We start from the raw sequence: 56,250 nt of genomic DNA on the forward strand, positions 1-56,250 counted from the left end.
ATCCGACTAGAGCTAGCGGGGTACCTCCATAGGAGAGTGAAGGGTGGCGACCCCTTACCCTTACGAGTTCAGCATGCGCTATTCCAGACCTAATAGCTCGAGACTACTAGTTTTATCAAGGAGGTGCCAAGTAGAATTGGAAATGGTCCCACCAAAGTTGGCCAGGTATACCTCATTGACCGATAATGCCACGTGGATCATGACAAAACGTGATTATCTACATCCACAAACTAAAGCTGCATAGACAACAACATTCTCTCGTCTTCCATCTTCTTGTCCACAAATTTGTTGCAACTTCGAACACCGAAGCTTTTTCTTTTTTGTTCGTTTGGACACCAAAGCTTACTCAAGTAAGCTTTCACACAGGGTTCGTTTGGTTAACATGAAGTAGATATAAATGAAAAGAAATGAAAAATATTTAAATTTGTTAGGAGTTTGGTTAGCACGAAAGAGAATATTTTCAGAAAATAATTTTCTTGCAACGGCTTAATTTTTTTTAAAAAAATTCTGACATAAAACACTAGAAAATTTTACTTTTCCGTAAAAGTGGTGCCTTCATATCTGAGTTTCCTATTATGCCCATGTCACTCTCCTTCACTTTCTCCACAAACTTCTTTAACAAGTGAGTTTCACTCTTTTGTAAATTTGCTTATAAGATAATGTAATATTAATTTAATTGTATATAGTTTTATATGTGCATACAAAATTAAATTTTTATTGTATTTTTTTTCTTTTCATAATTAATAATGATTAAGAGTGAAATATATATCTCTGAGTATTTAGTAACAGAGTTGGGTGAAAGATTAGGTTAGTGTCTTTGTGTATACAAGTTTTGAAATTATAATCTAATTCATACATGTATTTTTTTATACATAAACTTCTCGTGACTTTTAGACTCAAGGTATATTACATGTACCAAACTCACTTAATTTTAACTCTACGTATATTAAATGTACCAAACTAATTTAGTTCCAAGTACTTTATTTCAATTGGACTAAACTTCTTTTCTTTTTCTTTTTATTCCATTACTAAAATTATATATATTAACTTCAACCTGTTATCCTCAAGATTTTTCGGATCAAAAATTTTTATTAGTTAAACTTGCCCCTATAATCACATATATCTAATTATTAAACATTAGAAGACAAATACTATAATGTTCATTATTTTAAACTTGAAATTTCAATTTTATTCATAATTCAGGAGATATGATAGTATTTCAAAAGAGTATAAAGTAATTTTATAATTAAAAGGGTAGTTTTGCGAACTACAATCATTTTTTTTTTTTTTTTTTACTTTCATTTTTTCCAAACTCACAAAATAATATTTTCTCACAATTTTCTTGAAAAATTTTCTTACTAACCAAATACAAGATGAAAAGTTGATTTTCTTTTCATTTCCTCTATTTTCTTTCACTTTCACTTTTTATCAAAAATATCCACAAGGAATGATACATGTGCCGACACCCTACTAAGCATAGTCAATAATTGAAATATTGCTACCTTCCGAAAAAAACATAATTGAAATATTGCTTTAAGCGTTAACAATTCTCTGGTTAATTGTTACACACTTTTTTTAAGGGATTATTACATGGCCGGCCCAATGAGTGAAAATTGTGAAATATGTCCATGCGAAAACTCCACACACACACACACACACACACACACACACACACACAAATCTATCTTACCCTGAAAAATAAAATGCCTGCTAAAAAAAAATTAACATTCTCCCAATCTCGTTGATTTAAAAATCTAATAATTATAACACATAATTACACAAGACAAAAATGTTCGAATTCATACCACATAATACACAGTTTAGGGGATGGTCGAGTACACAAATTCATAAAAATTAAAAGGGTTAGAAAACTGAATAATAATAATAATAATAATAATAGCATACTTGAAAATAATTTTTTTGGCGTTATTGTGATAATCACATGAAAAATCAAAAAAATTGAGTCATCAAATAAGAGAAATATATAAAAAAAAGTAATCCAATTATCCAATAACTGACAAGTTGGACCCTACTTGTAGAAAACTTTGAAATTTATTTTAAACAAGAGTAATGACCAAGTTGAAATTATGCTTAGAATGCGCGTGAATGGGTAGAAAGCAAGAATGTGGGCTCGTCCTATATCAAAGTTTTTTCCTTCAGTTTCGGCTCATTTGAAAAATAAAGGACCGAGTCGAAACTAGACCCGAAAAAGAACGGTACACAAACACACATGCATCCACATGACACACAATGGATATACAAGCACATATATGTATATATATATATGAAGCCATAAAGGAGACGCAGCAGGTTTGTTCACGACTCTTCAACTACTTGTTTCCACCTCCAGTGATTTTGGTAATTATATGTTTTCCGTACGATAATCACCGGAGGTGGTAGCAGTACCTAGGAAACTAGAAGAGAGGATTTAGTACTACTTAATTATATATGGAGGAGCCCACATTAATCATCATAGTAGACATCGAAGAAAATAATAATAATAATAATAATTTTCCATTCCATCAAAAGTTCTATATAGATTTCCACGCTATTTGCTTATATTTTCTAGGAAGTTTCCTAGGTTCTGCTACCACCTCCAGTGATTGTCGTAATTATATGTTTTTAGTGATTGTCGTAATTATATGTTTTCACGTACGACAATCACTGGAGGTGGTAGCAGAACTTAGGAAACTTTCTAAAAAATATAAGCAAATGGCGTGGAAATCTATATAGAACTTTTGATGGAATGGAAAATTATTATTATTATTATTATTTTCTTCGATGTCTACTATGATGATTAATGTGGGCTCCTCCATATATAATTAAGTAGTACTAAATCCTCTCTTCTTCTGAGACTCTCTTCAACCCAGGCGCACGCTTGCACACGAGCACGCAGACACTCGCACACGCGCACGAACACATGAACAATGAGTGATAGTGGTAGAGTGATTGAATTTGAGAATAGATCTAGTGTGGAAATGGAAATCAGAGTTTTCACGCCCCCGGACAGACCAGACAAGTATAGAAAAATCATCAGAATAGAACCACGTAAAACTCAGAAAGTGTTATCTCAATCTTTGTTTCCCGATTCTGCAAACCATACATACCTAATGTTTTTCACGGATGGGGTTTACGCTGGCCGATTTGAACTATCACAAGATGTGGTTGGTTGTGCCAATATTTCCTGCGAAATTAATCACGACGGAGAATTGAATATTCAACGCATCAAACACAAATTACCAGCTGCCCTTCGCATACTCAAGTTCTCTCTCTCTCTCTCTCCCTTTTCTCTTGCTCTTTCTCTCACACACACTGTGTGATATTGATGAATTTCATTAATTTTTGTTGTCATGTTTAGGGAGAAATTGCAGTGGGGAAGAAATAAGATTTATAATAACTTGCGCAAGTTTTCCACCACCATGGTACGTCTTTCCACCACTACTATATATTGCTTTCATTTCTCTCGCATTTTCATTACTGGGACGCACCTGGATCGGTTTCAATCCGTGATCCGCTATGCACACATATACATACCAGACATGATATATATATATATATATATATATATATATATATATATATATAATTCACGGAGATTATTATATTTTAATCAAAATTCTCGACGACATGTTAGAAGTACTGATGCCGACAACCTTGATGATGGTGATAGTATTATTGATTAATGATATAAGGAGTATTAGAAATGGGAATTGATTTGCAGACCGCTTCAATAAATAGTTCAGACTTCAAAGTTAGATGTTTACAAAATGAAATTGGAGCAACTTGGGTCATGAAATTAATTGGGGGATGTGATTTAATTGTTGCTTGCAAATTGAGTATTGGCAGGACTGGGAAAACCGAACTTTTAATAGTTTTAAAAGGATTGTGTATATATATATATATATATATACATACTAACAGTGGAATGCGTTAATTTAATGAAATTTGGGCTGCGGTCCTTGTGTGAAATCAAGTAGGGCTCGTTGTCCTTGGATGAATGACCTTAAATCATGTGGTAGATTCTTGTTTGGGTCGTTGCGGTCCTTGTTAGAGTTTTACTCCCACAATTGGCACATATAACACATAACAAAAAAATTACACACAAGTAAAAAAAACGGGGTTTGCGTGGTTTGGCAAATTAACTAATTCATGGACGAAAAATGACCAATTTTACTTCAAAAACTTAATTACACACTTTTTTCTCTCTCACAATGTCAATTCTCTTTTTCTCTCTACAATTTTCTCTTTCTCATACCCATATCTATTTATAGAATTTTCAAACCCAAATCCTTGTTAGACAAGTATTTCCCAACTTATCTATAAGGAATTACCATATCAATCCCAACTCTAAAATAAGAACTTTATAGGACACAATTTTCTTCACAAATTTCAATATTCCAAAACAGAAAAGGAAATTAATTTATGTACACAATTTTGAGTCATAAACTAACCAATCTCCACCTTGGCTCGAAATAGGTCTTCACACACTTCTCTACAGCCCCACCTCGAATGAAGATCGCTCCATATTGAACACAGATTTCTCCATCTCAAATAAATCACTATGATGAAATTGAGAAACACTCTAACAATTATCTTTTCTCAAATTCATCACTCTTTTCCTTGTCGTTCTTCACTGCACCATTATATTCATCTATTCTTAGCAAATTCCAAGTTCAAATAATTAAACTTGGAATCTACTTTCGCATCACCAAATTGATCTTTTCTTGTTTTTGGAATAAAGGCCGGTACTCTTGCAATTGTCAAGACTTCTTCCTTCTCTTGTTGTTCTTGATTCTTTATTCTAGTATATCTCGAAACAGGTTTTCAGTCCGTCTTTGTAATTGCTCCACCTAGCATGTATTTCCCAACAAAATATAGAAATTGTTAAGCTTCCTTCCCAAAAGCATGATACGTGGCCCTCTTCTAATCTTCATCAATCCATTATTCATTTCACACCAGCAACCTATGGAATCCAATGCTCCCACAGAGATCACATTCCTTCTAACACTTGGAATATATCGTACATTCGTTAGAGTTCTTACCAAACCGTTCGTTGTTTTGATTTTAATTGTTCCAATTCCCATAATATCATAAGTGGCATTATTCCCCATAAATACCTTACCATTTACAGGTTTGTAGGTAGCAAACCATTCTTTATGCGGACACACATGAAAGAAATAAGCAGAATCAAGTATCCATTCCTTAGCTTTTCCGTTGTTATCAATGATTGATAATGCTTCATTATTATCACCCTCTTCTTTCGTATCTTCAAACACAACAACGACAATGGATGCACTCTCCTTTCTTTCTGGATAATACCATTGAATATGCCCATTTCTTCCACACTTGTTGCATCGTTTCTCTGACAATGGCACAAAGTTTCTTGAAGCTCCAAATCTCTTCTTCTCTTAAGCAATAAGAACTTGAGCCTAAGCATCATGACTCTCTTCATCATTCAACTTTCATGACCAAGACTCTTTCAGTCATTAGGCCATGACCGAGACTCTCAGTCTCAATGGTCATGATCATGAGTCTCAACCAAAATTCTCCCAGTCACTATGGTCATGAGACTCTCAGTCACAATGGTCATGATCACGAGTTCAACCAAGATTCTCAGAGTCACAATGGTCATAGGACTCTCAGTCACAATGGTTATTAGATTCTCAGTTTCTATTGCTATGATCAAGAGTCTCGACCATTATTTCTCTCAGTCACTATAGTCATAACTCTTTCAGCCACAATGACTGAGACTCTCAGAGTCACTATGGCCATGATCAAGACTCATAGCCATATATGGTCATGATCAGGAATATCGGGTTATAATCACTTGAAGAATCTTTGGTGTAATTCAAATAAAGACCGGCTGTGAATCCCAATGTTTCAAGAACCTAACAAGTCAGGTCTGGAAGCTTAAAGAAAGCTTGAAATGGAAAAGGACAACTTGATAATGTTAGAGGTCCAACGGTTCAGAACTACAGATGGAAGGTTTTCACCTACATTTGATGAAGAAAGTCAGAATTGTCAGTAATCAGATGATTCCAAGGTAATGTATAGATCAAGCCAGACATGACAGGTGCAGAAAGCTGAAAATGGCTTGAAGACCAAAATCATCAAGCATGAAAGAATATGCACCCTTTTAATAAAAAATACTATGTCAGACACATTTGTATCTGCCCATAGAGAGATGTGTAAGTTAGTTAACCTGACCAGCTCAGCAAGGTGGTTAAGAGGAGTCACTTTCTGCTTACAACCAATTAATTTCTAGAAAAACGGTTTGAAAGGGACAACACCAGGTGGAGACTTCTATAAATACCCACTCAAGCCTCACAAGGAAGAGGTCTAAGACCATTTCTAAATTACAAACCTTTAGCATTCATATCACTTAGCACTTAGCTTTTATTTCATCAAGTTCAGTTTAGCACTTAGCTTTTATTTCATCAAGTTCAGTTTAGCACTATCAGTTTAGTACTTAGTTCATCTTTCAGCATTCAATACTTTAGTTTTCATTTCAATCAAGAGTTTGTAATTCATTCATCATTGTAATCAGTCAAGTTCAATGAAGAAAGGTTTGCAGATTCAGGTATATTTATTGTTCAATTGATTTGTTTCTAATTGATTATTTATATTGAATGTTTAAAGTCCTTTCTTAAAGGCAATAGCAACCTTAAGGAGAGGGTCATTCCTACTTTCCAACTTTTGCCTGAATCACATTAGGTCGGTGACCTGACCCGATAAGAATAGTTTAGTAAGAAATATTTCAGTTCATCAGGACTCTGGCACGCCTGCGTTCTAGGTCAGTCATTCATTGGCTAGCGACCTCAGACCACTTTGTGAGCCAAACAGGTTGAACCACACTGTTGTGAAAGGTTGGCTGGTGAAACCCACTGAGCCCAGCTTTGAGCTCACTCCTTTTACAAAACCTTTTTAAGGTCTTATATATATATGGAGAATAAATGAGGTGGCCGTGGCCCGTGAAGCAGTATGTTTGATGACTTTGTTATTGTAGTTTTGAGCTACATTCTATTTTTGGGTTGTCTTTTTATTGACTATAGTTTTTGGATCATGTGGGTTTTCTAGGCTGGTGTACGTACCTTGTTTTGTAATAATACTTTTGATTTTTGATCATATAGAGGATTACATACATAATATATGCGGAGTGTATGAATTTTTGATTCTGATGGAGATGGATGTCTTCTTTTATTATTCTACAACCACATTTAATGCATAATTTGAGCCAAATGTCTTACTCTCTGTTCTTTTATATTTACAGTACTTTGCAGCAGTTTAATAAAGATGGTGGTAGTCCCAGACTCTAGTCTCTCTATTTGAAGCTCTAAATAAATTACTGCTGTGGTTTGTTCGGTTACCATTACTACTTCTTTAGCTTAAGACTCCTTGATTCATGCGATGTATAAATTATCTCATCAACTACGTACTTTCTGGTTTGTAATTCTCTTGAGATGATAACATTCTCTGACCTGAGGTCTCTTATATATGGAATGTATCTGATTTGTGAGACAAAATGTGGGTTTAGATTGATCTCAGTGATAGTACTTAATGGTGCCTTATAGTTGGCAGGTTTGTCCTATGAAATACCTAACAATAGAGAGTCTGATTTTGCATGAGTATGGACTGATTTCATCATAACATTTGGGATACTAATGACATTATAATGATGTCAATCCCCCTCACATAAATCAAGCGAACGTGTCTGACTTTCAAACACCAAATCTTTATCCATACTTTAATGACAAACTAATCTTATTTATAATTTGGCAGTTCAAAAAGAGATGTCTTGGGCTGCAGGTACTTTATTCTTCTTCCTTTTTTCTCTCTCCTTCTTAATCTTCTTTTTTTCTTCTTCATCTTTTTTTTTTTTTGGAATTCTAATTGATTGGCAGTACCCCACATATGTTCAAATTTTGTACAGTTACAGTAGTTGATTATTAAAATGAATTTGTACTCTCTTTTATTTTTTATTTTTTCCTAAATGAAATTGTACTTAATAAGTTACACAAGTTGGTGCTAGAACTCCTCCTCTAGACTGCAGTGTAGGTGAGATGATTGATGCTTTCAAGGCTCAAAGGACCCATGACTCTTGCTTCACCAGCGCCATCACTTTGTACGTTCTTGCTTAGTTGGATTCCTCCCTGACCCTGTAGGTTAAATGTGATTTTAAAAAGGTCAAACATAATAGGGAATTACTTATATTAGGCACGGCAATTGTGTAAGGAGTATTAATAACGGGTTTAACCCACTAATAATGATAGTGTAATCCCATAGGAAGCATGTTTATTTGCTATATTAGTTGCTCGATTAATAATGTTATTTGGTTGAGGGGCTCAGACTTCCCTTGTCATGACGATGACACAAGAACACGAAGGCTTATAAAAAATTGGAAGCACGTTTGGAATTGATATTTTATTGTGAAAATATTGAAAACAAAAACATACACAGTTATGGTTTTGAGCCATGAAAAATTGTCAAAATAAGAAAAAACATCTTTTTAATATTTTGGTTTTGGGCCACGGTTTCGCAAAATGTTTTAATACTGTAAAATAAAATAAGATCGCACTAAATATGTTTTTATTGTGACAACTTGTTCCTCAAATTTGTTGTTAGTTTTCTAATTTTTATTTTCCCTTTCAATGTTGAAGGCACAAACAACCAAAAAATCCTACACACCCATTGGAATTATCAACTTGGAACCATGTGTATTGTTTAATTCGAATCATGACCAGCATAGTATGTGCTTGGATCAATCACACCATTCACACCCATGTTCTCGACAACTCGATTAAATCAATTTATGATGATATAAATCCCACATGACTCTTATTATGAAATCAATCAATATTCTTTATGCACATAATAATTTGCCATATAGTTTGATATGCGATCATTTTTTAAGTTTGATATGCGATTCGTGCTGGCCAAACCATGATACACTTAAAAACAAATAATTGATCATATGGTTTGCAGTATAGTTCAATACGCGATCATTGCGAACACGGATCTATTGCTTGGAAGGCAATTATCACAACGGTTGGTCTACAAACGCTAGTTGTACGGCTTTATCTTTACAATTGTGCTATTTATAAAACGAATCGTATACACAGAGACGTGAACGTCAGTAATCCATTTCTTTGTATAGAGAACTAATCTTTGAAGATGTGAACGGCACCTCAAAACCCTAGATTAAGCTCACAATCACGGAGTGAATCAGAGTACTTGAGATTTGCTGAAGCTGGTCCAGATTGCCCCTACTTCTCCCATCTTCACCGCTCAGCTTCTGCTGTAGCCAATGATTTTTGCGTGAATCACACTACTTCTCTTTGCTGCCATCTCTGTTTCCGTTTGTTTCTTGAGAAAATTTATCTTTTGGGTGTGGGAATGTTCAGTCTTTTACACAAAAATCATGGGCTATCAGAAGACTGAGAATTGAAGATGAGATGCATTTTAGGGCAAGCTGAATTGTCTTCAGCGGCCTCATGTTCTCTCTTGCTCTAACTATTTTGATTCTACCATTATATGACTTGCCTTCATGATCCTCTTGCTATCAGGTACGTTTTTTTGTTTGTTTGTTGATGAATTTGATTGTTTTTGCCATGTTCAAGTATAAATATGTTTTTGATATGTGTATATGTCATATGTGTTTATTTATATATATATATAATTGTACACAAAAATTATAGATATTCCTTATGCTGAGAATGGGATGTGCTTGGGTTTTAATTTGTGAGTTTAGCCCTTTCTTCAATAATATGGTATTGTTTTTACTATCTTCAGCATATATATATATGTTTTTCATATATGGAGATATATGTCTACTGATACAAAAATTATAGATCATTCTATGCTGAGGCCTGAAAATAAGATGTGCTTGCGTTTCAGAAAACAAAGATGTTGACTCCGCCATCGCTTCAAATTCAATATAAATTCTGAAAATTTGTAAAGCTTTTTGTTTTTTCCATTGAATTTCCAGTTTAGAACTACCTAGTGAGATGCCTTTGATATGAATGCTGAGGTTCTCTAACACAATTGTCCACAAATCTGTCTCTCGAACACAATGCACCAAATTTTATGAGTAAATCGGAGCTATGATTTGGGATTAGGTCAAGTTTGGAGATGGAAATCCGGGTTTCCATCCCAACTAGTGAATAATAGTAAGAATGAAGCTAGACAAAATCAAAGCAGTTACAAAAATCTGGTAGACTATCTTTATTTTTATTATTTTTTGGGCACGGTTGGGGTGGTTTATATAGGCATGCTTTTGCTTCCATTTCACATGGTGAATTGCACAAAATCACTTGCTTTCTTGATTAAAATGGACTAGTTAGTGTAAAAGGAGTTGCATTGCCTACCTTTTGCACTCAAGTTCTCTTTTTTTTTGTGTGTGTGTGTGTCTCACGCACACTTTAGATCATATACCAACATTGTTGTGATTTCAGGATTTGTGAGACGTACCGTGACAAAAGGATCACAATAGAAGTCATTAGTGTGTAGTTGTGTACTAAATTAACCATTTTTGTTGCCTCTCGTGTCAGGTGTTACGTCAATTAGTTACACTTTATTGCCATAGTCATGATTTTATTTTTGTTCAGTTAACTAAGTTGCACTGTGATAGTCATGATTTTGGACGAATGCTATGCAAGCACGATTCGTCAATCACCTGTGTTCCTGGTTGTTATCGGCTACCATCAACCGCATCATAGGGAACTTTCTGTCTACTTGCTCTTTGGAGAGGCGGCTTTTGTTTTTGTGGAAGTGGGGAGATGTCAATGAGATGGCTGGTCCTTATTACGCTGGCCATATTTTTGTGTTGGTACGTGCTATGACTGCTTTTCCTCCTCCTGTTCTGAAGCAAGTGGAACTTAATTTGGTCAGATAAGGAGAAACAAATCCTGCCTTCTTTGCCTTCCCCATTTCTTCAAAGAGCTCAACTTCTAGAGTGCTTCCCGGATGAAAAAAGGAAGAAAAAAAATAAAGGAGATACATACTTCCTCTCCTCAGCAATCTGGCACTGCTACTACAATTAAAGTACGTAATTGGAACTTCTTCTGAAATAGGAAGTGTTGCTGAAAGTTCGGTGCTACGGTTTCCAGTCTTCATCACAGAGAGTTTAATTGTTTAGTGTGAAAGTCATTTGGAGGCGTCAGTTAAATCCCTAATGGAAGAAAAAGATCAGTTAGACACCCGAGAAGGAGAAGTAGCAGCATTCTTTGGAAACCAGTGCAATGCCTGGGTGACAAAGGATATATCTTGTAGCTCTTGCTTATGGAGAGGCTATTCCAATCTCCACCCCACTTACTAGAAACCATTTCTTCATCCTTACAGCCGTTGTCAGAGTGTGATACTCCCAGATTTCCGAATGCGGGTTGTTAAAATACTCAACGCTCATGTAGAAGTCCGGCTTGGAAGTGTAAGAGAAAGAAGGGAGAAAAATTTGATGTGATTTTGAGCTAGTTTAAGCTTGAATTACTCCTAAACACAAAAAAATATATATAATGTATTTAAAATAAAATATATATATATAAATAATATTAGACTTTTGGTTCTATCTTGAGGTTACTAGTACCTCAACTCAAACGCAACCTTGTTTAAATTTGGAATAATAATTTTCAAGCCCAATACTAATTATAAAATACTAAAAATAGTCGTCAAAATCAGCAAAAAAAAATTGGGGCTGGGCTCGGATCCGGTTTTTCGGTTGCACCCCTAGGAACCCCGACTTTAAGATGCTTTGGACGCCTTCAATTGTCCAGCCCAGCTTCTAATAAAACATTAATTATCTTCCTTTAAGAATATATGTAATTAATATATTATTTCCTTTTAAAATGATGAAATTACTATTATTTACTATATTTTGAAAAATTTAACAACTTAAAAGGGTAATTATATACTCGGAAAAAGTGCAAAAAATCTCCTGTACTATTGGAATGATGCAAGTAATCCCCGGAACTACAAAAAACTCCCTTAAGCTAATAAATTATTGCATTTAACCCCATTAGTTCGACAAGATTTGCCAAAAAAATTCAAAAGACAACATTGCCCTCGATTAAAACGACATAGTTTGAAGCATTAGTCACTCAAATTGCTTAGATGTAAAGTGAAATCCAATGGGCCAATAAGAATTTGACAACACAACCTTCAAGAGAAAAGTCGTATGAAGTGGAAGACCAGAGAGAAGGGAGACCCACATGATATCTGTAAAGCTCTCCACCATCAGAGCCGCCGCAGCCGAGCCCGTCGCCCACCGTTGTTTTCCCATAAAATAGGAGTGTAGTTTAACGATTAACAAAATATTTTAGGTTCTGGTTCAGTACAAATAACAGTCACCAGTTTCGTCTCTCTCTCTCTCATATGATCATAATTACTTCTCTTGACATTTCTTTTTATTTTGTGCGAGAAAATTTCTACGTCACGCCGCCTCGAACAGCCATCAGTTCCGTCCTCGCTACCTTGCCCGCCGCAGTTCCTCATCACAGCCGACCACCGCCGCAGTTCTTCCATGGCCGATTCAATCCAGCCGGGCTCGTCGCCGTCGCCGTCGCCATCATCCACGGCCGCTGCACCAATTGGAGTGTGATTCAGACAAACTTCGGCTTTTCGGTGGGAGTGGTTTCACGCAACAGAAGACTTGGTTTTTCCATGGGAGTGATGCCGCCAGTGTAGTTATGGGGACGGTGGTGATGGTGCCATCGGTGGGGTTGGCGAGGTTGGTGGAGGAGTTGGTTTCGATTGTGCCGCAAATGGGTTCACAATGGCGATGACGATCACGATGAAGACATGTATGGATATTGAGTTGTTTTGGTTTGTAAAATTGTGATAAGGTTGTGTGTCGTTGTTTTCAAAATGGGTTCACAGTGGCCATGGAGATACAAAACTGAGGAAACAAATAATCTGACTAAGGTTGACGTGGTGCCCGTCAACGGTGGATCTATCGTCACCGGATCTCAATTGTTGCAGTGGATATATATATATATATATAGCTCACACACGTCTCTGTATTCTTTTATTGGACGAATAATTGAACCTTTTTTTTTGTGATTGAGGTGTAAATTAGATATCATTCATGCAAATATTGCATGAATCAGTCCAGATATTGAGAGCGATTGAGAGGTATGAAGTTGATTTGGGAGATTATTTAGTATTTTTTTGAAATTGGGTTAGGGTTCTGAGGATTTTGCGAGTGTATGCTATATATAAGGGTGTGTATCTATAATAGAGAATTTGCTGAAGAGTGTTTTGCTACACAGCGCCGACGGTGTTGAAGAAGACACAGAGTTGATGCATTTCTTGAGTGATTCCAACCGAAGGTTTGGGGATTTTAGTACCAATTTCACATTAGAATCCTATGCTCACCACTGCTTCACCCTCACAAGAACCTTCCAACAGCCCCAAATCAATACCCAGTGGCCTATATCGCAACATTCACTGCCACAAAAATAAAAAATAAAATCCATCCTCAATCCTTCGCCAAACAGAAAAGGCACGTACCAGAAAAAGAAGAAGAAAAAAGAGTAGAAGAGGAAGAAGATGAACAGGGGAAAGAAACAAAATATATATATATATATATATATAGAAGGGGTGTTAGTGTCTTCTCATGCTAATAAGGGCATTATGGTCATTTAAATCCTTGTGTGTGCCCACGTGACCATTACATGATCACTTGAACAGTAAGATCCGGCCGGAATCTAGCCGGATGGGGCAATCTGCAATACCGGAATCTAGGCGGATGGGGCAATCTGCAAAAAAAATGCATAATTTAGGGGGTTAGTTGCAATTTTAGTAGTTTAGGGAATTAATTGCTGATTCTCTAATAACTCAGGGGTTTTTTTGCACTTTTCCCTATACTATATATATATATATATATATTATAGATGGACGAGAGAGGACAGATTGTTTAACAAGGAGTTTTTTGGTAATTATACAACGGGTAAGTCTGGCTATTTATATCCCTTTGCAAACCCTAGAATAAATCCAGTTGAGTGGAAATTGAAGTGGGTGGCCGACATAGAGATAGGTCGACTCTGTTGAAGTTGGTTCAGATCGCCCACCGACTCTCCTCCGTTATTCGCTGCTCCTCGCAGGTGATATTGGTACCTTCATCCTCTCCTGTTTGGCCTCCGCCCGAGGAGGAGGAATAGGGGAGTTTGTGGGTGCCAATACCACCTGCGAAGAAAAGCAAGGAATGGAGATCAGAGACGTTTCAGGCAAAGCCCCCGAATCCACTAAAGCAGGATCGCCTTCTCTCTATCTCCAACTTGACATACATATATATATGTGATATTCACTTGCTCTCTTGTTATCCTCACATTATCCGTTAATATTTTGTGAATTTTGTTTGTTTTACTGTTTATGTCCTTTTTTTTGTTACATATATACAGTAATTTTTCCATATTTAGATTATTGGGTAAGTTTTTGTGGGTGTGTTTTGATTCACGAACATGGATTTGGGACTTGGATAAAGTTTAATGGAATTGGGATCTAGTGATTTTGAATGAACATATATTCAACTTAAACTATCTGAACATTTTTATTGCACAGAAAATTAAGTCAAAATTTCTTATTTAGCATTTGAATATTTTGAAGGCTTGAGAAGCTTGGATTTGATTCACCCGATTTGGGATCGGTGCCCCATAATATTCTTGGTAAATATAATTTAATTAGTATAATAATATTTGTATTAAACTACTACTAGTATTAATGTAATTTAATTATATTTTTATTAAACTATTCATATCAAATTCCTATAAATAAATAAATAAAAGCTACCGGCCGGCGACTAACAGGAAAAAGGGCAATTCTGCTTTTTTCTCCCGTTTTTCACTTAGCCGGTGGAGACTTTTTTTGTGCGATTCTTTAGAACTCTCTAGAAATGGGGAAGGAAGCTTTGCTTTTATTTATTTATTTATTTTTTTTTTTTTTGAAAAAAAATAAACAACGCTAGATTATAAAAGTACTGGTTCTTGGAACTGTCCACTAGTTTATATTTTCTTTTAATTTACTCTTCCACTTTATTTATTTATTTTTAATAATTTAGTCACACTAATTTTAAATTTTCATCAATAATTTATCCTAGAAATTCATTCAATTCTCCAATATAATAATATGTATAAATGAAAAAATATATAGAGTATAATATTACATTTGTTTTAGAAAATTAATACCCATGATAAATTACAATTTATAAATAAAGTATACTCATGTTAAATGGCCTATTAAAAATTCACAAAAAATTATCTTTATCAAATTATATTATAAAAAAAATTGAGTATCCAGGCATTTTGGGCCTTACATGCAAGATTTAAAATAAAAATAAAAAAAACAATCACGACTGTGATTACCAAACATCGAAACAAGTCCGAGTCTGCGACTGACTGCGAATCACGACCCTGACCCGTCTGCGACTGACTGCGAATCACGACCCTGACCCATCCAAGGTGTTAGTAATGTGTGAGAGCGTGTCACAAAAACTATGTTTGGGAGTTGGATTTGGAATAGAAAAATATTTATTTTAAATTTTGAATTTAATTTTTTCTAATTTTAAATATAAAGTATGAATTTGTTTTCTCTAATTGTAATAAAACCATCTATGAATTTGTTTTCTCTAATTGTAATAAAACCATCTTTGTTGTCATGAGACAAATTTTAATGAAAAAAACAGGATATAGGATACGAGCAATTAAAAAATATATATATTTTTTCTTATATATACAATTTATTTTTATTTTTTTTAAAAATTATGAACCTAGATACAATTATTAATGATATGATGGTAAAAGTTACATTTTAATATTTAAAACTACTTAAATGGTGGCATTGTGGCGGAGGTGGATGTGATGGCGGGCGGTAGCAGTAATGATGGTGGAAGGTTGTGGAAGTGACAATGGCGGTGAAGGCAATTGTGGAGGTGGTGGCACGGTGAAGGCAATTGTGAAGGTGGTGGCAGTGGAAAGTAATGAAAGTACCGGCGGTGGAGGAAGACAGAGCAATGGTGGTGGTTATAGTAAAAAGTAACGGTAAAAGGCAATGGAGGTATCATGGAAGGTGATGGCGGTTGTGGTACTATTGACTTGGGAACAAAAGAGCCTTCTAGAAAGAAGGTTATATAGTTGTGAAATAAGTTTCCATTCTTTTAAAATAAATTTTCATTTTAATAGAATAATCATTCTCATTTAAAATTTCATAACAAATGAATGAATAGGTAGAAGGAACATTTCATTTTATTTTATGTTTGTGTACCAAAATGCATAAATGACTGGAATAAAAATTTCATTCTATTCCATTTTATTTTGAGCAATGATTTAGAAATCAAATACGGTAGTTATGTATTCAATTTGTAAGAGAAGGATGATTGATCCCATCACGGTGACATGATTGACATCCCATGGTAAACTCTATCAATTCACTCACGTATAATGACTAATTTAATCCTTAAATCATTCCCCTTTTTTTTCATTTTTTGTGCATAAATGGTTAAGAAAAAAAATTTTATTCACATTTTATTTCATTTTTGTGTACCGAAAATGGCATTAATGTAGGAGTATTTTTTCATTCGCAAAGTGAAAACATTACCTAAAAAGGCGCAAACAAAATAATAATAATAATAATAAAAGTAAATATTACTAAAGTTACTAAAGTAAAGGTAGTGTGAACAGCTGTAAACCATTATAGCATCATGGTTTACAGTTGTAGATAATTATTCATTTAACAAAAACACTAAAAAAAATTAGGCTTTTTCGCCATTTTGTGTTAAAAAATTAGTTGACAAGAAAAAAAAAAATGTGTTGAGGTCGTGACTAAAAGTCCGTGAGACCATCTCCAATGTAAAAAAATTATTTTTGTATGTCAAAATTATATTCTGAGAGGTGTTGTAATGTCAAAATATTATATTTTAACAATTCTGCTCCAATAGAAAATTCGGGAGTATCACACTCGTGTCCTGACAACGACTGGAAGGATGAAATCACATCAAATTTTTCTTCCTTCTTTCTCTTACACTTCCAAGCCGGACTTCTTCGTAGTACTTCAACGCAACATTGTTAATTGATCTTATTATTAACTAAGGGGACGGAATAGACTTAATAATGGATATAATGACATTAAATGATCATTTTGTCCTTACGTATTTGTAAACCGGGTTGGGACTTGGATAGCGATTTGGACTTCCAAATTCGGATCATTACAGCTCGTATCTCGAACACTCTTTCTGCAAAGATGTTCGTGGTGGAAAATCTCTTTAATGAATAAGTAGTAAGCTTTCTTTGTTGAAAAAAGCTTTAGGAAAGGAATGGGGAGACTCATCCGACTAGAGCTAGCGGGATAGCTCCACATGAGAGTGAAGGGTGGCAACCCCTTGCCCTTGCGAGCTTAACATTCCGTTTTGTCAAGGAGGTGCCAAGTAGGATCGGAAATGATCCCACCAAAGTTGGCCAGGTATACAGATAGTGCCACGTGGATCACGACAGGACGTGATTATCTACACCCACAAACTAAATCTGCATAAGCAGCGAGATTCTCTCCTCCTCCATCTTGCCAACAAATTTGTTGCAACTTCGGACACCAAAGCTTACTCAAGTGAGCTTCACACAGGGAATGGTACATGTGCCGACACGTCACATGTATGTCCTACCAAGCATAGTCTTTTTTTTTTTTTTTTTTAGACCTACTAAGCATAATAAATAATTGAAATATTGCTTTTAAGTGTTAACAATTCTTTGGTTAATTGTTACACAATTTTTTTAAGGGATTATTGCATAGCCTAATGAGTGAAAATTGTGAAATATGTCCATGTGAATACTGTATATATATACACACAAAAATATATCTTACCCTTGAAAATAAAATGCCTGCTAAACAGTAAAAAATTAACTTTCTTCCAATCTCGTTGATTTGAAAATCTAATAATTATAACACATAATTACACAAGACAAAAATGCTCGAATTCATACCACATAATACACAGTTTAGGGATGGCCCAGTACACAAATTCATAAAAATTAATGGGTTAGAAAACTTAAAAAAAAAAAACCAATATCTGAAAATTGTTATGTACAAACATCATGTGGGGTCCACACAAGCTCAAAGTCCATATTTATGTGCGATTTACAATGCAAGTTGTATTTGTAATGATGACCCAAAAACGTAACCAGAAAGCATACGTAAGTGGTTATCGAGGGGAAAGTTTATCTATACATAGGTGTTTTGGAACATTGTATCGGTAACATAGGTGTTTTGTAACATGTATTGTAACTCAACAATGAATAAAGCTAAAGTGCGAAAACAACAACAATGAATAAAGCTAAAGTGCGAAAACAACAAAAATGAATAAAGCTTTCTCTTTCTATGTTGCTTTCTCTTTCCATATCTATTATACAGAAATAAAATTTTTGGCATTATTTTGATAATTGGACCCTACTTGTAGAAAAGTTTGAAATTTATTTTAAACAAGGGTGAGGACCAAATTGAAATTATGCTTAGAATGCGCGTGAATGGGTAGAAAGCAAGAATGTGGGCTCCTCCTTTATCAAAGTTGAAATTAGACCCGAAAAAGGGTCACAAACACACATGCATCAACATCACACACAATGGATATACAAGCATATATATATATATATATATATATAAAGCCAATAAAGAAGACGCAGCAGGTTTGTTCACGACTCTTCAACTACTTAGTTTCCACCTCCATTGATTGTGGTAGGTATATGTTTTCACCTCTTGAAAAGTTGAAAGACATGAAGGAAAGTAAATTTATCTTCCAGACAAAAAAAAAAATTGTAGAAGGGTTTGGTACATTCTTGATCATTCCAAGCTTTTTGTTGTCCATAGATTTCCAAAGCTTCGAGCTGGGTTGATACCAAACCCTTCTACAATTTTGGGTTGTCCATAGATTTCCAAAGCTTTTTGTTGGAATGGTGGCCAAATCAACCATGAACACAGTGAACCCAATAGGAAGTGGTGCCAGAGTTCAATTATATATAAAACTTTTAATTAAGACTTTAGATACCAAGATCATTACTTAATGCAACAATATATGTAGAAATTTAAACTATATATAAATTAATTAACGGGAAGACAATATTCTAACAAAGTTATTAGGGTTAGTAATTTTTAGGTCCTTGATTTTCCTTTATCCATTTCTTTTAACTACTTCAAGAGGTGAAAACATTTACCTACGACAATCACTTGAGGTGGCAACAGCACGTAGGAAACTTCCTAGAAAATATAAGCAAATGGCATGGAAATATCTATATAGAACTTTTGATCAAATGAAAAATTATTATTATTATTTTTTTTCTTCACTTTCTACTATGAGGATTAATGTGGGCTCCTCCATTGTCAAAGATTCGAATTTATAATGAATTATCAGCTCCTCCATAATTTAAGTACTACCAAATCCTCTCCTCTCTTATTCTGTGACTGTCTTCAACCCTGGCACACACAGTCACACTCGCACACGCGCACACAGACACTCGCACACGCGCACGTAGACATCAACAATGAGTGATAGTGGTAGAGTGATTGAATTTGAGAATAGATCTAGTGTGGAAATGGAAATCAGAATTTTCACGCCCCCGGACAGACCAGACAGATATAAAAAAATCATCAGAATAGAACCATGTAAAACTCAGAAAGTGTTATCTCAATCTTTGTTTCCGGATCCTATAAACCATACATTTCTACTGTTTTTCACGGATGGGGTTTACGCTCGACGATTTGAACTATCACAAGATGTGGTGGGTTGTACCAATATCACCTGCGAAATTAATCACGACGGAGAATTGAATATTCAACGCTTCAAAGACAAATTGCCAGCTGCCCTTCGCATACTCAAGTTCTCTCCCTCTCTCTTTCTCTTTCTCTTTCCCTTTCTCTCACATACACACTGTGTGATATTGATGAATTTCATTTTTGTTGTCATGTTCAGGGAGAAATTGCAGTGGGGAAGAAACAAGATTAATAATAACTTACGCAAGTTTTCCACCACCGTGGTACGTCTTTCCACTACTACAACTATATATTGCTTTCATTTCTCTTGCATTTTCATATATAACATAGACGCACATGGATTGGTTTCAATTTGTGATCCGCTATGCATGCATATACAAACCAGACTTGATATTATTCATGGAGATTATTAGATTTTAGTCAAACGACGACATTTTAGAAGTACTGATGCCGGCCGACAACCTTGATGATGATGATGGTATTATTGATTAATGATATACGGAGTACTAGAAATGGGAATTGATTTGCAGACGGCTTCAATAAAAAAGTTAAGAGTTAGATGTTTACAAAATGAAATTGGAGCAACTTGAGTCATGAAATTAATTGGGGGATGTGATTTAATTGTTGGTTGTGGTTGTGTGCGCTAGGGGTGGGACTTGAGTGGACTTAACCCGAGCAACCTGAGTATTTTTCCATAGAGAAAGCAAGAGTTTTTTGGGGTGGGATTGAGCGCACCCAAGTCCCCCCCTGGATCCGCCAGTGTGTGGTAGACTCTTGTTTGGGTTGTTGCGGTCCTTATGTTTGGTGACTTTGTTAGTAGTTTTGAGCTACGCTCTATTTTTGGGTTGTCTTTTTATTGACTATAGTTTTTGGATCATGTGGGTTTTCTTGGCTGGTGTAGGTACCTTGTTTTGTAATAATATTTTCAATTTTTAATCATATAGACGAATTTGTAACCCAAGATTTCAGACTTTTATTAAATGAGAGAGAAATCCACCAGAGTACATACATAATATATGCGGAGTGTATGAATTTCTGATTCTGATGGAGATGGAAGTCTTCTTTTATTATTCTACCACCACATTTAATGCATGAATTTGAGCCAATTAAATGTCTTACTCTCTCTTCTTCTTTTATATTTACAGTTTGCAGCAGTTTAATAAAGATGGTGGTAGTCCAGAAGTACTCCAGGCTCTCAATTTGAAGCTCTTAATAAATAACTGCTGTGGTTTGTTCAGTTACCATTACTTCTTCTTTAGCTCATGCATTGACTCCTTTATATATGTGTTGTATAAATTATCTCATCAACTACGTACTTTCTGGTTTGTAATTCTCTTGAGATGATAATTATATATGGAACGTATCTGATTTGTGAGACAGAATGTAGGTTTAGATTGATCACAGTGATAATACTTAATGGTGCCTTATTTTTTTCTTAGTTAGGATTCACACACACTGCCTCCATCGGAGTTCGAATTCCTAATTTTTTATTGAAAAGTAGGAGTCTTGTACCGTTAGGCTACAGGGGGTTGGTTAATGGTGCCTTATAGTTTAGCTGTAGGTTTGTCCTATGAAATACCTAATCATAGAGAATCTGATTTTGCATTTCATCGTAACATTCGGGATACTAATGACATTGTGACGATGTCAGTCCTCACTCACATAAATCAATCCAACCTGTCTCACTTTCGAATTCTAAATCATTATCCATACTTTAATGTCAAACTAATCTTATTTATAATTTGGCAGTTCAAAAAGAGATGTTTTGGGCTGCCGCAACTGTACTTTATTCTTCTTCTTTTTTCTTTCTCCTCCTCAATCTTTCCTTTATTTTCTCCTTCATCTTCTTTTTCTTCAGCTGGGGGACAACCAAGATAGATGAATGTACGTGCAAAGACTTCATCTAATAAGCTATTCTAACAAATTTGACTACGCTTGTTTACACAATCTCTTCGTCTTCAAGGAGTGATATTTCTTTTAATTTTTTCCAAAAGTAATACATTTATTATATTTCTCAAAGAGTTGGGATCCTCTGCTATACAACATTGGTGCCATACCACTTTAGATGACCATGATCACCTCACACATGCACTACCATGTGAAGTGATGGAGGCCGTCGAAAGGACATGGCCAGAGGAGGGCCAAGCGGTCGCCCGGAGTTGGTTCAGTTCCAATAAGACCTGTTGGAGTACCCTTATTTTCAATTGTCTTAGGACTGGAGATTGTATGGTCCTTGTTAATTAACAAGATCACTGCAACGATTCAGCACTGGACCAGTAAGAAGCTCTGATTGATTAAGTCCGTTCTATGCAGCATTCAGCAATGTTACTCGATCCAGCCACCTACCAATCAGAATCATCAATGATGTAATTCTTTTTATCAAATAATAATAATAATAATAAAATGTTATAAGATGATCTTGTTTGGTCTCCTATTTCAGCAATCCTGATATTTCTATATCTCTACACTGTTTGAATTAAATTTGTCTATGATTAATTATGTTGGAGTGCATCTGTAACATCTGTTTTACATATTTCAAATTGTCCAATCCATGATGTTGAGCAACACGCTATGGGGTAAGCAACTATATTAATCCCCTACTCCCAAAAGCCCTCTGGAACTTCGCCAAAAAGACCGTTGGTTCGCAATAGGACCCGGATCAAGGTACTGAATTCGCCGAGACTTGCTGGGATATTCCCTGTAAAGGAATTAGAAATCAAAAGAAGCTCCATTAGAGTCCCATTTTCGCACAAATTCGCCGGAATTTGGCCAGAAATTTGGTTTCTTGACAAATCACTCCGAAGTGGTGAGAGGGAGTGACGAATTGATGAAGTTGTTGAAGAGAGAGAGAGGTTAGAGAGAGAAGGGAGGCTGCAGAGGAAGGTTGGAAACGGACCGGCGAGGCCGGCGTTGGAGAGGTCGACAGATTCGACGGAGCAAGTCACCGAGTTGTCGCATGTTACGCCGGTCCAGTTACAGGTTGTGTCGTCGTGTTCGTTCCAGTCGGAGAGAACACCGGCTGGGTCTGAGAGACCGAGCTTGACTCGTTGCAGATAGATGCCTTCTTGGTTTAGAGAGAGAGTGAGAGGTTGTAGAGAGAGAAAGAAGACAAGTAAGATTGCCATTGTTGTGAGAATGGGGAAACGAGAGGAACGAGATAGTTGTATTGGTGCAGTTCTGAACGAGATAGTAAATAAAATAAATGAGTATAATAATGATGATGGAGATCATTTGTTATTTATTTAATTTTTTGTGATGTTCTTATTCTTTTCATTATGGACTGGGTTTTAGAACACGGGCCGTGACAGAAAGACCCCCAACAAGAATCTTCTTCCGAGATTTTTATTCCAGAAAGAAACATGTAGACAGAGAGAAAGAGAGTGATAAATAAGATATACACTCAAAAGATTATTCCAAACTTATGAAAGACTCTTCCAACTTCATATATTTCTACCCTAAATCTATTTCAATTAGTGAGGCTTCAAGAAGCTCACTTCAATGCCAGTGTCAATCACAACATAAACTCCAGCTGCAATTAGTATCCCACTTAGGTCCATTCCCAATAGACCCAAGCTCCAATTCACCCACCACACTGGACTATATTGCTTAGGCATCTTGATCTTAAGCCACATGAAACAGGGATAAGCTAGAGTCACCGGCGACGCGATCCAAGAAGGGGATTGCCACTGCAACGAAGAAGTGTTGGAATTTATATATATATATGAGATAAAAATTATTTTATGGTCCTATATATTACGTTTTTTAAAATAGGATTGCAATATGATTATTGATACTTGATGGATTGGGTTTGTACTTTCCAATTTGGTAGTCTAATTGGGAGTATGGTTTTATACCGTTGGATTGTGGTTATTCAACTTATTTGGTGTGATTTATTTCTAATCATTGATATCTAAGTTTCTATGATAGGAAGGGAGATTTAGATATGCTTGTTTGTAGAGAAGCTGTCCTCCCTATTGTTGTTATATATAGGGGTTTTAAAACCCTTATTCAGCCCTATTGTATCGACAACTTTTAGAAGGGGAGTAAAGCGCTCTATTTTTCAGATCTCTCAAAAGGTGATAAAGAATTCTCAAAAAGGTATCTCAAGTTTAATTTTCTAATCAAGTATGAGATCAAACCCTCTCTTTAATTGATGATCAATTTTGATTTCTATTTGTTGTTTGTTAATTAAACCCGACAATTGGTATCAGAGCTTGGTTAGGGTTTGTAGAAATCAAAATTAATAAAAATTGATTTCAGATCTAATATATACAAAAGAAAAAAAATTATAATATTTGAATAGCTGTTTTGGATTCATTATTCTTTTATTCTGAAATACATCGATTCATGATTGTGTACTGATTTCTTCATTGATTGTGTCAACTGTCATTGTTAATCAGTCTCCAATGTAAGCACTGTTATTTGCGTCCCAATGGAAATTGTGTAATTTCTGTTTGCATGCACAAATATGGATTTTTATATATATATATATATATATATAATGATTGTTGTCTTTTTTAAATTAAAGTACCATGATTGCAAATCGACGTTGGCTTCCAGGCATATTTTTCAGACATATATAAAATAGTATATAAACATGGAGAACTCTTTGTTTTGATTTCTTTTAAGCATCAATAAGTTTTATATTTTTATATACATGAATCAATTGAATGTTGTTGGTATTCATGCACGCCGAGCGAGAGATATTTTGTTATCAGTTTATTATCAATTTTGTATTCTGATTTGAGCACTTAAAGTTTGGATTTGAGCACCTTTAGTTTGACCACGTGATTTACAATTTAGATTTGAAAAGTCAATGGTGATTCCATGTTATAAAAGGAACAAATGTTTTATATATATATACATATATATATTGTTTTCTTTATATATTACTATACTGTGTGCACACCGAATCATAAACAAAATCAATAAATTTGATTGTAATAATGTACAGTATAGAGTGATAATATTTAATTATTTCTTTAAATTATTCTATATATATGAGGTAGTAATTTCGTATATTATTTATTAAATTGCTCACTGACTTATTGATAGAATTCCATATAATGGTGATGAAATTGCATGACCTCATGGGTGTGCTATATATATAATTTTAAATAGAACTTCTAAAGATAAGGTCTTTCATGGGGGTTTATGAGGACCGGTAAAGTGGCCGTTTTAAAATTAATAGTCAAAGTGAGTGATGCCTACTAAAAAGTGACACGCTTATAGAGATTATTATTTTTGAAATTTTAAAGCATTGGTTTTATTGAGGTCTCATAGTGCACTTACCTACATGAGGATATTTGTTCTGCCAAAAGGTGATCAATGTCTTAGTGTGGGATAAGTGAGTAGAATATTTGAGAGTGCTTGGATTATAACTAAATAACCCTCTTGCCAAAAGGTAGTGGAAGTGTTTAGTAATAATTCAAGTATAATCAAATAGGTCTATGTGTGATTTGATCGCAAGTTTGGGATAAAATAAAATCTAAAATTTTGCTAAAAGGTGGTTTTTAGATGGTATTTTATATGTTCCTACAGGGTGGACAGTTTTGCATATAATAAAACACCCTGATAAATTCGGCTTAAAACTCCAAGCACAAATTAAAGAAATAATCCCTAAAGCTGTAACATATTATTTTATATGTTCATTTTTATGTTATTTGATATAACATGTATTACAGTTATGGACGCTTCCGCTATTCAAAGATAGCTCACAGGAATTGTGTGATACCTCCCAGATTCCCGGATGTGGGTTGGCCAGGCCCACCCCCGATTACCCGATGATATCAAACCAATTAGCAAAAATCGAACACAGAATACAATTAAGAAAACATGAATAAATAAATTGCTGAAAAGAAACTAGAATAGTAATCCAAAAATCTCAGAATAAAATTTTATTAATAAAGAATTATTCTAGATATATCCAACTTCTCCACTTCTATTACAACTCGGGAATCAATCTAGTGGACCCCTAAAAATCTCACTGAACTCAAAAGACTGGAAATGAAACCCAAGTCTAAAACATGAAATAAAATCCTGATAATCGGTGGAGTGAATGACTGTATCTGCTAAGCACGATCCAGCTGTAAGTCTAGAACTAACGAACACCTGTAAAAATAAGAGTGGGTCAGACCCACATGCAAATTCTTCTCTAACTACAATCCAAACTGTGACTCGATACGCAGATACACCCTAGATATCTCAACAATAGTTATCTAGTCCATACATATAGATATATCCATACTAAGGAACATTCACTGGACTACAGTAGGGGTCTCAACCTAAATAGAAGGCAACATGCGAAAACGCACCCAAATGTGGGCATGAGTACCCAGACCTAACAGGGTACACCTCAACCTACTATAGCCAGCTACGCATCCACTGCATATACGTACCATAACCAACGAGTTTGAGACTCTAGCTCATCTCGTGATACCATAAACATATATTTAAAATCCATTCATATCCATCCATAAGAAATCCAATAAATCGTTCAGCTTATTCAGCTGCACAGGCTTAAATATAAGGAGAATTATGTTTTTATAATTCGAACCCTTAATCCAAAATAGGTAGGACTGAGTTATTTTGAATCAGTCTGTCCCTAATATGCCACCGTCCCATACCGGTACATACAATCCACAAAATCCATATAATTGATTGAACAGGTAAAACTGTTCACCAATTAAAATCCATAAGGTAGGAATGAGCGTTTTGAGCTAAATCATACCTAGTATGTCACAGTCCCATACCGGTGCATACAATCCTCCATATCTATGTAAATTACAACATATAAATAATAAGCAAGTAATTTACACTCCAAAACCAATTATCCATATCATTGCAGAATAGTTTATACAATGCCACAATAATTACAGTTCAAAACCATAATCCAATTAATTGTAGAATAATAAATAAGATTCCACAATTAACATCCAACCCATATAAATTACAACACATAATTAACAGTTTAGCAATTTACAATCCAAAACCATCCCAAATATTTGCAGGAGACTATTTATAGTTTCAGTATTTTAAATCCAAGAGTTAAACCATGTATTTGCAGGAAACGGTTTAAAGGTTCAACAACTAGCATCCAAAGTATACGTAGATCACATCTAATATATCAATGACTCTATCATGCATTACAAATAAGTTTTATAATCATAGTATAGTCCAATCAATTGCTAAACTAATCTAGGCAATTTAGTTCCTTTCGTCCGATAATAGCGTACTAAGTTGTATACTCGTATTCTCTTGTCAAACCTTTTGTAAACGGATCCACTAAATTATCTTAATACCATTAGACAATTGCTCTCAAGTGGGATAATCTATTGAGATTATCCCACTTGAGAGCAATTGTCTAACGGTATTATGTCGTCGACGTATATGTCGAGATTTATCATTTTACATATTACTTTGTACCCTTCCAATTGCTGATTGACTATCGCAATGTATATATATAGCGGACACAGGTTTAGGTCAATTTGGAATATCTTTTAAGAAATTACGAAGCCACTCAACTTCTTCACCAGCTTTATCCAAAGCAATAAATTCAGATTCCATAGTGAATCTGGCAATACAAGTTTGTTTTAAAGATTTTCAAGATATGGTACCTCCTTCAATAGTAAAGACATAGCCACCTGTGGATTTAGAATCCTTCGTATCTGATATCCAATTAGTATCACTGTATCCTTCAAGTACTGCTGGATATCTAGAATAATGTAATCTATACCTTATGGTATATCTTAAATACCTTAGAACCCTGATTATTGCAATCCAATGGTTCTTTCCTGGATTACTGGTATATCTACTCAATTTATTAACTGAGTATGTTATGTCTGGTCGTGTGCAATTCATCAAATACATTAAACTTCCTATAATGCGAGAATACTCAAGTTGTGATATGCTAGGACCAGTATTTTTCGATAAATGAAGATTTATATCAACAGGAGTCTTTACTAGACTACTGTTTTCTTTATTAAACTTTTCTAATATTTTCTCAATATAATGAGATTGAGATAATACTAGACCATCTGATATTCTAGAAATCTTGATTCCTAGAATGCCATCAGTTTTGCCTAAATCTTTCATATCAAAATTTTTGGTCAACATCTGTTTAGTAGTTTTGATTATAACATCATTACTACCCATTATTAGCATATCATCCACATATAGGCACACAATAACATATCCAATTAGAGTGTTTTCACATAAACACATTTATCACACTCATTAATTTTAAAACCATTTGACAACATCACTTTGTCAAAATTTTCATGCCATTGTTTAGGTGCTTGTTTCAATTCATATAAGGATTTTACAAGCTTGCACACCTTCTTTTCTTTTCCTAGAACTATAAAACCTTCAAGTTGTTCCATATAGATTTACTCGTCTAATTCACCATTCAAGAATGCAGTCTGAACATCCATTTGATATATTTCTAAATTTTTCAATGCTGCAATAGCTAGTAACAATCTAATGGATGTTATTCTTGTGACTGGTGAATATGTATCAAAATAATCCAAGCCTTCCTTTTGCCTGTATCCCTTAGCAACAAGTCAGGCTTTATATTTATCAATTGAACCATCAGGCTTCATCTTCCTTTTAAAAATCCACTTATACCCTAGAGGTTTAGTACCGGGAGAAAGATCCACCAGCTCCCAAGTATGATTTTGCATGATAGATTTAATTTCACTATTTATGGCTTCTTTCCATAAAAGAGCTTCAGGAGAAGACATGGCTTCCTTATAACTTTGTGACTCATTCTCCAAAATATATATCAGAAAATCAGGACCAAATGACTTAGACATTCTATCTCTTTTATTACGTCTAGGTTCTTCCTTATTTTCACCATCTATAGACTCTTGGTCTATATTCTCTTGTATATTGCTATTAGCAATATCATAATTTCTTTTAAGAGGATTTTTATATGGAAATATATCCTCAAAGAAATAAGCATTCTATGACTCAATAATTGTATTGACATGGATATCAGGAATGTCTGATTTATGCACAAGGAAACGATATGCACTACTATTCTGTGCATAGCCTATGAAAATACCATCAAAGGTTTTTGATCCTATATTAACTTTCTTAGGAGTAGGAACCGCAACCTTAGCTAGACACCCCCACACTTTTAAGAATTTATAGGAAGGTTTTTGACATTTCCATAACTCATAAGGTGTCACATTTGTTTTCTTTTGAGGTATTTTGTTGAGAACATAATTAGCAGAAAGTAAAGCTTCCCCCCACAAATTCTGGGTTAAACCAGAACTTATCAACATAGCATTCATCATTTCTTTTAAGGTACGATTTTTGCGTTCAGCAACACCGTTCTGTTGCAGTGAATAAGGAGCAGTAGTTTGGCGAATAATACTATGTTCTGAGCAAATGTCAGCGAATGGTACTTCGTATTCACCACCTCTATCACTTCTAAACGTCCTTATCTTTTTGCCAAGTTGATTCTCAACCTCATTCTTGTAATGTTTAAACATTTCCAAGGCTTCATCTTTACTTCTTAATAAGTATACATAATAGTATCTTGTGCAATCATCGATAAAAGTAATGAAATACTTTTTCCCACCTCTAGTTGGCACAAATTTAAAGTCACAGATATCACTGTGAATTAATGCTAGAGGTTCAATACTTCGCTCTATAGAGTGAAATGAGGTTCAAGTCAATTTTGCTTCTACACGTGTTTGACATTTTTGATTTAAATTAATACTAAATTTAGGTATAGATCAATGTTAATTAATCTACGAATCGTATCATAATTAACATGTCCTAACCTACCATGCCACACATCAGATGACTCAATAATATAAACAGAAGAAGCATTAGCTTTATTATTATTATTAATAGCTTTGGGTACAATAGTCATTACATTGAACTTAAATAGTCCATTACTTAGATACCCTTTGCCCACATATACCCATTCTTAGTTAGCACAAACTTGTCAGATACAAAGACCAACTTGAACCCATTCTTGCTTAGAAGTGACCCAGAAACCAAGTTCTTCCTGATGCCTGGTACATGCAGCACATTATTAAGAGTGAGCTCTTTCCCTAAGGTCATTAGTAGCTTGATCTTTCCTTATCCTTCAACCTTTGCAGTAGAAGAGTTCCCCATATATAGTTGTTCTTCATTATTTATAGCTTCATAGGTAGTGAACATCCTCTTTTCAGAGCAAACATGACGAGTAGCTCATGTGTCCACCCATCATTCTCTATTGTTGTTCACCAGGTTGACTTCACAAACCACATCTGAAAGATTTAGTTCTGACACATCAGCTGTCAACTTATCTTCCTCAGCAATGTGCACTTCAATGGTCTTTTTCTTGGGGTTGTGTTGTGTTTTGCGGCTACGACAGTCTTTAGCTCAGTGTCCTAGCTTGCCGCATATAAACCACTTCCCAGTGAACCTCTTGTAGTTTCCTTGGCTGGGATCTTCGCTGGAGTACATCCTCTTCTTATTCTTTTGTTCAGCTTCCACTACATTTGCCTTTGACACCATTGAAGAATTTCCGGCTTTTTTTTCAGATGTACGGTTATCTTCTTCAATTCTTAGCCTGACAATCAGATCTTCGAGCCCCATTTCCTTGCGCTTATGCTTCAAGTAATTTTTGAAAGCTTTCCAAGTAGGTAGCAGCTTCTCAATTATTGAAGCTACTTGAAAGGATTCACTCAATGTCATCTTCTCAGCATGTATCTCATGTAGAATCAGCTGGAACTCCTGCACTTGGCTTATGATTGTCTTGGAGTCTATCATTTTGAAGTCCAAAAATCGTCCGACCACGAATTTCTTCAAGCCAGCATCCTCTGTTTTATACTTTTTGTCTAGAGACTCCCAGAGTTCTTTAGCAGTATTTATTGGACTGTACACATTATACAAAGTGTTGTCTAATCCATTGAGGATGTAGTTCTTGTATAGGAAGTCTCCATGCTTCCATGTATCAATAGCTCCCAGCTAGGTAATGTAATACCCCTAATTTCAAAAGGATAGTCCTGGTATTTAATTTATTGTTTAAAGTGAATTTTTATTTATTTAATTGATTATTTACTGGATTATCTGAATTACTTGAATTAATTGATTTAATTGTCTTATTTAATTGTTAATTATTTTAAATGTTAATTATTTTAAATTGCTTGATTAATTGAGTTTAAAATAAATTACGTAAGTGACGTACTTGTTTTAATTTTATTATTTATATTAGGGTTTTGTTTTGTTTTATTAAATCGTGTCTGGGATTAAGCCGACTTAGGGTTGGTTTGGAGTTGGATTTAGGGTTTCAAATAAAGTCTATAAATACATAAGTATATGTCTGCCAAGGGTTTTGTTAACCTTATTCACGTAACAGAGAAGAAGAGATATAGTGAGGTATTGAGAGACACAGAGGAAGATAAACAGAGGAGGTCTAGGTTTTATTCTAGACCAAGGTTGGACCAAGAAGGAGGAAGGAAAGATGTTTCTGGGTTGGACCAAGAAGGAGGAAGGAAAGATGTTTCTGGGTTGGACCAAGGCACTGGAGGAGCAGACTTGCAGTTTAGGACACAAACATATCATACAGAACCAGTGAATTAGAATTTCAAAATCTGTAATTCAAAGGCAAGTTCTGTTCTTCTCTTTCCCTTTAATCTGTGTTCTGTGCATGCCTAGCTAGACTCCAGGGTTTAACTAACGATAAAACGAAGTAATCATGCATGCTTAAACGAACTAAAACTGAGAGTTTTATGGTTATATATACTTGTGCGTGATTTCATTATTTTCTTAGATCTTTATGTATGATTGGTGGTTTAACTTGAATCTTTGCCTATTAAAACACTTAAAATAATTTAGTATGGACGTATGGGACATAGGTTGAAGCTTAGAGGCCTTAGCAATAAAGGTTTAGGGTTTGCAGAGGCTGAACGGATGAAGAAGAAGACCCCGCACTAACTTAGCCGCCTAAGTTAGCAACTGAGGCCCCTAAGTTAGCAACTGAGGCTGCTCAGTTGTAACTTAGCTTGCTCAGTTGGGATTTTTGGTTTTAAACCCCTAGTTTGGGTTTTATGCACTGTTTGGATTACACAGAGTGTTAGCACTTCGTTTAAATTGTCTTAAATGATGTATATTATTGTTTTAGACCTGTAAGAATATAAGTAAACAATGATTCATAAATAGATTAAGGTATGGACAGTGTACAGTTAGGAGAAGATCCTACATGTTGAACTTTGAATGTTAATCAGCTTACACTTTGGAACTTGGAGGATTGTTTATATGTGATTTAATTTTAATTAATTATATTTGGATAGGATTATAAGTAACATGGATTACTTGAACTTAACCATGCTTGTGTTGGATCAAATCAATATTTACTTTGTTATTCAACTGCATCAGTGTATAGATATTTTAGAGGATGTGAACGCTTATACTTGTTTTAGCTGTATACATTATTGGAATTGGATTTTAGACTCTATAATGACTGCCTAATATTGTTGGATATGTGTTAATTTATACTGATGCATGTTATGAAGGATGGTTTTTGGATATATATAGTGTCGTTTTATTAACTATGTTATCTGGAGGATTGTATGCACCGGTATGTGACGGTGGCATACTAGGGACGGATTAGTTAAAATACTAAGTCCTACCTATTTGAAAATAAGTTGGATTAACAATAAAAGTTAAGACCTACTTATGTATGTGTATATGCACCGGTATGGGACGGTGGCATATTAGGGACGGCTTAGTTCAAAACACTAAGACCTACCTATTCTAGGGACGGATTAGTTCAAACACTAAGTCCTACCTAATCTGGATTAAGGTATGGATTAACTATAAAATTAAGTTCATCTCATACTTGTGTCATATCAATTGAGAATTGAATGACCTACTATGGTTTCAGGATGGATTTGTTATACATATATCAGACCACTACACAGATGGATGGTATTTTGTATTAGGAAGAGTACAGATTTTATATATATATATTATATGGTGCCGTGGTATGAGCTTGAGTCTCATGACCATGGTTAGGGCGCGTATATTGCCTAGGATGGATAACTGGACATATGTGTTGTTCCCTAGTAGGTCTAAGTACTCATGCCTACCTTAGGGTGCGTATTTGCATGTTACCTTCTATTCAGGCTGAGACAGACCTACTGGACTAACGAGCATCCTATAGTGTGTACTATATACATATCTGGACTACTCTAACTATTGTTGAGTCTTCCTAGGATGTATCTGTGTATCGGATTACTGTTGGATTGTAGTAAATCAGGACTTGCATGTGGGCCTGACCCACTCCTTTATTTTTCAGGTGTTCGTCAGTTCCAGGGTTAGAGCTTAGACGTGTAGAGCAGATACAGATATTCATTCCTCCGACTACGTAGGACTACTCTATATGTTTAGCTTTATTTTTTATTTCAGTTGTTTCAGTTTCAGTTTGGGCTTTTATTAGGGGTCCACCGGATGGATTCCCGAGTTGTATGAATTGGAGGTTTTGGGAAGTTTAGTTTTAATGATTAATGACTGAGGTTGTTTTTATTTAGTATTCGTTCAGCGTTATTATTTATTTCTTTAATTCATTATTTTTGTATTCCGTGTTTGTTTTAACATATTAATTGTTCGATATCCCTCGGGTTTGGGCCTGGGCCTGATCAACCCGTGTCTCGGTTCCGAGGGGTATCATAGGTAATGTCAGTCTCACCCTCATCTAGCACTGGGGCAGTCTCAGTTAGATACTTGCTTAGTTTCAGAGTAGTAAGGTAGAACATTATTTTCTGTTGCCACCTTTTAAACTCCGCCCCATTAAATTTTTTGGGCTTCTCCCCATGACTGACGGGAACATTAAGTATAGTAGTACTCGTACTTGCTATTCGTCTGATTAAATATTAAATATACAGACCACAGTCAAAATTAAAGAAATAAAACAATAACAATATTTAAAAATTAAACTATAGTATAAACGGATTCTGTCTTAAGATTGTTGTCCAAAAAATGGTCTAATTATACAATATACTATAGTATCATTTATTTAAATATTATTTGAAAATATAATGTATATATATATAATTATTATTATAATATAAAGTTTAATATAATCAAATAAAACTATAAAATAAATGAACCTGATTAAAAGTCGAGGCTAGAATTTGATTTTATGTCTTTAAGACAGATTCGTCCCGCTATGCTGCTAACGGACTCAGTGGCGTCTATCTCCCAGGATAAAACGACTTGACTTCCTTCGGTAATAGCTCTGCAAACCAAAGGAATAGGTGAACCGGCTCGGTGTAGTACTCTCTGATTCGAACTTAGACTCGGAGTGACTGACTAAGGTTCGAACCCAAATACTAAGGCTCGAACCCACAGACTAGAGTGAGAAGGAGGAAGAAGAAAATTCAGAAGAAGAGAAGAATTTTGAATTTTGGTGTGATTTGCAAATGATCCAAAGGGGGGTATTTATAGGTAACAAGGTGCCTTTTTGGGTGGGTGCAACCATGGGTTATGATGGTTCAGAAAAAGGTGTAACCTTTTGGAAAAAAAACTAAAAAGAGCTTTTTAATTTAAATTCAAAAAAAACCAACCACACAAAAAACCCACCCATTTGTGAAACCCATTTAAATAAGCCCAGCCCAAAAATAGGCCCAATCCAAAATTCCATTTAATAAAAAGAATAATCCAGACTTTACAATTAGGCTCAAGCCCAAGTTTGACTTATTTAAACTTCAATTGATTTCAACATTTTTTCCATTTAGGCTTATCAAACACTTCACTTTGGATCTAATTTCTCATTCACCAGGAAACGAATTTGAGAAAGTAATTATACCACGTTCATCTACTTGCGGAGAGGAACGCGCTCATCTATAGATCCGCAAAAAACTCTTAGCGGAATCTATTCCAATTCTCATCCGAAGTTTATGTTTTTAATGCCCCCGTTTCCAACACTCATCACTATCCTTCCCTTTCTTTTATCTCCAAATCCCTCTAAATCCCTCAATCCAAACGAAGCCTAAATGAATCAAACACGAGTTACATGAGGCATTATGCTTTTGGACCCTTACTCATCCTCAAGGAGCCAAATAGAAGAAGATGCAGTGCCAATATCACATGCGACAATAAGCAAGGAATGATATTTTTTTTTGGATAACGTGAGAACCCCAGCAATCACCCGCCCTTTGAACTTGTAGCTACCAGGTAAACTCCCGACTACTCACCCTGACCCCACAGTGCAAATATTTTGCTCTATACTCTAAGTCTAATATTATTTTTATATATATTTTTTTATTTAGCAGTAATTTAAGCTAAAACTAATTCAAAATTACATTAAATTTTCAGTGTGAAGATTGACCGTTTAGTTAATGTTGGAGATATGTGTTTCAAATTTATTAGTTATTAATTACTAAAACTCCAATTGATTCTTAAAGAAGTTTTAGTGAAGTTTTAATAAACTTTTCTTCACTGATGTATTAACATAGTCTAGTTAATATGTTATTTATGAACATATTAAATTTAGGTTCATTAATGTTATGTTAATTACATACCCCAAATTTAATCAATGTTGCGTTTGAGTTGAGGTACTAGTAACTCAATATCAACTGAACCCGAAGTCTAATATTATTTTTATATATTTTTTGTATTTAACAATAATTTAAGCTGAAACTAACTCAAAATTACATTAAAATTTCAGTGTGAAGATTGACCATTTGAGTAATGTTGGAGTTATGTGTTTCAAATTTATTAGTTATTAATTACAAAAACTCCAACTGATTCTTAAAGAAGTTTTAGTGAATTTTTAATAAACTTTTTTACACTGATGTATTAACGTAGTCTAGTTAATATGTTTATGAACATATTAAGTATATGTTCATTAATGTTATGTTAATTACATCCCCACTTATTACTAGTATAAATAGAATACCCACGTAGCCTACAATAGACACACTCTCAATACTAGAAAGAGATAAAAAGAAATTTGAAAAAGTGTTTTCAAACTATTGAGTTTGAGTGTGTGAGTTTCATATTTTCTGTTGATTAGACGGAGATAAATACACAGGTTTATGAAGAAAAGTGCAACCTTCATGAATATACAGATTTGATATCTGGGCTAAGTTAAATTCAGAGATAGTGCTGCTGTGATACCCTTCAATTCTAGAGTCACGGGTGATCAAGTCCAAGTACAAATCCGAGGGATACCAAACAATTAAGTATGTAAACAAGCATGAATTACAAGAAAGAATTTAAGAATAAATAAATAATTAAGCTGAAAGAAAACTAAATCATAATCTTTAAATTAATAAAGAAATCCTAAAGTTATAATAGAAATAATCCTCCGACAAAACATATTCAAATCCTCCAATACTATTACAACTCGGGAATCCATCTAGTGGACCCCTAATAATATCCCAGCTAGAAAATAAATAACTGAACTAAAAAAAAAATCAAAACTAAAACATAAGTAATAATCCTACGTAGTCGAAAAAGTGAGTGATTGTCTCTACTCAGCATGAATAAGCTCTAAGACTAGAACCGTCCGATATCTGAAAAATAATAGTGGGTCAGGCTCACGAACAAGTTCTACTCTACTACAATCCAAATAGAGACCAGATACGCAGATACATCCTAGACATCTCAATAATAACTAAATAGTCCATATATGTAGATATATCCACACTAAAAGACTCTCACTAGACTACAAGGCAGTCTCAACTTGACTAGTAGGCAACATGCAAAATACACTTGAAGTGGGCATAAGTACCTAGACCTAGCAGGGTACACATCAAACCATCATCGCCAGCTATGCATTCCAATGCAAATACGCTCCCTAACCATCAATCATGAGACTCAAGCTCATATCGTGGTAACATAATTATATATATATATATGAATATGATCCATCCAATACAGAACATAAAAACAAACGTCCAATATGTCATTCAACCGTTTTAGTTAACCTAACATGAATATATGTAGGATTTAACTTTTTAATTAATCCATTCCATTATGCATGAATAGGTAGGAATTAACGTTTTGATCTAATCCATCCCTAATATACCACCGTTCCATACCGGTGCATATAATTCACAAATCCAATGATTGGCAATTTAAATAGTTAATTTAAACTTCAATTAATCCACAAAACAGTCCAATAATTAATAAAACAGAAATCAGTAGTGCATCAATTATAATCCAAAGAATGATATAATATAAATCAGATAACTAACTGAGCGTATTATATTCAATTATACTAAAGTATAATCATATTAATCCATTTAACTTGCTAGGACAACCACAAGCAGTTAAATCTTCCATATCCGTAGAGAGCATGCAAATAAGTATTTAAATTTCATGATGTCTAATATTTTAGCATAACCGCATATACTAACTATTCTGGGATTTTAACATAATTATTTAAATCATTTAAAAGCCCCAGTTAAAGTACAAATTCACGCTGGAGCCCCTGAAACCCAAAAACGCATCAAAAATACACATGTTGGTGTATTACAGACTGGGAGCCGCCTCCCCACAAAAGGGAGCCGGCTCTCTCTTGCCTAAAGCCGGCTCCACCCCTTTAGGAAGCCGGCTCTCCCTCTCCCAAAGAGCCCTACGTAGAAATATTAAAGGAGTCGGCTCCATCCCTTTGAGAGCCAGCTCTTCCCTTGCCTCCTATCATCATCTTCATCTCCGACGATGTTAAAATCCCTCTGTAATTCTTAGTTAAAGTTTCTAGAGGTCCGACTATGTCCCAAATCATTCATAAAATTATATAAACCCAGTACGCATCGTTAACAAGAATTAAAACAGAATATGAAACAATTTGTACGATAAATCAATTTCAATTAATCAACACAAAATATAATTTAAAGTCTGAATTAACATGCATACAATAACAGTTTTTAAAGTATGATTAAATCCTGGAGATTATCTAAGCAAGCACAGAACACCTCAAAGGGAAAGAGTAAGAAATAGAACTTGCCTTTGAGATTTTTTCGGCGACTCTAGTTGCCGTTGAAGCTCTCTGCTATATTGTTCTAACCTACACACAGCCTCCCCTTCTTCCTCCTTGATCTGGTCTTGGACTTTGGCCAAAACCCTAGCCCTGTTCTCTCTCTGTTTATCTCTCTTTCCTGGCCTCTCTAACAGATACGTGAATAAGGTTTTCTAAACCCTAAGCCAGACATATAACATATATATATATATATAAGCTTAGAAAACCTAATTCTAATATATGTCGGCACCCTAATCCAATGTGATATCATATATATATATATATATATATATATATATATAAACCATTATAATTATATAATATATAACATATACTGAATATCACAATTAGTATGTGAACGGCAGCCGGTAATTTGTCTTTGATAAGTTCAATTTTCAATTCTCCATCTTGATTTATTTCACATGTGATATAGGCACAACCGACCACATCTTGTGATAGTTCAAATCGGTTAGCGTAAACCCCATCCGTGAAAAACATTAGATATGTATGGTTTATAGGACCCAGAAACAAAGATTGGGATAACTCTTTCTGAGTTTTACCTGGTTCTATTCTTATGATTTTTTTATGTGTCTGGTGTGTCCAGGGCATGAAAACTCTGATTTCTATTTCTACACTAGATCTATTCTCAAATTCAACCGATATATTTATTGACTATGGTTTTTGGATCATGTGGGTTTTCTAGGCTGGTGTGGGTACCTTATTTTGTAATAATATTTTCGATTTTTTATCATATAGAGAAGTACATACATAATATATGCGGAGTGTATGAATTTCTGATTCTGATGGAGATGAAAGTCTTCTTTTATTATTCTACCACCACATTTAACGCATGAATTTGAGCCAAATGTCTTACTCTCTGTTCTTTTATATTTACAGTTTGCAGCAGTTTAATAAAGATGGTGGTAGTCCAGAAGTACTCCAGGCTCTCTATTTGAAGCTCTAAATAAATAACCGCTGTAATTCTCTTGAGATCATAAAAACATTCTCTGACCTGAGGTCTCTTATATATGGAATGTATCTGATTTGTGAGACAAAATTTGGGTTTAGATTGATCACAGTGATGATACTTAATGGTGCCTTATTTTTTTTTTAGTTGGGACTCACACACACTGCCTCCATTGAGGTTCGAACCTCTAACCTCCCATTGAGAAGTGGAAACCTTGTACCGAGAAGCCTGTTGGTTAATGGTGCCTTATAGTTAGCTGTAGGTTTTTCCTATGAAATACCTAATGATAGAGAGTCTAATTTTGCATTTCATGGTAACATTCGGGATACTAATGACATTATGACGATGTCAGTCCTCACTCACATAAATCAGTTCAACCCGTCTCACTTTCGAACTCCAAATCATTATCCATACTTTAATGACAAACTAATCTTATTTATAATTTGGCAGTTCAAAACTGTACTTTATTCTTCTTCTTTTTTCTTTCTCCTCCTTAATCTTCCTTTTTTTTCTCCTCCATCTTCTTTTTCCTCAGCTGGGGACAGCCAAGATAGTTGAATGTACGTGCAAAGACTTCATGTAATAAGCTATTCTAACAAATTTGACTACGCTTGTTTAAACAATCTCTTCGTCTTCAAGGAGTGATATTTCTTCTAATTTTTTTCAAAAGTTTAGCGACATGCATTTGTTATATTTCTCAAAAAGTTGGGATCCTCTCGTGCCATACCACTTTAGATGACCATGATCACCTCACACATGCACTACCATGTGAAGTGATGGAGGCCGTCGAAAGGACATGGCCAGAGGAGGCCCAAGCGGTCGCCCGGAGTTGGTTCAGTTCCAATAAGACCTCTTGGAGTACCCTTCTTTTCAATTGTCTTAGGACTGGAGATTGTGTGGTCCTTGTTAATTAACAAGATCACTGCAACGATTCAGCACTGGACCAGTAAGAAGCTCTCATTGATTAAGTCCGTTCTATGCAGCATTCAGCAATGTTACTCGATCCAGCCACCTACCAATCAGAGTCATCAATGATCTAATTCTTTTTATCAAATAATAATAATAATAATAATAATAATAATAAATAAAAATAAAAAATTGTGATAAGATGATCTTGTTTGGTCTCCTATTTTAGCAATCCTGATATTTCCATCCTCTACACTGTTTGAATTAAATTTGTCTATGATTAATTATGTTGGAATGCATCTGTAACATCTGTTTTACATATTTCAAATTGTCCAATCCATTTAATTCTTAAAGACAACAAATTAACTAGATCAAACTACATTGACCAAAAAAGAGTAAAAGTAGTGCTCACATCTGAAAAGCTCGACTAACCTTAATAAATGGGCCTAAGCGAAATGGGCCTTCAAACCCAAACAGTGGTCATGAGATTTTCCTTAGGCCCATTTAGTAAGGCCGTGTTCTGCGTGGGAGCTTCAAGCTCGCGGTCTCGCATCAATCAAAGGGACCCTGCGACTCTCTGAGAAAAAAGATCATTGTAGAGAGAGAACGAAGAGATCCCAATGTCCACTTCAACAATGGTGGGAGCTTCAAGCTCGTGGTCTCGCGCAATGGTGCAGATCTCACCTTACACCTTCTCAGCCATCGGCATCGCTATCGCCATCGGCGTCTCCGTCTTAGGCGCTGCTTGGTATATACATACATGCATATATATAAAATATAAGATGTAATTGATTTTCTGTTTCCATGTCTGATACTTTGATTTTTGTGATATTCTTATAGGGGGATTTACATAACTGGTAGTAGTTTGATCGGTGCCGCAATCAAAGCTCCACGAATCACCTCAAAGAATCTCATTAGGTAAAACCCTAATTTCGATCTTCTCTAACCTTCGAAAATTCTACCAGATTCTATGTTACTTTATTTATTGAGTTACTCTGTTTGATTTTTATATAGTTATCCGATTATAGTGAGAAGTGAGTTGTTAGGTAGATGGATCTCTAATTTGGTTGGATTTAATGCAATTATTAGGATGTAATGCGCTATATGCTACAATTGAATGAAAACATCAGTTTTATAATTGCCAATATGCATTTGTTTCATTGTGTATGGTTTGAATTGATACCCAAAAAAGCGTGATGCCATATTTTTATCCAGAATTAGTGGTGTTGTTTGAAGCATAAGACAGAGTGCTCTGAATCCAGTTTGCTAGTGATGTAGGACGTACTTTACTTACAGAATTAGGTGAAGATTGAAAATTTTGGAGTTGGAAGTGATATTGTGGACATCCGACATCCAGCTGTAGATCTCTAGTTTTTTTTCTTTCTAATTATGAGTCTTGAAAACTAATAATGATACTACTGGTTAGAAAATCCATTCTATTTCAGTCCAGTATGTTATCTATGTCATATAGAACGTATACAAAGATTAAAGTTCAATGGAGGTCGAAACAAAAACAAATAGAGTGCTTGGGTTCGTCTGAACAATGTTTGTGGTGTTATTTTCCTCTACTAAGTCCTTGTGACATGAAGGTTAGAAGCCGGCTCTTTGTATAGGTTTTAGTATGGTAGTTTGCTTCTTTTTTCTTCAATATTGGCTTGAGAAATTACTGCTTTGCTTTGTTTCATAAATTGTAATTGCATAGCTTTCTCTTCTTCCTTTTCTCTCATTTTCTTCTACTTATCTTCTCCTTCTTCTTGTTGTTATCTTACTTTATTCTCTTAATTTATCATATGAAAAACTGTTTGCTGCGTTTAAATCAAATATTAAAACTGGCTCAAGCCCTTGTTCTCTTTCCAAAACCATATTCTACCAATTCCTATTTTTTCATAGCAACCATAACCCTATGTCTTCATTATAATCCTGGATCTCAAAATGTTTGCATTCGAATGGTTTCCTTTTTAAAGATTCACCCCTCGAAATTGTTTGCCTGCATGCAATTCTCTTTCTTCTTTCAATAAGCAAACGTTATTCAGTGGAATTTATCTTGTATAATTGGTTGAGAAATCATTATGGTTCTTTGGATGTGGTTTCCTTTCCACATTGTAAAGAATGGGAGGCATGTGGAGTTCGTGGTTACAAAAGAATGATATTTTTCTAGCGATTTATGTTCCGGAAAGTATGTTGCAAAATACAGTATACTTTTATTCCATTTTATAATAAACTAGCAAACTGGAAAATGGTTTCCTTTTATTCCTGAGTTTTCTTAGTATCATAAAAAGATCAGCTGAGATCTAATAGATTGGTCTTTTTTAGATGAGATCTAATAGATTGATTTCTCTAAGTTCTTTGTTTTCACATGCTGAATTATGAGAAACTTTAAAAAGTAATGAGAGAACTTGTGCACTGTAATAATATTACTTATCATTGACCACCACTTTTTAAAAAATTAATAATAATAAAGATCTCATTTTCGACTTTCTTAATACGTTAATACAGTCCAGTGTTATTAAGGCCCAAGGCGCTAGAGGTCCTTTGGAGCCTAGGCGCACGGCAAGGCACGCGCTTGATTGAAGTGAGGCGCACAATTAAAAATTTAAACTACCATAAAAACATTCATATCTCATAAGTCATATCAATATTCTAGAATTAATATCAAATATAAAAAAGTAAATCCATCAACTAAACAAGCATCCAACAACCAGAAAACAGAGCGCAAATTTGTTTTCTTGAAAGGAAAATCATAATTTTGATTTTTTGAATGGCAAAATAGAGCACAAAAAGAAATAAATCTGTTAACAACAACAACAAAAAACGGGTAGAAAGAGAAGAAAAGAAAAAAGAGCGAAAAAAAAAGATGCAGAGACAAAAGAAGTAGATGAAGAGAGAGACGTAGATGAGAAGAGGGAGAAAGTGTTAAAGAAAAATACAGAGAAAAACAGAGCCGCCCAAAAAGAAAGACTAAGAAAGGAGAACTAAACGAAGAGAGAGATGTAAACAAAGATAAAAAGAGAGGAGAGAGAAGTAGAGGAGAAGAGAGAGAAGAAGAAGAAAGAACTGACGTGGCTTCGTCGTTCATCTCTGCAACTTGGGTTTTGTCGTTCGTCTCGCGGTCTTACTCTTTATCTGTTCGGTTGACACTTTGACTCTTGGGCTTTCTTATTTGTTTATTCTTTTGAACAAAAGCTTCTTCTCTCGTACGCTTGAGTTTTCTTATTTGTTTATTAAGTTGCCAAAAGTACCCTTTTTGGATTAAGAAATAGAATATAATAGTTTTTTTAAAAAATCAGTGGTGTGCCTGATAAACAGGACAAGACACAACCGAGGCGCGCTCCTAGTAAAAATTTGTGAGCCTAAGATGACAACGGGCACTAGATATGCACCTCGAGCCTAGGCGATCCTTTAACAACGCTGATACAGTCCAATAATACAATTTATCAAGTATATCCCAATAATAGCACATTTTGAGTACCTCCTCCCGTTCCTTTTCTACATACCAAAATGACATGCAGTTTGTGATATATAGTTGGAGTTACATACACAAATTCAGGATCATTTGGCCATGAACTTATTTGAACTCTTCCGATGTTCCTTGTTCAATACTAAGGGCCCGTTTGGATTGGCTTTTGAAACGCTGCTTTTAGCTTTTTGGGGTTGGAAGCTGTTTTGAGTAATGTTTGGCTAATTTTTTAAAAGAGCTTTTAAGTCTTAGAAGAGCGTTTTGGAGAAGCTGGGTACCTCCAGCTTTTCTTAAACGGTCTTTTTTTAAAGACACGGAAAGCTGTTAAAGGGTTTAATGAAACTTTCAAAATACCAAGCGTTCCCTCCATATTGTGAACAAAAAATAAAGTATTCTACCTGTATCCCTATATATGTAAAGAAACCTAATCGCATCACAAATTGTCTCTTTCATCTGGTTCACAATTTCACATAGCAGCAGGTTCCTCCTCTCTTGTTTCTCTTCCTCAAGATTTCAAGGCTAGGTACTCCATATTTTTTTCCATTGGACAAATAACTCCTAAATACAATATTATTTTACGTTTTATCATGAATCAAATTTGTTAGATTTTAACGAACGATGAGTGAGAACAATATATATATATATATATATATATATATTTATTTATTTATTTATTTATTTATTGCTATTGCAATTTATATTTCGATTCATTCTTGATTTTGGTTTTTTGTTTTCCCTTTTTCTCATATACGTTACCATCATATGTTTTTGTATATATATATATATATATATATATATATTTATTTATTTATTTATTTATTTATTGCTATTGCAATTTATATTTCGATTCATTCTTGATTTTGGTTTTTTGTTTTCCCTTTTTCTCATATACGTTACCATCATATGTTTTTGCCTTCAATTTTATTTTCTCTTAGCTTTGCGAATCTGTGGGTATATACAGGTAATATATGTGTATATTTTATATGATTTACTTGATGATAGTTGCGAAAATAAACTCCATAAGTTGGGCTAATGACTCTTTCAACTTACATAACCACGGTCAACCAAAAAATATGAAGAACAAAGAAATCTTTTCATCTTTAGCTTTTTTTTCACATCGAAATTGAATTGGGAAATACTTTCCATCTGTAGCTTTTTTTTCACATCAAAATGAACATGTATATAATGGCGTCCTCAGAATCTTTCTATGGCAACCACGAAGTACTAACCAAAAAAAAAATGAAAGAAAAAAAAAAAATCCTTCCATTTTTAGCTTCTTCCTTTTTTCACCTCAAAATTGAATTGAAAAATAGGTGAACTTATATGTAAATCGTTGTATTTAAAAAAAAAAAATTCCTTTCATATATCAATTTCTCAAAACACTATAGAAGAAAGAATTTATAAAATGAGTTACATATATTAAGTTGAAAAAATCGAAAGAAAAAAAAATAATTAAATAATTAACTATATGAATGACTTTCTTATAGTGAAATTAATAAAAAATGTAGAAGAATGTTATTTAGATCATTTTATAGACAACAACAATGTAAAAGTAATAATTTTTAAATCATTTTCACGATGGATGTGTAACGTATTTCGTTCTTTCACAAATGATATGTTTTTTAATATCATAGTTTTGGTTACAGTTGTTGGGATGGTCATTGTTTGGAACCTTATTTCATTGGTTAGTGTTTGGAACCTTATTTTATCTAAGGGCAAATTAGTTATATTAGTAGTAGAAGAGCTTTAGTAAGCATTTTGCCAAACAGACAAAAAAGTTCTTCTAACATTAAAAACTCTTCTAAAATACAATTCCCAAACACTATCAAATAAGCCAAATAGAAGTGATAGCTTATACTTCTCTTCTTCTTCTCTGTAAAAGCATAAGTAAAAGCTATGCCAAACGAGCACTAAGGATGCTGTGAACTTATCTTTCTTTCACTTAAAGTTATTCAATATTGTGTATGTTTAACTTTTTATATGAATTTTGGGTGCCGTTCATGGTGCCATCTTGCTACTGTAATTTGACTTGTATACTTGTGTTGTTAGTGTAATCTTCTGCGAAGCTGTTGCTATATATGGAGTTATTGTGGCAATTATCCTACAAACAAAGTTGGAGAGCGTTCCAGCATCACAGTTATATGCGCCCGAGTCTCTTAGAGCCGGATATGCAATCTTTGCTTCGGGGATTATTGTGGGATTTGCTAACCTTGTTTGCGGGTTTGTCCCACCTTTTACTCTTTGAACAAATTTTTTAATTAACGAGTATGTGGTACTTTCCTTCTTGTTTCTGACTTCTGTTTGATAACAGGTTGTGTGTAGGAATAATTGGAAGCAGCTGTGCATTGTCTGATGCCCAAAACTCATCGCTCTTCGTGAAGATTCTTGTGATTGAGATCTTTGGTAGTGCACTCGGGTTATTTGGAGTGATTGTGGGAATTATTATGTCAGCTCAGGCATCATGGCCGTCAAAAATATAGGGTGATTTGGTATTTTTGTGGATGCCCGACAATCTTTCTTTTTCCAAACCATTATATTTTTTGTGCCCCAAATTCTGTATCTATTCCATCAATTAGGTTAGTAAGTTTATGAGTTCTGGTGTGAAAATGCTTTCTTGTGGCATCTTTACTGCCCATGTTCCTACAAAATAGGGCAGAATTTAATTAGCAGAATTGATATTGTGTATGATTTCGAATCTTGAGAACAGACCTCTTACCTAATTTAAACATGATCGAATTGCCCAAAGAAAAGGAACTGCTAAAAATATTTTGTTTACGCTGTTCAGTGAAATTCTTTGATCTATGCAAAATTAGATTTTTAATACAAGAAAACACCTTTATATGGAGCAGATGATGCTAATTAAGGCAGTCACAAATATGTACTCTTCAAAAGAGAGTGAAAGAACAGTTTTCTTTGTGATCAATGCATACTGTTTGGTTCTTCGCTGGCCAATCTCTCCTTGAGTGCATGGTTATGGACTCATTCAATGAATTTTCCTCAAAGGTATCACTTACCTAGTTATTTGATTTTGCCATTGTTATTTATATGGTGTCTCTGCTGATGTACTGGAAATACGTAAAGGACCCGAGATTGATTTATCGCGTTGGCTATACCATGTCTTTTCCAGGAAAAATTGTTCTCAAAGCCGAATCAATGCCCTCATGCATCCCTAATTTTAAACTTTAGGCCAAAAAATGGTCGTTTGTGATTCTATTTTCTCAATAATATGCATTTCTGATGAGCTTAGCACGAATTTTGAACGATGTCAATCCAGCAAAATCTTATTGCACCTTTTGCCAGTCAATTGAAAATGTCATCCCCATTTGTACCTCATTAACATTTGAATCCAGAAATGCATTCTCTTGAAAGCCCTGTTTCCCAATGCCTGCAAAATCCAATAATTTATTCCATTTCCATATATGTCCAACACCATGGCAGCTAATCTGCTTCTTCAGAATGTGAAAACTGAAATTCTTATATTCTCCTAAATCAGTCATTCTAGATTTGGATTAATAATAGTACATGAATTTTATTCAAGAACAATTATAAGACATACACAAGTAATTTTATACAAGCACCTTACTGAATGTTGTAAATGAACAATGCTCCTAAAGCTGGTTGCCAACAAGTATGCTCCATTGGAAATGGCAAATGCAGATCGACTACTGAGCGAACGTCAGCAAAGAAAGGCATGTTTTTCTGTTGAAGCTCTTGGCAATCCTCAGGAGTTGCTGTTTGCGGATCAAAAGGCTTTCGATCAGGAAGGATCAAACCTTGTTTGATGCGACCCACCCTCCGTGAATGTAGGACTTGCTTCGAAACGACTGGAAGCCGAATAGACTGATACTCAGTGAGAGCTGAATGTAAATTTGCTACACCCCACTTCTTGAGGCATTCACCAAGAACCGCTGCGTCGACTATTGACATGTTTGTGCTTCTCACGCCGTGAGGGGTTGTGGGGTGAGCTGCATCTCCTATCAAAACCACGTTGTCCCAAAAAAGTTGTTCTAGAGGATCACAATCATATATGACATTTATGAAAGGTTCCTTCGTTTCTTTCATGACTCTCGCCAATTCTGGAACCCAAACCTTCTCCGCTTCTTCATGCATCTTCTCAATCATGTCACTGCTCACTTTCATGGTCACTGAATTCCCCTAGATAATTTTTTCAACAATCAGTCCAAGTTGGTTTTGCTAACACTAGAATTCTATATAGAGCTCATGGAACTGTCATTCTAGTTCTGAAATTCTCCTATGTCCTTGGTTTGTACAAATTCAAGCTAGCAACTATGAACCAGTGCCTATTTGTATTTTGGGTCAAAAATTGTAATTCGAAAGTACTGGAACTAACATATTGTGGTTTTTCTAGGTTCAACCCCTTGGTTTTGTTTTCTATTCTGCAATATGTACATCAAAAGTCTTGGATCATCATCACTATGGTGCCAACACTGCCTAAAACTGATATAAACAGTGTATTATATCCAAGTGCATCAATGAAAAGAGTCCCTCAACATAAACCTTGTTTCTAATTTTCATCTTGTTTTTTTGTCAATTCTCACACTTCTATTGGTCCACAAATCATGTTTTACAGCAGATCTATATGCACAATAATTGGAGCACCAACTACATGACTAAAACTAGCTTTAACTTGGTTTTCCAGTGGGTACTTAACTAGTAAAAAAGATTCTAGATAAGTATTACATGGGATGAGAGCACGTGGATTACCTTTAGTTCTGGTTCAGGTTGATTAACATACCAAATCCAATTGATCCTTTTGTTCAAAAGCTCATAAAGCACGCAATGAGTTCCAGAAGCAAGGTCAAAGTATAAGCATGTACCAAGATCGGGATATGCCCTGCGGATGCCCATAATGGCTTCTGAATTATCATTATCTGAAAAATCAAGAATCCCTCGCCATGCACAATAACCCGAGTACCTACAAGAAAACAGTAGCATGAAATACTAAGGTTGTTAGCAACACATCATGCCCTTTTTTTTTCTTGTATTTTATTTAAATAAACATGTTGAACCCTTGAGCTTTTTTTCTACAAACCTCAATTTAAGGTCAGGAAGAAAACTCCTGCGGATTGAAGAGAGACAGCCATCTGCTGCAACTAGCAAATTCCCAACTATTTTAATGATTTTGCCAGTTTCAATAACTTTGGTCTTTACTTCAACACAAGTTTTGTCATCAGAACTGCAGAAAGAGAGAAATAGGTGACCCCAGCAAAAAATGTCTTGTGGTAATGCATTGGACAGGAGGCCATGCAGATCAGCCCAGTGCGCAGCTCTAAAATTGAAGTTCTCATCTCTTGTTAGAGTTGAGCTAATCTTCTTCTCGCTATCTGTAGCTTGGTCCTACGAATAAACGGAAAGTTAAGAATTGAAGGAATTAACTAAACTTAAGTTTGAACCCAATTAAGTCCTCCGAGAGTACCTGATTGATAAACCTTTTACCTGACATTTTTTAAAGTAATTTGTCTTTGTTATTTGCCAGAACACAACATAAATTTGCCACAAGTATAGATTCACCAGAATAGCTTCTGACTAAATCCAAGACTAAGTGCTTGTATTACTTCCATTATTTACTACTGAACCCAGAAATATTTACATCATGTTTTAGAAAGAAAAAAAAATGGAGCAAATTACTTTACCCTAACCTTCTCTTTAAGTGCTTAGAATTTATTACTTTAAAAGCTATATAATTAAGGTGTTCGCATAAAAAAGAAAGTCATGTAAGAAGGTCACTTGACCACTGAAGAAAATTATAATCATGTGCAAGTAATAAGACTTCTTTTGACGCGCTAAGAAATGATTACTTTAAAAGGTATTACACCCTTCAGAAGTCTAAGGGGAAAATAAACCAAAAATTTAATGTGCTTGGTGATGAAGCTAATCACCACACCTTCACACGGAATAAAGCTGGGAATATAGTTTTCTGATCTGATTACAAAAAGTACTAAAATATAGTCATTGCGGATAATCTGACTTTATATTGTGCAGCAAATCATTCTTGGTTTGCTAGGTACGAAAATGCAGGAATTCTCGATTGGATGATATTTTGTTTTGATAGACAATTGCAAGAATCAAGCCCCTGATCTCATTTTTCTTCTTCATATGTCATAACTCCACCATAATGCCACGAGAGTTTGTTCTTTGCAACTTTACATGGTGCAGCAAATCATTCTTGGTTACTTGGTGAGAAAATGCATTCAGATCATATTTGGATTAATAGACAATTGTATGAATCAAGTCCCTAATCTCACACCTTTTCTTTGCAAACCATAAGGTCCATAAACCACCACAATGCTACAGCAATTTTAACCAACTTATGACGTATTATACATGCATATATATGTGATATGGTCACATGCTCATTTTTCCAGAAATTATTCTTATCTTTAAAAGTTCATTTTAGGTAGGAGGGAAGAGTGAAAGCATGAGGAGATAAGAGACAAAAATGAAAAGGTGGAGGCAGGAAAAAGGAGGAAAAGAATGAGATTTTATGGTTTCATAGGAATGAAAGGGAAAGGATAAGGAAGAGAGAATGAAAGATCATTTCCTTCAGGACCGCCATATTCTTCCCTCACAAAAGTGGAGAGAAAGGAGAAGAAAACAACTTCCTCTTCTATATTTTCACCCTTCAAAAGCCACTCTCCAAGTTTCACCCATATTACAGGATTAGAATGAATTGAGTCTAGGTTTAATTATTCAAGGACTATAGCTTACATTTAATCATTTAGATTTAGATTTCAAAAAGATGCTTAAATTGATTTGAGTCCTTCTATTAAAACTCGCTACGGCCTTCTTCACCAATGTAGTGATGCAGAAGCTTTTGTTCTGAGGCGGGGGATTACACTGAAGTGGATCAGGCTGTTATGTCTTTGAGAGCTGTGGTTTCTAGAATTCAAATTTTGATTGAGGACATTAGAGCTCTGTTGCCTTTGTTTTCAAGTTGTAAACTGCTTTGCGCTCCTCGATCTTGCAATGACATAGCGAGTCGATTACAAAGAAAGGAAGGAAAAGATCATTTCCCTTTCATAAGGATACATTTCCTTCCTATCAATCTCTTCCTTCCAATTTTTCTTCCATCCTACTAAATACAGCATAAATTAAGTAAACATTTTGAGCCAAATTTATCTTTTCTTTTATATGTGCAAGTAGAATGATAAATTCACAAGCACCCTTTGATTCGTCTTCCCCTTCCCTTTCTACCCAATTCAACAACATTACCCTTTAATTTTTTATGTTTTTATTTTTTATTTTTATATCCCGGCAAACTAGGGGAGGGAGATTTGAACGCGAACACACCCGCTCAGGGAGCTGGACGCTCTACCAAGGCCCGTCATTGGATAATGCCCAAGAACATTTCCCTTTCATAACTATACCTTTTTCCTCCTGTAATGTCTTCCAATTTTCCATCCATCCTACTAAATTTAGCATAAATTAAGTAGGCAATTTGAATGAGGATGGTCATAATGCCAATCTAACTTCTAATGGAGTTTGAATTCTACAAGAGTCACCCACAAAAAGGACTTTTGCAAGAAGCTTTTGATTCATATACAGTTGTTATAGGACAAAGATACAAAATATATATATATATATATATATATATATATATGTAGAGAGAGAGAATGAAACCCAATTGAATTACAAAGTTCTTTGATTCATATATAGTTGTAATAGGACAAAGACACAAAGATAACATATATAGAGAAAGAAACCCAATTGAATTGAATTACAAATAGAACATTTGCACAGCAAATCAAAATTGGAAAAATAAGTACCTGATCGATTGTAAGGGGCATGGAAGCCTTGTGCAGAAGGCCGGGTGGTCCGAGCCATGACTCAATGAGTTGCTGAGCCAAGGGGTCGAGTCCGAGTCCAGCACCTGTTGGGCTACCACTCGGGGGTGCGCATGATTTCTCAAGCACCACAACGTCCCACCCTGCTAAGATGAGCGCGTGTGCGCAGGACAGACCAGCTATGCTACCCCCCACCACCACTGCCTTCGGCTTCTTGCCGGCTTCGTTCATATCTCTCACACACGCGCACTCTCTCAAGAATTAGATATGTTGTGTGTGTGGTATATATGGTTGGGAAGAAAGGAAAGGAAATGGAGCAATGTGGAGTTTTGTGTTTGGTATAAACTTTTGGAAGGAAAAGAGAGGAAATTAAAGTATTTAGTGGGGATATGTTTAAAGCTTTATTTTGTTATTCCTCAAAAATAAATTAGAGTACATGGAAGGAAAGGGAGGGAAATGATAGCATTTTTAATGAAATTTTTATAATGTTAAATTTGTCTTTATTTTTATAAAAGACAAGAACTATGAAAAAAGGTATAGGGGTAAATTTATTAAAATAATTTTATTTTATTTCTTTTTCTAAACATGATTACTATCATTTTATTTATTTTTCTTTATTAGTCAACCAAACACAATAAGTAACTTATACTATCCACTCATGTTCTTTATTTTCTTTTATTTTCTCTGTTACTAATGTTATCCTTTCTTTTCTTTTTTTTCCGATTATACAAAACATAGGCAAATGACGACATCGTCTCTAATAATGGTGCGTATATATGGTGACTAATGATAGTTATGTAAAAGTTAGACTTGGCCCTTCAAATTTTTTCCAAACCTATATTAATGATGCATAGTTATGGTGATTAATGATATTTTTGTAAAGAAAAATTAAAATTGGCCTCCTCCAAATTTTTCTTAGGATTATTAATGATAATTTTGTATAGGAAAATTTAAATTCATCTATTAATGTTGTATATTTATGGTTATTAATCCAATTTTTTGTATAGAAAAATTAGAATTGGCACTCCAAAATTTTATAAAAGTTTCTTAGCTATCTTTGATTATTAATGTTGGTTGCAAAAAGATATTTGTGTTACACCAAAAGATCAATGAATCTTTTTAGTCTAGCTTTTAAAAATTCAATCCTTTATACGACATATAAGTATTCTATTCATATTCTTGATACAACATATTATACTTTATGTGTGTGTATATACACACACATATACATATATTAATTGTTATGAATTATATATATATATATATAATAAAAATTAAAAAAAAACCTCCCCGCTTGAGAATCTCATTTATCGGCTATAAAGTGTTATATATTCTCTCCTCATTTATTCTTCTTCTCGTATCATTTATAGACGCTTCTCAAAAACATATAAATAAAGATTATTTAATTTTAATTTTATATTAGTAGTTTGTCTCCTAACTTAATATTTTTGGATCCGCCTTTGCCGAAACCCATAATCCCTTAGTATGTCAGCACATGATTTGATTGTGATCGTGTAATAATTTGTCTATCTCGGGAGGATTTTTGCATCAGTCACACACTTTAGAATGACCAAAAATCTAAGTGTCAGTTCATTACAATTGGTATAAGGGCAAAATCAATTCTTAATTCGGTGCGACACCAGACCTTCGCATGGAGTTTGGGTTTTCTTTAGGAGACAAGGTGATTCGACTGCAATGTGAATGTCACGAGTCCAGATGAAGGAGAAAATTATAGGATCTTATTCCATATCGGACTTGAATAGGAAATATAATGAGTATATTTGAATGGATAAGCAACACTATATAATAACTTAAATTTTTGAGTCAATGATAAATACTCATTTAAAGCATTAAGTGATATTAACACGCAAAATGAAATTTTTTTATTCTTATAGTTTTTATTTATTTATTATTATTTATACATATATATATATATATATATTAGGAAAAGGCACGTGCGATGCGTGTCGAATATTTTGTAGATAATGTGATAAAGTTTTATAGAAAATAAAACAGCCAATTTGTGGTATATTTTATAAAAATTATTTTATTTTCTTTAAATAAATTATTGTTTAATTATATTTTTTCTTATTAAAAAAACTCATAATAAATAGATAAATATGTAATACGTGTTAGAATTTTATAGAAACTTTTTAAAAACTCTTTTTATATCAATTAATATATATTTTTTATATTAATAATTCTTGTCAAATTAGATTCCAATAAATAAATAAATAGGTAATTTGTGTTAGAGTTTTATAGAAACTCTTTTAAAACCTCTTTTTATATCAATTAATAAATAATTTTTTATATTAACAATACTTGTCTAATTAGATTTCCTTTTATTAAAAAACTCAAAATAAATAGATAAATAGGTAATTCGTATTAGAGTTTTTATAAAAAATCTTAAAATATATCTTTGTCTAATGTATTATAATTTTATTGAAAATAAAATAAGTAATTTGTGGTAGAGTTTTTCTAGTCTAATTAGATTTTCTTTTATTAAAAAACTTATAATAAATAAATAAATAGGTAATTTGTGTTAGAATTTAATAGAAACTCTTTTAAAAACTCTTTTTATATTAATTAATAAATATTTTTAAATTTTAATAATTCTTGTCAAATTAGATTAGCATTTATTGAAAAAAAAAAACTAATAATAAAAGGTAGTTTGTGATAGTGTTTTAGAACAAATTATTTTATTTTTTATATTAATAATTCTTGTCTAATTAGAATTTCTTTTATTAAAAAACTTATAATAAATAAATAAACAGGTAATTTGTGTTAGAGTTTAATATAAACTCTTTTAAAAATTCTTTTTATATTAATTAATAAATATTTTTATTTTAATAATTATTGTCTAGTTAGAATTACTTTTATTAAAAAAAAAATCATAATAAATAGATAAATTGGTAATTTGTGTTAGAGTCTTTTATTGAAACTTTTTTTAACATCTTTTTATACAAATTAATAAATAATTTTATATATTAGTAATACTTGTCTAATTAGATTTCCTTTTATTCAAAAATTCACAATAAATAGATAAATAGGTAATTTGCGTTAGAGTTTTATAGAAACTCTTTATTATGTAGATTTTAGTGTTTATATATTTTTTATATAAATAAATAAATACTGAAACTCTTTGCACATCTAATAATAGTATAGATAAAAACTCTTTTTAATAAATACTAAAACTCTTGGGCAGAGCTTCTATATTTTACTCTATAATTCTACATTTCTAGAATTCTCAATTTATGTACCCCTTCCTCCATACCTCGATTTACAGACTTCTTGGATTAAAAGATTATGACATGTGTCATTTTCTGATAATGACATAATCATAACTGGGCAGGCTAGTTATATTGTGATAATTATCCATAAAAAATAACTATTATTTTTATATTGAACTAAAAATAAGAGTTTTATATAGAATGTGATTGATATTATGAGGTAATTTTGCAATTAATATATATTTTTTATTTTAATAATTCTTATCTAATTATATTTACTTTTACTAAAAAAACTCACAATAAATAGATAAATAGGTAATTTGTGTTAAAATTTTATAGAAACTCATTTAAAACCTCTTTTTATATCAATTAATAAATAATTTTTAATATTAATAATACTTGTTTAATTAAATTTCCTTTTATTAAAAAAACTCATAATAAATAAATAAATAGGTAATTTGTGTTAGAATTATATAGAAACTCTTTAAATATATCTTTGTCGAATGTGATAGAATTTTATTGAAAATAAAATAGGTAATTTGTGATAGAGTTTTATAGAAATTATTTTATTTTATTTAAATATATCCTTGTCTAATTAGATTTAATTTTATTAACAAACTCATAATAAAAGCTAATTTGTGGTAGAGTTTTATAAAAATTATTATTATTTATATATTAATTAATAAATATTTTTTTATATTAATAATTATTATCTAATTAGATTTTCTTTTATTAAAAATTCATAATAATAAATACATAAATAGGTTAATGTAAATTTTATTTTTTAAATTTTAGTTTTTATATAAATAAAGAAACACTTAAATTCTAAAACTCTTTGCACATCTAATAATAGTATAGAGTTCATTGACAGAGTTTCCGTATTTTACTCTAGAATTATGAATTTCTAAAATTTTCAATTTATATACCCCTTCCTCCTTCCTCTATTTATAGGCTTCTTAGTAGGATGATGACATGTGTCATTTTCTGATAATTAGATAATCATAACTCGCTGGGTCGGTTATATTATGATAATTATCTATAAAAAATAACTATTATTTTTTATATTGAACTAAAAATAAAAGTTTTATATAGAATGTGATTGATTTTATTAGGTAATTTTTAGAGTTTTATAGAAACTATTTTCACAAAAACTATATTTATATAAATTAATAAATATTTTTTATATAAATAAATAAATACTGAAACACGTTGCATTATTTTATTATGTAATTTTTAATTAATAAATATTTTTTAATTTAATAATTCTTGTTTAATTAGATTTATTTTTATTAAAAAAACTCATAATAAATAGATAAATAAGTAATTTGTATTAGAATTTTATAGAAACTATTTTAAAACCTCTTTTTATATCAATTAATAAATAAGTTTTTATATTTCCTTTTCTTAAAAAACTCATAATAAATAGATAAATAAGTAATTTGTGTTAGAGTTTTATAGAAACTCTTTAAATATATCTTTATCTAGTATGATAGAGTTTTATTAAAAATAAAATAGGTAATTTGTGATATGTTTTTATATAAATTATTTTATTTTATTTAAATATATCTTTGTCTAATTAGATTTAATTTTATTAAGAAACTTATAATAAAAGCTAATTTGTGGTTGAGTTTTAGAAAAATTATTTTGTTTTATATATCAATTAATAAATATTTTTTATATTTGTAATTCTTGTCTAATTAGATTTTCTTTTATTAAAAAATTCTTAATAATAAATAGATAAATAGGTTAATTTAAATTTTATTATGTAGATTTTAGTGTTTTAATTTTTTTTTTTATAAATAAATAAGTACTTAAATACTAAAAATCTTTGCACATCTAATAATAGTATAGATAAAAAATCTTTTTGTATCAATTAATAAATATTGTTTTATATAAATACATAAATATTGAAATACTAAAACACTTTAATGATTTTATTAGATAATTTTTAATTAATAAATATTTTTGATTTTAATAATTCTTGTCTAATTGGATTTACTTTTATTAAAAAACTTATAATAAATAGATAAATAGGTAATTTGTATTTAAATACTGAAACTCTTTGCACATTTAATAATAGTATAGCTAAAAACTCTTTTTATATCAATTAATAAATATTTTTTATATAAATAAATAAATACTGAAACTCTCTGGCAGAGTTTCTATATTTTACTCTGGAT

General features: G+C 33.5%; 5 protein-coding genes across 7 annotated transcripts; 3 read left to right on the forward strand and 2 right to left on the reverse strand.

Annotated features, from left to right (window-relative positions):
* Positions 1-2,865: 2,865 nt before the first annotated feature.
* Positions 2,866-7,523, forward strand: LOC132302391 (uncharacterized). Its single transcript, XM_059799221.1, has 3 exons — positions 2,866-3,262; positions 3,359-3,422; positions 7,271-7,523. The coding sequence occupies exons 1-3, from the start codon at positions 2,928-2,930 to the stop codon at positions 7,286-7,288; spliced, it is 417 nt and encodes a 138-aa protein (XP_059655204.1). The 5' UTR covers positions 2,866-2,927; the 3' UTR covers positions 7,289-7,523.
* An 11,869-nt stretch (positions 7,524-19,392) lies between these two features.
* LOC132304424 (uncharacterized) lies at positions 19,393-38,684 on the forward strand. Of its 3 annotated transcripts, XR_009481596.1 has the most exons (4): positions 19,396-19,843; positions 19,937-20,000; positions 20,883-20,965; positions 21,596-22,158. XR_009481596.1 is itself a non-coding variant. In XM_059802093.1 (3 exons), exons 1-3 carry the CDS (start codon positions 19,509-19,511, stop codon positions 38,615-38,617), a joined length of 414 nt encoding a protein of 137 aa, XP_059658076.1. In that variant the 5' UTR covers positions 19,393-19,508; the 3' UTR covers positions 38,618-38,684. The 3 variants fall into 3 exon arrangements, 2 of the variants coding, with proteins under 2 accessions (XP_059658076.1, XP_059658075.1); XM_059802093.1 differs by lacking the exons at positions 20,883-20,965; positions 21,596-22,158 and adding an exon at positions 38,603-38,684 and having other exon boundaries at positions 19,393-19,843; XM_059802092.1 differs by lacking the exon at positions 21,596-22,158 and having other exon boundaries at positions 19,397-19,843; positions 20,883-21,175.
* On the reverse strand, positions 22,151-22,936 carry LOC132304423 (receptor-like protein kinase HSL1). Its single transcript, XM_059802091.1, has one exon. The coding sequence runs from the start codon at positions 22,860-22,862 to the stop codon at positions 22,335-22,337; it is 528 nt and encodes a 175-aa protein (XP_059658074.1). The 5' UTR covers positions 22,863-22,936; the 3' UTR covers positions 22,151-22,334.
* Positions 38,685-40,120: 1,436 nt separating the features above from the next.
* LOC132304427 (V-type proton ATPase subunit c''1-like) lies at positions 40,121-45,810 on the forward strand. The gene is made up of 4 exons (XM_059802095.1): positions 40,121-40,326; positions 40,419-40,496; positions 45,085-45,255; positions 45,347-45,810. The coding sequence occupies exons 1-4, from the start codon at positions 40,199-40,201 to the stop codon at positions 45,513-45,515; spliced, it is 546 nt and encodes a 181-aa protein (XP_059658078.1). The 5' UTR covers positions 40,121-40,198; the 3' UTR covers positions 45,516-45,810.
* A 607-nt stretch (positions 45,811-46,417) lies between these two features.
* LOC132304426 (uncharacterized) lies at positions 46,418-51,150 on the reverse strand. The gene is made up of 4 exons (XM_059802094.1): positions 50,823-51,150; positions 48,089-48,393; positions 47,761-47,971; positions 46,418-47,190 (listed from the first exon to the last, which is right to left on the reverse strand). The coding sequence occupies exons 1-4, from the start codon at positions 51,069-51,071 to the stop codon at positions 46,615-46,617; spliced, it is 1,341 nt and encodes a 446-aa protein (XP_059658077.1). The 5' UTR covers positions 51,072-51,150; the 3' UTR covers positions 46,418-46,614.
* Positions 51,151-56,250: the final 5,100 nt, after the last annotated feature.

Source organism: Cornus florida, unplaced genomic scaffold (assembly GCF_030987335.1).
Source record: "Cornus florida cultivar Cherokee Brave unplaced genomic scaffold, ASM3098733v1 CherokeeBrave_3.0.0_Hap2_Chr04, whole genome shotgun sequence".
NCBI lineage: Eukaryota > Viridiplantae > Streptophyta > Magnoliopsida > Cornales > Cornaceae > Cornus > Cornus florida.

What these genes read in the sequence shown, in the direction of transcription:
- LOC132304426 (XM_059802094.1), bottom strand. Translation starts at nt 51,071, where the DNA reads ATGAACGAAGCCGGCAAGAAGCCGAAGGCAGTGGTGGTGGGGGGTAGC. An exon ending in CTTCCTGACCTTAAATTGAG is followed by an intron (nt 47,972 to 48,088) that starts GTTTGTAGAAAA and finishes GTTTTCTTGTAG; the next exon opens with GTACTCGGGTTATTGTGCAT. An exon ending in AACCTGAACCAGAACTAAAG is followed by an intron (nt 47,191 to 47,760) that starts GTAATCCACGTG and finishes AAAATTATCTAG; the next exon opens with GGGAATTCAGTGACCATGAA.
- LOC132304424 (XM_059802093.1), top strand. Translation starts at nt 19,509, where the DNA reads ATGAGTGATAGTGGTAGAGTGATTGAATTTGAGAATAGATCTAGTGTG. An exon ending in GCTGCCCTTCGCATACTCAA is followed by an intron (nt 19,844 to 19,936) that starts GTTCTCTCCCTC and finishes TGTCATGTTCAG; the next exon opens with GGAGAAATTGCAGTGGGGAA.
- LOC132304427 (XM_059802095.1), top strand. Translation starts at nt 40,199, where the DNA reads ATGTCCACTTCAACAATGGTGGGAGCTTCAAGCTCGTGGTCTCGCGCA. An exon ending in TCCGTCTTAGGCGCTGCTTG is followed by an intron (nt 40,327 to 40,418) that starts GTATATACATAC and finishes ATATTCTTATAG; the next exon opens with GGGGATTTACATAACTGGTA. An exon ending in ACCTCAAAGAATCTCATTAG is followed by an intron (nt 40,497 to 45,084) that starts GTAAAACCCTAA and finishes TTGTGTTGTTAG; the next exon opens with TGTAATCTTCTGCGAAGCTG.
- LOC132304423 (XM_059802091.1), bottom strand. Translation starts at nt 22,862, where the DNA reads ATGGCAATCTTACTTGTCTTCTTTCTCTCTCTACAACCTCTCACTCTC.
- LOC132302391 (XM_059799221.1), top strand. Translation starts at nt 2,928, where the DNA reads ATGAGTGATAGTGGTAGAGTGATTGAATTTGAGAATAGATCTAGTGTG. An exon ending in GCTGCCCTTCGCATACTCAA is followed by an intron (nt 3,263 to 3,358) that starts GTTCTCTCTCTC and finishes TGTCATGTTTAG; the next exon opens with GGAGAAATTGCAGTGGGGAA.